Source organism: Nicotiana tomentosiformis, chromosome 6 (assembly GCF_000390325.3).
Source record: "Nicotiana tomentosiformis chromosome 6, ASM39032v3, whole genome shotgun sequence".
Taxonomy (NCBI): domain Eukaryota; kingdom Viridiplantae; phylum Streptophyta; class Magnoliopsida; order Solanales; family Solanaceae; genus Nicotiana; species Nicotiana tomentosiformis.
This window is the reverse complement of record NC_090817.1, coordinates 88,781,963-88,854,051: the sequence shown is the minus strand read 5'-3', so window position 1 is coordinate 88,854,051 and position 72,089 is coordinate 88,781,963. Positions and strand designations below refer to the sequence as shown.

The 72,089-nt window shown below is 37.0% G+C and overlaps 4 protein-coding genes and 1 non-coding gene across 9 annotated transcripts; 4 read left to right on the top strand and 1 right to left on the bottom strand.

The window, feature by feature from the left end:
- Window positions 1-2,751: 2,751 nt before the first annotated feature.
- On the bottom strand, window positions 2,752-4,050 carry LOC104106623 (zinc finger protein ZAT5-like). Its single transcript, XM_009615205.4, has one exon. It carries the CDS (start codon window positions 3,896-3,898, stop codon window positions 2,948-2,950), a length of 951 nt encoding a protein of 316 aa, XP_009613500.1. The 5' UTR covers window positions 3,899-4,050; the 3' UTR covers window positions 2,752-2,947.
- A 20,701-nt stretch (window positions 4,051-24,751) lies between these two features.
- On the top strand, window positions 24,752-38,018 carry LOC104106622 (uncharacterized). Of its 5 annotated transcripts, XM_070177549.1 has the most exons (8): window positions 24,753-25,492; window positions 26,675-29,548; window positions 30,727-30,780; window positions 32,982-33,327; window positions 33,931-34,024; window positions 34,120-34,198; window positions 36,098-36,201; window positions 37,835-38,018. In XM_070177549.1, the coding sequence occupies exons 1-4, from the start codon at window positions 24,998-25,000 to the stop codon at window positions 33,234-33,236; spliced, it is 3,678 nt and encodes a 1,225-aa protein (XP_070033650.1). In that variant the 5' UTR covers window positions 24,753-24,997; the 3' UTR covers window positions 33,237-33,327; window positions 33,931-34,024; window positions 34,120-34,198; window positions 36,098-36,201; window positions 37,835-38,018. The 5 variants fall into 5 exon arrangements, with proteins under 5 accessions (XP_070033652.1, XP_070033650.1, XP_070033649.1 ...); XM_070177548.1 differs by lacking the exon at window positions 36,098-36,201; XM_009615204.4 differs by lacking the exon at window positions 36,098-36,201 and having other exon boundaries at window positions 25,360-25,492; window positions 26,667-29,548.
- Window positions 38,019-42,006: 3,988 nt separating this feature from the next.
- On the top strand, window positions 42,007-44,819 carry LOC104106621 (probable aquaporin TIP1-1). The gene is made up of 2 exons (XM_009615198.4): window positions 42,007-42,586; window positions 44,272-44,819. The coding sequence occupies exons 1-2, from the start codon at window positions 42,203-42,205 to the stop codon at window positions 44,641-44,643; spliced, it is 756 nt and encodes a 251-aa protein (XP_009613493.1). The 5' UTR covers window positions 42,007-42,202; the 3' UTR covers window positions 44,644-44,819.
- A 14,027-nt stretch (window positions 44,820-58,846) lies between these two features.
- On the top strand, window positions 58,847-58,941 carry TRNAY-GUA (transfer RNA tyrosine (anticodon GUA)). Its single transcript has 2 exons — window positions 58,847-58,883; window positions 58,906-58,941. It is a non-coding gene; the product is annotated as a tRNA-Tyr (tRNA).
- A 4,893-nt stretch (window positions 58,942-63,834) lies between these two features.
- Window positions 63,835-64,245, top strand: LOC138894380 (uncharacterized). Its single transcript, XM_070179076.1, has one exon. It carries the CDS (start codon window positions 63,835-63,837, stop codon window positions 64,243-64,245), a length of 411 nt encoding a protein of 136 aa, XP_070035177.1.
- The last annotated feature ends 7,844 nt before the right edge of the window (window positions 64,246-72,089 follow it).

Sequence of the window (72,089 nt, the reverse complement as noted above, 5' to 3'; positions counted from 1 at the left end):
TAGCCTTTTCCTTCTAGCAGAGTAATTAAATAAAATATTAAAGAGAGATAACTAGTAGTTTAAAGAAATACTATTTTTAATTGAGAATATAAGAGTAGGCTCTTGGTTAACATTTCGGACACACTGAAATTTAGGCACTAGAACTATATAGTACTAGTAGAAAAAACAAGAGAAGCAAAAAAAGGAAACGACAATAAAACAAAACTATTGGACATGATTTTTCAGTGGAATTTAGGGGAAAAAAAGAAACAAGCAGCTGTCGCGTTGAGAAGCACGCCACCTCAAGATTCTTTTTATGATGAGCTGCCCACATGATTCTTCCAATGAAGTATGAAAGTACTCTATTTATACATGAATGCTTTGTTGCCGCCTCACTGTCACTTGGTTATGGTTTGATCACGACTAATTAATTACACTATTCTATTACACGATAGTTCTAAATAGATAGCAACGACACAAATTTACTTGCACCAAGTATTTAAACGAAATGAATATAGAGCTTTGTACTTGAATTTTTATCACTTAACAATATCATTTATGCAACATATGTACGTACCATTTCTAGCACTCAAGAGGTTTATGTATTTGAACCGAAATTCTTTCTAGAAGAGAGAGCATAGAGCATTGACTTTGGAATGTTACTTCCTCGCTATTTCACATAATAGTTTATACTATTCTCTAATTCCATTTGTTTGTTTAATGCTTAAATGGCCAATTTAAGAATCTATTAGATGCATATTTCTCTCTTTCATTTATTAATTTTTGTTTATTATATTTACTGACAATATATACTGATTTCCAGCTCCGATATGTTATTTCTTATACGACTAACACAGTCTCATGATATTTGAACTATCGATTCTAAATAGTTGTATGTAATTGGACTTTTAAGCTACTCTTTTTGAATTGTCAATGTATAATTTAAAACTCTTTGATAATATAATTGAAATTAATATAAGAGCATTGAGAAGTTATATATTGAATAATTAGTAGCCCCCCACTACATGTGCAGACGTAAAGGAATCCCTTAATCTTTCCTCTTCCCACTCTCTTCCACACACACACAATGCATTTGGACAATATCTCATACAATTAAGCTAGGTACCAATGTATCCACATGCTTAGCTTTAATTACCAATAATCACCGAAACGTGCACATAACAAATCTTCAACTAATTAAAGAACGACTTAGGCGATTTATGCCATCAATTTCTCCCTCTACTGAAAATTAGTAAGAAGATCTTATTCAATTTAAGTGTATATGCCGCACCATTCAGAAAGTTTATACTACATAGGTTATTCCTGATTTTGAGTGTATAATTACGGTTATAACAAGGTTAGCCAGATTTGTGGTCAAAATGATCGTCCTGTGTATAGTGGTGTTCCATAACTAGTGTTTTTGTGTTTGAACTTCACTCTAATGCAATAGAAAAATAATCATGATAATTTTCCATTTATATATAGCGTTTAGAACCCATGTTAGACAAGTATAATTATTAAATGTGGTATGAACATTAGACCTCATACCCAACTGCTTGTGACGTGTGATTTGAAAGGCCTATTTCTGGTATGACAAAGCTCATTGCACAAGTAAAGGTTTTTTAGTTTGTTAAAAAGCTTGAGAAGTAAGTGATTATGATCAGATTAAAGATTAGGTGTGATGGGTTGGCTGTGAGCTACTATATCTATTCCATCTTGAGAGACCACCCTAATAGTAAAGAAATACAAAATATTATTATATATACTGTATCACCTTTTTTTTTGCTTAACTGTATTTTATACTTCTATAGAAGAGACTGACTAAAGGACCACAAAAAAGGAGAAGTATTTCTGTGTCCCTAGCATAATATTACACACAAAAAAAAAACTTATTTTAGTCGCAAATTTGTGCTAGAATAGCAACGGAATTAAGATTGTCACTAAATAAAAAGATACTATAGTAAAAGAAAAGGTACTGAATATAGAGAGAAAAAATATAATCTGCCACTAATTTTGACACCAATATTTTAATGGAAAAATTAAGCGACAGGTCATCGTACTAAAAGAAAAAAACAAATAAAATAACTAACTTTAAGTAGGTTCTTAGGTGAAGGCAACAAAGACAAGAAAATGTAACAAACAGGTGGATACACATGGTAGTGGCGGTTACCCAACCATCTTCCCTATCCATTTATTTAATGAAAAGAAAAAAATTGAAGGAGCTCTGGTTTTCTACGTATTTTTCTTAGCTGTTTTCTGCTAGTAGTAATCAAGAAAACACACAGACGAAGAACCTAATCCACAGATTTTATTGGTTAGCCATACTATGACGTTATCGAACTTCTTCCTCCTTTTATCCCTTTGCTTTTTTCTTTTGTGGAGTGTCAATGTGTTACACATCGCTCTCCACTCAATAAACCAAAAAAAAAACAATTAACGTTATAGAAAATACTTTTATGTGTGTGTATATATTTCTATATCTGTAAATTTAAAGATGCCCCGTCACTTCCCTTTTCGTAAATGAAGTACAGCCATGAATACAACCACTATTAAGGTAGTGAAACTTCTAATAAAGTAGATGATCAACATTGGTTAAAACAAATTCTCTTCCCAAAAAGAAAAAGAAGTAGAATCATATATTGCCATTATAAAAATAATCAAATTACTTATTAAATCATCACAGATAATCTTTATAATAAAATTACTTATAAAATCATCACAGATAATCTTAGTTAGAATCTTATTAAAAATTTGTAACTATTTGTATATATGTTGATTAAAATAATTCAAAAATATATATACATTGTCAGTGAATATGACTTAAATATTAGAAAGAACAATAACAATGTGTCTACAATTCTAAAATTTGTAATGACAAATTTGTAACAAATTTTCATTAATTGAATATCAACAAGTGGTAAAAAAGAAAAAAAAAGAAGCTCTCCTCTTAACTAGTAGTAGTAATTAATTAGTAATGGCAATCCACCAAAGCCGCAGCGGAAAACACAAGACTTTGCTTGTTGGCTGAAAAACCAAACTTTGAATCTCGGTGATCATCTTCGGGTGGCGCCGGCAAGTTAAGATCAAGCGATAAAATGATTCTTGGCTTCTCCTTATTCGAATCCTCATCATCATGTGATGATTCCGAAGTTGTCTCATCTGTAACCTTAGTACTGTTTGTTGCTGTAATCGTAGGTGGTGGTCTATGTCTTCTCATATGACCACCCAAAGCTTGTCCTGATGAGAATTCTGCCCCACAAATTGAACACTCGTGAATTTTTTGCTTGCTGTTCAAATTGCCATGTGAATAATTACCTTTATTCACTATTTGGGTTGGCGTAATAATCTTGTTCAACTTTTCTTCTTCTTGAAGATATTGACGATCATGGTTTTCTGAATCAGCAGTAGATTTTTTCTCTTCTACTATGGTTTTGGCTTTTTTGTGACTTGTTCTGTGCCCACCGAGTGCTTGAAAAGATGGGAAAGTTCTGTTACAAGTTTTGCACTCATAGACATAGAACCCGGTTTTTCCGCCAGTTGTTGAAGTGGCCATTTCTGTAAATTTCCGGCTACTGATTTTTACCATCTTACGTTCAGTACTTTCCACTTGTAGTTTCTGGCATCGGCCACTTTGTGCTAATAGTATTAAGCAATTGGCCATGTCCTCATCTTCCTCTGAACTAGTCGATATTTGAGTAGAAGAAGTAGTTGGTGAATACTGAACTGTCGAAGAGTAAAATTCTCCTCCACCGCCAATATCATCACTGCCACCACTTCCACCACCAGCACCTCCGCCACCGGTCGATGACGTGGAAGTGACCGCCACCGCCATGCCAACAAGAGACAACTGCCTTGGTCGCTTACTACGTTTCCCTTTGAACACTAACGTGCGATCGGCTGAATCTTCGGAGAATTCCATAAGACGAAAAATTAAGAAAAAGTACTGAAGAAGTGACAAAGAGAGAAGCAGATGATCAGAAGAGAAAGAGTGATGAAGAATAGAGAGTGGTGTAATAGCAAGTACTGCTTTTGTTAGTATATATATTGTGTAGTGAATGGTAATTAAGAAATTGTTTGGAGAGTCAAAATTAATACCACCCAAGAGTAAACTAGTGGATGAAATATAATGAATGAATTTTCAAGTCTATTCGCCAACCAATCTTTCCTAATACATACTAAATTACTAAAGAAAAGTGTCTTTAACTAAATAGTAGAACCCTCTTTTGCACTACACTTAATTGGCCTAGCTTAGCATGACAAGCAACTAAGGTGTCGTGTCTCCTAATCTTTTCTATATATTCTTAGTGTCACTTTTCTTAAATTCATAGAAAATTTTAAGTAATTGATTTATGTGGTGTCAAAGTAAGACATAAATATGGTTATAAATATCACAATAGCATTAACTGAATGCAATTTACAAGCTAAGAGCTGGTCCAAGTGCCATGTACAGAGATAAATTGGTCACTCTTAACCGAGTTAATGATCTATGAAGGTGAAATGTATATTCTTTAATTTGGACATAAGTGGAGGTTATATATAAGAAAATTCGAGAATTAATACTGATTAGACCCCTATTACGTACTATACTGATAAGGTGAAGTGAATGAGTGATGTATATTACAAAGGGAGTGTCATAACTCAAAACTGAAAAAAGAAAATAAATTAAAGAATTGTAAAAAGAAAGGGAAGTAAAAATAAAGACAGACGGAAGGCTGGTGATAACTGAAATTTGGTTCCAAAGTCTCCTTTTTTTCTTCTTCTTTATTATTTGGTTTTGTTAAATTTATTCAGGCTTACTAGTTTGCCAGCGAAAGTCACGACTAGATTCATGTATTAAAGCAAATGAGGATTGCACGTCAAAAGCATACTCTCACCTCACTAATTCCATTAGCCTTCTTAGACTCAAAGAAAAGTAGTAGATGAGGAGATGTAACTTGTAAGTATGGGCTAGTAAGCCAAACCACATAAAATTAGGTTCTCGCTTTTCCTTATGTGCACTAATAATGTATACATTTTTTTCATCATCCTGTATTATATAAGTTGACTTAAATTAACAGATAATTTTGTATAATAAACTTAATAAGGTAACTTGAAAGATGAAATAATTATTTTTTCTAGTTACTCAATTAAATTATACTGATAGTCTGATAGTATATAAAAATTCGTTATACAACTTAAGCTAATTAGAAAATTAAATCTCCACCCCTCTCTCGCTTGCTTGCTCTACCCACTCTTCCCTTCCCACTTTTAAAACATAAATAAATAAATTGTGGTCCTCCACTATTAGGCCACTTGACGAATTCAAGCAGGACTCAGTTTAAACAATTAGTTTTCACATTTCATAGACGGACTCCCGAAAAAGAATTTCATAAAATTAAATTACTTGTACAAAAAATTAGTTCTGTACTATTTTATAAAGGATTTCGAGCTCGTAAGCTTTGTAAGAGTGATGTCAAATATTTTCAATTAAAATAAATTCAAATAAGTCATATCAAATTTTGTTTTTTGGGGCATCTTTCTCCTCTTCAAATTCTATTCCCAACACTATATACGGATAGATAATAATTTGTACCTTTTTTTAAACTCCTTTTAAAATATATATATATATATATATATATATATATATATATATATATAGTGGGTAGGGAAAGGGGAAATGAGGAGGGAATTACAAGATGATAAATATAATCTTATCAATAAAGTAAAAATTTAGGTAGCCAACCAATTGAACTTCTAAGATTTCACAAATAATTTTACCTTGTGCCCTTTCTTTAATAGAAGTAGAGAAAAAATTATGAGTAAACTGTATTCAGCGTCGTGACTATTTCAGACCTTCAGAGCCCGAACACGTCTCTGTCTCTATCACTTTCTCTAACATATACAATGATATATCTAAAGCAAGAGAAAGGATTAGTAGGACAATAATCTAGTAACAAATACTTTTTTATTCTTAACCAAAAATCTACCGAGTTATCCGTATGAAATGGGATTTGATAGAAAGTATTTTATCTCTCAATTAAAATAACAAATTAGTCGAACCCTAAAATAAATACTAAATAACGAATAAAAAACAAAAAATTTAAAAAGATTAGTAGGGACACTAGTGGTGACCGTGTCAAGTGGGATTACTGAAGTAGTAGAGAACTGTAGACCATACATGTAGCTTTCGTCCATATTCATATATACATGGACACAAATATTAGACTCGTGAGTTATGGATTACACACACTCCTAGTGGCTGCCATGTTCGCTTACTTCACTCGATGCCAGTGATTTACTTTTTCTTTAATTTAGGCCAATGACTTACTATGTGCTTCAACGTTAGTTTTTATTTTAATACAACAAAGTAACCCTAAAATTATGTTAATTATTTTCAGGATATCAAGAAAATTAGATCAATATTTTGATTTTCTCATCCAGAATTGAGAATTACTTATTACGGCAAATTGCCAAATATACTCTTTAACTTTCGAAAATTGGTCTAACAATATACCTCGTTAAACTATCGGGTTATCTATACCATTGCGGTCATACTTTGAGTTCAAATATACCCCTAATTTAAACGAAGGGACACGTGTCATCGTCCTGTTGATCAATTCTAATATCTCCTAATTAATTAAAAAGACCAATTACCCATACCCGAAAAATATTTTTTTTTTGTAAAAACTGGAAAAAACTGAAATTATTTTTACTAAAAAACTGAAAAAAATAAAAAAAAATAAAAATTCCAGTTTTACAAAAAAACTGCTTTAGAAAAAACTGAAAAATATTTTCTAAAACAATATTTTTGTAAAAACTGAAAACAAAGAAGCTGAAAATCAATTTTCTAAAGCGATTTTTTTTGTAAAAACTGAAAAAACTGAATTTTGTTTTATTAAAAACTGAAAAAAAACGAAAATATATTTTTTTTCAGTTTTTACAAAAAAAAAACTACTTTAAAAAAAGCTGAAAAATATTTTCTAAAATAATATTTTTGTAAAAACTGAAAAAAAAAACTAAAAAGTAATTTTCTAAAGCAATATTTTTGTAAAAACTGAATAAATAAATATTTTCTTTTTTTCAATTTTTAGTTAAAAGAATTTCAGTTTTTTCCAGTTTTTAGTCTCTTTAGAAAATTGCTTCAGTTTTTTTTCTAGTTTTTACAAAAATATTATTTTAGAAAATATTTTTCAGTTTCTTTAAAGCAGTTTTTTTGTAAGAAAAAAAAAATATATATATTCATTTTTTTTCTTCAGTTTTTAGTAATTTTTTTTTTTAGTTTTTCTTAGTTTTTACAAAAAAAAAATATTTTTCGGGTATGGGTAATAAGTCTTTTTAATTGATTAGGAGATATTTAGAATTGACCAACATGACGATGACACGTGTCCCTCCGTTTAAATGAGGGGTATATTTGAACATAACATATGACAAGGGGTATTCCTAGACCATTTTCGGAGGTAGATGCGTATATTTGCCCTTTGCCGTACTTATTTTAGAAGGCAATGTTGAATAAGTCGATCATCTTAAGAAATATACGTGAAGAAATACGTGATGACAGAATAATCAGAAAAGGTCATAAAGTCAAATCCAAATGAAAGAATGTGCTTAGCAGATCATTTCCTCCAAATTAAATGTATTGTATATGGTTGAGTTTCAGCATCCAATAATTAATGAACCATATTATTCGTTCTATCAGCCATATCTATTTATTTATTCGCATACCATTTGTACCCTTGTTATTTTAATTCATAAACCTTTTCCAAACCAACAAACTCCTCAGAAATATGATTAACAGAAATTGGAAGTCAGCTCTCCAAAGGTAAACGGTAAACCAAATTAAATTGGTTAGCTATTTTTTGAATTCCCTTTTGCTTTAGTTGAAACGACTATCAATAATATTATAAAGTTGTAAGTAACTTTCCAAACTTTCTCACTTTATTTTAAACCGACTATCGTAATATCTTAAACTAGTAGTGAAGGTAATGACTACTTTCCAGAGCTTCTCACTTTAATATATAGTTAGGGGTTAGTTGACATAGTTGGGAAAGCTCTCACTTTCCAGAGCTTTTTCTTTGTGTATTTGAGCTCAATTTTCTTCGATCTCTCCCCCCCCCCCAAAAAAAAAAAATTATTTGTCCATTAAACAACAACAACAACCCACTAAAATCTCATTAATGAGGTCTGGGGAGGATAGTGTGTGCGCAGACCTTATCCCTACCCCGAAGGAGTAGAGAGGCTGTTTCCGAAAGATCCTCGGCTCAAACAACAACAAAAAAAAAGGACAAAAGGACAAAAATGGGGCAATATTAGTATCACAACAACAATCATATGATAAATAGGAACACCATGAAATCCAGAAGAAAGATGCAAAGCAAAGGGAGACAATATTAATAAATATTAGTATCACCACAACAATCATATGAAAAATAGGAACACCATGAAATCTAGAAGAAAGATGCAAAGCAAAAGCGATAGCTAGTAAATAGGGCATGCACTGAAAAGCGAAATAGTAAGCCACAACATTGCCACTAGCTATCTTAGCCAAAAATCCTACATGGCTAGTCCCACAATGGTACGAAGTAAGGCACGACTCAAGTGTCTCCTAGCCTACAACCATAATACTGACCTCCATATCTTCCTATCAAGTGTCATGTCCTCAGAAATCTGAAGTCTCATCATATCCTGTCTGATCACCTTTCCCCAATATTTGTCCATTAAGGAAAAAATAATTAAAGTACATGATACGATGATGGGTAAAATAAAAAATAATTTATATGACTTCCAATAAATCGCTAAACGACTAGTGACTTGTAAAAGAAAGAAGAGAAAGAGTAAAGGAAGAGGAAGAAAAGAAGGCAAAAGGCAAGGATCATCCTAAAAATGGGCAGCCAAAAGTCAGAAAGTGGATGATCTGCTGACAGCGGATTCTTAATTGGCGTAGCAAATTAAAGTAGCAGTTGGTTTGTGTCAATTATCAAGATTTAAAATTTAGGTTTAAGTTATGTAAATTCTTTTGCATCATCAAGCCATTTTAAAAATTTCTACAAAATAAACCTCTTTAAACTATGATATTATAATCTTAAAAATAAGACAACTTATCTGCTACAATATATAAATATGATATGATGATGTAAAAAATTTATACGCTGGAAAAATATGTTACGTTAAACTCTAAACTTTTATCGATCTAAGGTATACATTGTCAATTAAAAATCTGTTTGGCCAAGCTTTTTGAAGGTTACAAATATTATTATTTTGCTCAAAAAGTACTTCTTGAAAAATTTGAGATGTTTGATCATGATAAAGAAGTGCTTTTGAGTAGCAATAGAAGAAATTTTTCTACTTTTGTGGAGAAGTTACAAATTCTAGCTCCTTCCAATAAGTACAAAGCAAAAAATTAATATTTTCAAGACAAATATATCTTTACAATAAATTTATATTTTTTAAATTATCCCTTATTAATATAATTTTTTTTTCCTTTCTTCCTACCATACCTTTCTTCTCTTTTTTATTTCCATCATTTATTTATTCTCTTTCTCCTATTCCTCTTTGGAATATTCTCTCCATTATAATAGATCTTTTCTTTTATATAGTGATTTATATGAGTAGATTTTTAATCTATATTGAATGATGTATTTTGATATATTTAAATTATCATGTAAATAATAAGTAATACCATATACCTAATATTGTTGATTTGGAATACTTATATTTTATATTAATTAAAATCTTTAAATTATATTGTACTTTACACTTTATATTTAATTGAATTTATTTATAATAAATATTTAAATTAATATCTCTATTTAAACAATGCTAATTACATACTAAATCTTTATTGTCCTTTTTCCTAATTTGAAACTCAAAAATAATTTTTGAAAAGATTGGTCAAACACAATTTGCTTGCAAAAAAGCGCCACTCAAATGAAATGGTCAAACACAAATTGCTTCTTTGTAAAAATAATTTTTCAAAAAATACTTTTGAACAAAAGTACTTTTCAAAATAAATAGCTTTTAACAGCTTGACCAAGCGGACTCTAAATATTTTAGCATCGGTTAGAATTCATATGAAGCACACAAGTGAAGACATAAAAATGAAAAACACACCCCAGGCGACTTGCTAAATTAATTGGATAACCAAGCATCTTGTAATACTTTCATTTAATAAAGGCATAATTATAGTCCTTAAGAATACTTCTACTGTGATATATGACTGACTAGTCTGTTTTTCTTTTAATTCCTCCCCCCCCCCCTGAAGTTGCGAAACTTTTGAGCTACTCAAAACACACGTTGGTTTTCTGATACAAGTTGCAACAAGCATGAATATGAGATGACAACCTCGACACTCTTCATGTATGGTTACAAAGGGAAGAATAATTTCCACTTGGAAAGCCTATTTCATAGGAATTTAAATTATATATACATTAACATTATAAAATATTTTTAAGCTATCAAGAATATAATTTACCTTATTATAGAAGGATAATATTTATTTTATTTTCCATATTACCATGTCATATCTGCTATGAATAATTATTTGTTGTTGTGGGTCGATCTAATCTAATGGAGTAAAACTTTCATACACTATTAATGCACAAAACTTAAACTCATTATAATAGCAAGAACGTATGGTCTTTTATTTAAAAAATTACAATAACGGCTCGTTAATTATTTTTTACTCTTTCTTTTTCTATTTATCGTCTGCATTCTAAATAAAAATATGATTATTGCGATAATCATAACAACAAAGTCCACTTAAACAACAACAACAAACCCAGTATGATCCCAACAGGTGGGGTTTGGGGAGGGTAGTCTGTACGCAGACCTTACCCCTACCTAATGCAGGTAGAGAGGTTGTTTACAATAGACCCACGACTCATGAAGGGTAAGAAGAACAAGAGGAAAGCAAGGAAGGAAGAAAGAAGGAAGAGAAAAGAAAAAGGGAGAGATAAAGGATAAGTAGTACCAAATACTAGCAACAGGAAATACAATACCTAAGGCGAACAAAACTACATAACGTAATAAAAATCTAAGAATATGAAAGGACATGCATGCTAATAGGACTATCGGTGAACAACAAAAAACTACCCACTAACCTTCTACCTTAATCCCTGACCTCCACACCCTCCTATCAAGGGTCATGTCCTCAGTGAGCTGAAGCAACGCCATGTCCTGTCTAATCACCTCTCCCCAGTATTTCTTAGGCCTACCTCGACCTCTTCTCAAACTCTCCTTGGCCAACCTCTCACGCCTCCTGACAGGAGCATCAATGCTTCTTCTCTTAACATGTCCGAACCATTTCAGCCTCGACTCCCGCATCTTGTCCTCCACGAAGGCTACTTCCACTCTGTCCTGTATAGCTTCATTCTTAATCCTATATCTCCTGGTACACTCACACATCCATCTCAAGATCTTCATCTCTGTTACTTTCATCTTCTGCATGTGGGAGTTCTTGATTGGACAACACTCAACCCCAAACAGCATAGCCGGTCGAACCACCACTCGATAAAACTTACCCTTAAGTCTTGGCGGCACATTCTTATCATATAAAACAACGAAAGCGAGCCTCCACTTCATCCATCCCGCTTCGATGTGATGTGAGACATCTTCGTCAATCTCCCTGTTACCCTGGATAATAGACCCGAGATACTTAAAACTCGCTCTCTTAGGGATAAATTGAGCATCAAGCTTAACCTCTACGTCCGCATCATGGGTCCCGTCACTAAATTTGCACTCCAAGTATTCTGTCTTGTTTCTACTCAGCTTGAAACCCTTAGACTACAAGGTTTGTCTCCAAACCTCCAACCTCGCGTTAACTCTGCTACGCATCTTGTCAATCAATACTATATCATCGGTAAATAGCATGCACCAAGGCACCTCCCCTTAGATGTGTCGCGACAGTACATCCATCGCCAAGGTAAATAAAAATGGGCTAAGAGCCAATCCCTAGTACAACCCCATCACCACAGGGAAATGCTCTAAGTCACCACACACAGTCCTCACCCGAGTCTTTGCATCATCATACATATCCTTAATTACCCTAATGTACGCTACAGGAACGCCACTAACCTCCAAACACCTCCACAGGACCTCTCTCAGGACTTTATCGTATGCTTTCTCAAGGTCAATAAACACCATATACAAATCCTTCTTCCTTTCACTGTACTTATCCACTAATCTCCTTATCAGATGAGTCGCTTCCGTAGTCGAATGCCCCGACATGAATCCAAACTGATTCTCGGAAATAGACACGCACCTCTTTACCCTGGCCTCCACCACCCTCTCCCAAACCTTCATAATGTGACTCGACAACTTGATACCCCTATAATTGTTGTAATTTTGGATATCACCCTTGTTCTTATTAAGAGGAACCATCGTACTCCACCTCCATTCTTCGGGCATATTCTTCATCTTAAAAATAACAGTAAACAGTCTAGTGAGCCACTCCAAACCTGCTCGCCCGGTGCTCTTATAGAATTCCACCGGGATTTCTTCTGACCCCGTCGCTCTGCCCATGTACATATTACGCATCGCCCCTTCCACCTCCTTTATCGTAGAGTCTCAGAGTGCTTCAACTCACCCAACACAATGCGTTTATCCCCCTCCTTGTTCAACAGTTTATGGAAATATGTCTGTCATCTTCTCCTAATAAGTGCCTCGTCCATCAACACTTTGCCATCCTCGTCCTTGATACACTTGACTTGGTCTAAGTCGCGGGCTTTACTATCCCTCACCTTGGCCAACCGGTACAACTTCTTGTCCCCGCCTTCGTCCCTGAGCTCCTCGTACAAACGAGCAAATGTCGCGTTCTTAGCCATCGTAACTGCTAACTTCGTCTCTTTCTTTGCCTTTCTGTAACACTCCTGATAAGTTTTTTTTTCCTCCTCGTTTGTACTCTCCACTAGATTCAAATAAGTAGCTTTCTTAGCTTCCACTTTATCTTGAACCTCTCCATTCCACCACCAGAGTCCCCTTAATGACCCCAGGAGAGCCCTTCGTGACCCCTAAGACCTCTCTAACAGCTACCCTAATGCAATCTGCAGTCGTGAACCACATACTAGACGCATCCCCCCTACTCACCTAAACCCTCATAGCCAACAACTTATCCCCTAACTCCTGAGCTTTGTTCTTGGTCAAGTTACCCCACTTGATCTTAGGTTGCCTGCACCCCGCCCTCTTCCTTCTACTCCTCTTGATCTCCAGGTCCATAACTAGGAGCCTATGTAGGGTCATGGGGTACTCACTTGGGATGACCTTGCAGTCAGTGCACAGACCTTTATCGTATTTTCTGCAGAAAAGATAATCAATCTGAGTCTTGCCCATTTAATTTCGGAAAGTGACCAGGTGCTCTTCCCTCTTCGGAAAACTCGAGTTAGCTATAATCAAATCAAAAGCTCTAGCAAAATCCAACAGTGAAAACAAGGTCCACTTAAACCATATACTAAATCTACTACTATTGAAATGACTACATATTGTCATATGGTTAGTGTTACAGGGTCAATATTTCCCATTTTGACACTGCACGACAATCACACACAAATGACTAAGCCCTCTTCCTTTTTCCTTTACGTTTTGGTTTGACACTTAGAATATAAAAGGCACAAAAATCAAACAAGGCACACAATTTATAGGAATCACTTCCCAACGTTGTATTATAACTCATGCTACAAAGAACACATGAAACAACCTTACAAAAAGATAGCCAAAAGACACCCAACTCTCTTTTGACAAGTCTGTCATGCCTACATATATAGGCACACATTTTTGGCATCTGCATTATCCTAAACTAGCAGTTGACATCCCCAACTACAAAGGATTTCAAATATTCAAATTTCAAAAGACAACTTCCCCAAACTCATGTTACACCACATATTTTCGTGCGTGATAGTATGCCATAAGTAAATTGATGGAAGTTCGGGAATGAGATTATTTTGAGATTATAAACATTATGCTATTTCAAATAAGTGATAAGTAAATTCACGAAGGAGAAAGGGGAAGCAAATCGAAGAAAAGGAATTTCGTCAAAGTTTGACATTTTGGGATAAAATATGCCCCGAGATAAAATACGTGATATTTATGGACTAGTGTCATACAAGGTACCACATGGCTATGATATTAAGGTGTATAAAGTGTATTAAAAGTGAGTAGTATTTTATATAATTTGAGATAATTCTTAATTATGTAGATAATTGGATAACTAGTGATTTTAGTGGAGGTTTAACTAATTAATTAGATTATTTGGATAAATTTGATTAGCCACCTAATGTGGCAGCCCAATGGGTATTGATTTAAAGCCCATATAGTGACTCCAAATACATGTGAAAGGTGTCATTTTTAGGAGATAGTGGTAGACCAAGTCATACCTAAGTGGGGCCCATATTCACTTCGATAAAGACAATTCAAGTAAGATGAATCTTGCAAAGGCTACTATTTTTAACAGCACACGGATTGTGCCATTTTCATGTCTCTTTTACCATTTTACATTCATCACTTATCCAACCCCTATAGCAAAGAAAATTCCAATTTCATGTTCATAGAAATTTCAACAAAACACTACGTAGCATATCAAAAATGGACTAAATCTTGAGACAACAAATGGAATCTCTTGTGTAAGTAGTGTGGGCTGATCGTGAGTAAGTAAGAAAGCAAAATAATTCCATACCAAATTCTAAGAGAATCGGTTCAGGTATGTTAAGGCTAGCCCTTCTTTCTTTTTGGCATGATCCAAATGATACAAACGAAACGAGCAAAATATGCAACTTTCATAAATGACTCTATTTATAGAAATACTAGGGGTGTCTATATTCTTGATTTCCAATGTGAATTATTATTATATCCTCTGTTCATGGGTCTAAGAAAAATACGTATTTGATAAAGTTGTCCGAAAGACATATTAATTTTATGATATTCGAGAAATATTATTAACACATTTCTTATGCATTTATACATGTACATTGACTCATGACCAGAAGGCGTCATATACGCGTATATTATATGTATATGGGATATGAAAAAAGGTTACGACGTTATATACGCATCACCACCTGATCAGCTAGTATACGTTGATGATTTGCCCACAATTGCCGAAATGATATGATGGGATACTCTCAGAGGCTTGATGATGTTATGAACGCATATACCTATGCATGGTATGACATTTATACGCATATGCATGACATTATAAAAATTAAATGATTCACATAGTTATTCAGACATACATGTCGAGTCTTTTACTCCATGTTTTCTCATTTCTATTGTTTACTGATTTTCATTCCTTACATATTCGGTACATTATTTGTACTGACGTCCCTTTTGCCTAGGGACGCTGCGTTTCATGCCCGCAGGTCCCGATAGATAGGTCGAGAGCCCTCCAAGTAGGCTATCATCTCAGCGAAAGATATTGGTGCGCTCTATTTGCTCCGGAGTTGCTTGTTTGGTTAGTATGATTTAGACGTGTATTGTTTGGTATGGCATGACTCTTTCTCGACCTTTATGAAAATTATATATTCTTAGAGGCTTGTAGACAAATGTTATGTACGTAAAAGATTGTATGGCCTATGTTCAGTGTACGAGTGGTTATTTTCGTCTTATAGGCCTGCATGTCTTAAGTATAAGTTGGTACTTCATGTTGTATTCTACTTATCTCACGACAGCCTCTCCGACTCAGTTATCTATGATAGTATCATAAGAAAAGATATGTTATATTGGTATTCAGTTGAGTAAGGTATCGGGTGCCCGTCGCGGCCCATCGGTTTGGGTCCTGACAACTCACACAGTCCACTTTGCTGGAAATTAGGTAACCTCCCAACTACCTTGCATGTGCATGGCACATGGGTGCAACTTTCGAATTTTGGCACCAATAGGCCAAGTCTTGTCATGCCTTCGTGCCATGCCAATGTGTAGCATGCCCTGCACGCATGTCTGCCAGTCTGCATGCTCAGCTCGCCCATGACACTACCTTGTCCGCGCCCATGACACTACCTTGCCCGCGCCCATGTGCCTTGCCACGTCCTGCCTTAGCTTGCCTTAGCCTTTCCAGCCCTTGCTATGCTTTTGTTGTCCGTTGCCTTTGCCTTGCCATGGACACGCCAATGCCATGGTCTTGTCATATCTTCGCACCTAAGCCACATGCCGTCGTGCCACGGTCCATGCTCATCAGCACCTGTCCATATTGGACAGACTTTTCAAAATGATGCCACATCCATCATAGGGTCGTGCCTAGGTCGATCATATAAATCCCTCATCACGCCCATGCCATGTTCGATCAATCAAGCCGAGGGGCTAACAAACTTCTCCCACCAGATGAGCTCGTCGCCCTTGATGAGGCAAAATATAGATTCACCTTCATTTGATCCTGAAATTGTCATAGAGACGATCTTTTTTCCCAATTTGCATCACACTCCTGCTTTCCCGTCAATTGAACTAAGAACTATGTCTGTATGTTCTTTTTGCTTTGACCTAAAATACGGTGATCCAACATCTTCTCAATAGTCTCTTCATATTGCTTGCGATCTACTGGAGGAGCACGTTTTGGCACCGTCCTTGTAGGATCCTCAGCATCTTCATGAAACGGTTTCAGGAAACTCACATGAAAAGTTGGGTGGATTTTGAGACGTTCCGAAAAATTCAGTCGATAGGCCACTTTACCCACCTTCTTTACAACTTCAAACGGGGCGCCATACTTTGGAATCATCCCACGATGATGCGTCTTGCTACTGATTTTCTTCCAAATCCATGAAGTAAGCTTCAGAAACACCTTGTCACCAACATTGAATTCTAAAGGCAGCCTATTTCTGTCAGCATTTCTTTTCATCATTTTAGCCGCTCTTCTCAAGTTGTCTTGCACCTCAGCCATCAACTCATGCTTCTTGCGAGCATATTTATAAGCAGCAGGACACTTGCCCCCTGATTTCACCTGAGCAACTTCCAGTGGTGTGTCAAGCTGTCTTCCCAACACTATCTCAAAGGGATTCATTTCAGTTGCCGAAGACCTGTGCAAGTTGTAACAAAATTGTGCACTGTCTAGTAAGTCAACCCAATTTCTCTCATTGTGAGTCACATAATGCCTCAAGTACTCTTCAAGTAAATTATTGATATGTTCGGTCTGCCCATCAATTTTGTGGGTGATTTGCAATCGATAATTTCAAACCAGTCCCCAAGAATTTGAACAAAGCAGTCCAAAAAGAACCTATAAATCTCGGATCCCGATCACCCCCAATATCCCTTGAAACCCCAAAATATTTTCACAACATGCTTGTAGGATATCTCAGTAGCTACCTCAGAAGAAAATGGTTGGTGCAACAACGGAAATCCCACACTTTGAGAATTTGTCTACCACCACCATAATTGATGCTTTGCCATCAACTTTTGGAAGCCCACTGATAAAGTCCATAGAAATAGAAGCCTTACGGACACTACGGAACCGATAGAGGTTATAGCAAACCAAATTCTCTCTTCCTTAAGTCTTGTCAAGTTGGCATACCAGACAAGTTTTCACATAGGCCTCAACGTCATCTCCATTTTCGGCTAAAAGTAATTTCGAGACAGCAACGCCAACATCCTTTCAACACCCGATGACCAGCGTAAATAGTATCATGCATCTCCTTTAGAAGTGAACGACACAATCTAGCACCTTGAGAAACCACGATTATCCCCTCTTTGAAGTGCAGTAGATCATCCTCGATCCAATACCGCCTAATTGTCCCGTCTTTTACTTGATCCATTAATTTCACATACAATGGATCATTCACAACACATAAATTAATTGTACAAGAAAATTAGATTCAATTCGAGTGAGTGAATAAACTGCAACAAATTATACCTCTTTGCGACTAAGTGCATCAGGAACCTAATTTTGTTTTCCAGGTTTGTACACCCATACAATTCATATTTAGCCAAGAACTCTCGCCACCGAGCCTACTTCGGACTCAATTTCCGTTGACTTTTGAAGTGTGTATTAGCCACATCGTCCGTCCGCGCCACAAACTTTGTTCCCAACAAATAGACTATCCAAACTTGAAGGCAATGAATTGCTGCAACCATCTATTTCTCATGTACAGAATAACGTTGCTCCACAGTGTTCAACTTTCTACTTTCAAATGCATCCAGATAATCCTCCTGGACTAGCACACCACCAACATCATAATCTGAAGCATTAGTGGGTACTTCTAATGCAAGTTAAACTCTGGCAACTTCAAGATTGGTTCGGATGCAATGGCCTTCTTCAAAGCATTGAATGCCTTGTCATACAAATCCGACCAAACCCAATTGACTTTCTTTTTAAGCAATCAATCAAATAAGCAACCCTTTTTGAATAACATGCAATGAACTTCCGGTAATTTTTCCTAGCCCAAAAATGATCTTAGTTCCTTTATCCTTCTTGGTGCTTTCCAATCAACTATTGCTTGTACCTTCTTTGGGTCCATCCACACTTGGTTTTCACTAACCAAATGGCCTAGAAATTTTATTTCGCGACTTGCAAATTCATATTTTTCCATCTTGACATAGAGTTGATAGACTCTACATCTTCTAGCACTTTCTGTAAGTGAGACAAATGATCGTCAAGAGTCCGATTGTATATGACAATGTCATCTAAATAAACAATTACAAAGCCATCAAGGTACTCGTAAAGAACATTGTTCATTAAATTACAGAAAGTTGTTAGGGCATTGGTTAGCCCAAACGACATTACAAGAAATTCAAAGCTACCATATCTAGTTACACAAATGGTGTTAGGGGCATCCCCCTCGGCTATCCTAACCTTCCAACAGCCTGACATTAGGTCTAACTTAGTAAAATAACTAGCCTTCGAAAGCCTGTACAACAGATCTTGAATCAAAAGGACCAGATACTTATTTTTGAAAGTCACTTTATTTAGTGCCCTATAGTCAAGACACATCTGGAGCGTACCAGCCTACTTTTTTTGGAACAAAACAGGAGCACCATATGGATCCTTACATGGTTGAATCCACCCAGCATCAAGCAGCTCAGACAATTGCTTCCTCAATTCGGTCACTTCCATAGGCGACATGCGGTAAGGATGCCACACAAGCGGCACTAATCTAGGAATAAGTTTAATCGTGTGATCAATTGCCCTTCTCATTGGTAACTCCCTTGAAAATTCTAGAGGCATCACATCTTTGAATTCCTTCATCAAATCTGCAACACAATCTTGGACCTAAATCTGCACATCTGGCTTGACTTCAACGAGTGCAGCGAGGTAAGTTTCCTCACCCCTTTTCAAGCCTTTCTCAAATGCAATGGCAGGAATCAAAGCAACTATCCCTTCGTTCTTTCTTTCATCCCCGTCGGGTCGAATACCATTCACAAACCCGGGTTTTGTCTCGCCCATGAACATAAGTCCATCCATATTAGGAATTGGAGCAACTTTATTCTTCTTCAGAAAATCAATTCCCAACAGCACATTGAAGTTATCCGATAGCACCATAGTCATGTTGAACTTTCCAGACCAATGGCCCAATATCATCGGGACATCTAGCGCCACTCTATAACTAGGTTGTGCCTTTGAGTTCACAACCTTCATCTTTGTTGGACACTTTGTCACTTGCAGACTATACTCTTGAACAATTTTGGAGGCAAAAAAGGTGTGCGTGGCTCTGGTATCAACCATGGTCACTACACTTTTGTTTCTGATTTTCAGATCCACACATATTAGTGTGGAGTAAGAATCAGCCAAATCATCCCCCATAGCATTCACGTATGCAACTCTTCCTTGGCAGCATTTTCTTCATCATCTGCCATAGTTACACAACCCAAAATGTTCAACAACCGCAACAGATTCACATAAGCAGTAACTTTCGGTCCCTTTCCTTGTTTCTCCTCTTCAGCAAGAAGAGCATTTATCTTTGCTTGATTTGGTAAGTTTCGTACATGATGTCTAGTTTTTTGACATGTCCAGCAAACCTTTTCACCACCCGTTGGCATGTTTGTTTTTTATGAAGAAGCGTCCATCTTCCCTTACCATTTATCATTTCCATCTTGCTTTCGATTTTCCTTCTTCCAGTCCTTACTCTTCTCCTTTTTCCTAGGCTTAGAAGAAGATGTAGGATCAGATGTTACACCGATTGAGCGAAAATCCACCAATGCGTCTGCTGCCACAATTGTGCTAGGTAGATCTTTAACTTTCTGCCTACGAATTTCCTTTTATGCCCAACCTTGCTTTCCGGAAAGAAAATTATGCAACTTATCCTCATCAGACATGTTTTGGATGCCCGGTAACAAGGATGAAAAATCCTTCACATAGTCCCGAATAGAACCAGTCTATGTCAAGTATTTCAAGCGATCCTTAGCAACCCAAGACGAATTGCTAGGCAAGAGCTTATCCCTCAGCGCATCACAAAGTTTTTCCCAAGTATCACCTTGGGTATGCCAGCACTTTCATCGTCTGGATTTTTCGTACGCCACCACAACAACGTATCTCCTCTGAAATATTACACCGCCATGGTGAGTTTGTCCTTCTCTAGAGCGTGACTAGTAGAGAAGTAATGCTCCAAGTCCCATAAGAAGTTTTTTAGTTCTTTGGCGCGTCTCACGCCATCAAATGTCTTTGGCTCCGGAACCTTAATTTTGGTGTATTCTTCAACTCCTTGGGGCACATTTGTAACAGCCCGTCGAAGAATTTGAATTTCAGTTGTAAGATCCTCATTTTTCTTCTGTAATTTTTCCAATCGTTCTTCAACAGTTTTGTGGAAAGCCTGCAATTCCACTAGTTGGGTATCAACACTCTCACGAACGTGTTGAAGTTCTGAGTTAACGTCATAGATCTGCGTAAGAATATCTACCAGATCTACTGCGTCATCAGTGATTCCGACCAGCGCTCCAACTTCTAAATTCTTTCACAAAATACTGCATTTCTAGCCATGATTATTCTAAGATCTTGCCGACGTTGCTCTGATACTAGTTGTTACATGGTCAATTTTTCCCGTTTTGACACTACACGACAGTCACACACAAATCACTTAGATCTCTTCCTTTTTTCCTCATGTTTTGGTTTGACACTTAGAATATAAAAGGCACAAAAATCAGAAAAGGTACACAGTATACAAGAATCACTTCCCAACTTTGTATTATAACTCGTGCTACAAAGAACACATGAAACAGCCTTACAAAAGGTAGCCAAGTCTTGTCATGCCTTCGCGCTATACCAATGTGCAACATGCCTTGTGCTCATGTCTGGAAGTCTGCATGCCTAGCTCGCCCATGACACTGCCTTGCCCGCGCCCATCTGCCTAGCCACGCCCTTCCTTAGATTGCCTTAGCCTTTCCAGCCCTTGCTATGCTTTTGTTGCCCGTTGCCTTTGCCTTTCCATAGCCACACTAATGCCATGGTCTTGTCATGTCTTGGCACCTAAGCCACATGCCTTCGTCCCACAGTCCATGCTCATCAACACCTGCCCATGTCAGTGATTCCGACCAACGCTCCAACTTCTAAATTCTTTCACAAAATACTGCATTTCCAGCCTTGATTATTCCAAGATCTTGCCGATGTTGCTCTGATACTAGTTGTTACATGGTTAATTTTTCCCGTTTTGACACTACATGACAGTCACACACAAATGACTCAGATCTCTTCCTTTTTTCTTCATGTTTTGGTTTGACACTTAGAATATAAAAGGCACAGAAATCAGAAAAGGCACACAGTTTACAAGAATCACTTCCCAACTTTGTATTATAACTCGTGCTACAAAGAACACATGAAATAGCCTTACAAAAGATAGCCAAGTCTTGTCATGCCTTCGCGTTATACCAATGTGCAGCATGCCTTGTGCTCATGTCTAGCAGTCTGCATGCCTAGCTCGCCCATGACACTGCCTTGCCTGCGCCCATCTGCCTAGCCACGCCCTGCCTTAGATTGCCTTAGCCTTTCCAGTCCTTGCTATGCTTTTGTTGCGCGTTGCCTTTGCTTTTTCCATAGCCACGCTAATGCCATGGTCTTGTCATGTCTTGGCACCTAAGCCACATGTCGTCGTTCCACAATCCATGCTCATCAACACCTACCCATGTCAGACAGTCTTTTCAACATGATGCCACATCCATCATAGGGCCGTGTCGAGGTCCATCATGTAAATCTATCGTCACGCCCATACCATGTTCGATCAACCAAGCCGAGGGGCTAACAATTAGCGTAGTAATAATCCACAAAAATATGATAGATTAGTCGTGGTTCCTTTAGTGGTTGGTCCAGCTGATCATGTATATAGTTCACCAGTTTCGAGCTTTGAGATTTTTTTCTTCAAAATTTTGAAAAATAGGTGGAGTAATTTTTGAATGCTAAACTTATCCAACAAATACAACTTAAGAACTTGAAAACAATTTGTCAAATAAAATTTCACCATGTTGTCGAAATAAATGCAACCTAGATTTTATCTGAAACAAGAAAATAATTTTTCTTTGCATATCTTTAAAAAATTTCAGTAGACGCATTTTTTTTATAGTATGTAACTCTTGATCCATCTTTTTCACTTTGGTTTCTTGTCTCCAGAACCAAATGAGATTTTTACATAGTAGATTTCTTTTAAGAATTTATTAATAAAACTTGCATAACTTTTGAAGTATTTCAATAATGGCAGTTTAAATAACAATTGTAACATGCATTTAAAATACTTTAAACTAATAAAAAATTAACTTAACTATTAAATTCCAATAATTAAGAATTAAATCCCCTTCTCTCTCTCTCTCTCTCTCTCTCTCTCTCTCTCTCTTAAATAACACCACCCTCTCTTGTTTTATACCAAGAAGAATTAACCCAAATAGTCGTTCATCCAATTGTTTAAGCTAAAAATAGCCGGTGGATGTATAATTAATATATGCATAATTTATGTATTATATGTGTATAATTATGTATATTCAATGTATAATCTATGTATATGTCTAGGAAAAGTAAATAATAAATATGGCCGGCTATTTGTGTAATGATCCCTTTTACCAAATGTTTTATCAAATTTATAAGGAAAAGAGGGGCAATAAGAAAATTTTGGGGTATCCCTCCCCACACAACCATCTATCAGTGACGGGCAGATGTTACATAAAATACAAATTCATAAAGTTTAAATCCTAGAACCACTACTGATTTGTGAGACATTATTATTGAATGCCATCTTGACATGAATACTATAGGTCCTATTTTCTAAAGCCAACGATCAAGATGCTCCAAAGATTTCCATAATTAGGTTTGCTTGCTAGTGATAGTAGCGACGGTACTAGTGGGACTTTAATTAGGAGAACTAGTAGTGAAAGTTGCAACTAATGCAATATACAATGTGAGAAGCAAAGCAAAAAGGAAGGTGATGATTCTATATTTGAAAAATCTCCTTTTCATGACACCGGACTTTATCCTAAATTTGGTTCATACTTCTTCACTTTTTATTTTTTCCCTCTACTCAAGACTTTGAACCGCATAACATCACTCTCTCTCACTCTACTTATGAGTTAATCAGAACAACTTTAATTGACTACCGTTCCTATACTTCTTTGCCATATGCAACAACTAGCTAGCACATACACTCTTTTATAATTGTATGGATGTTGTGTGGTTGCTACACTATAATTGGTACGTACCATTAAACTATAAACTTTTTCATTAAAGATTTTTTTTGACACTTCAAGATAAATGGAATATTAAAATATGTTATAAGATCAAATAAAATATTATAAATCCACAAATAAGAATTACAAAGGATATTGAAAGGGTTCAAATAATATTTGAAAGATTTCAATATTGATGTCTCAGAAGTTTTTCTTATTAAATAACTGGTCTCTTCATTTTACAAACATTAGACACCAAGACAGAGCTGCATAACCGTACAAGCAAATATTAAAATTAAATTTCACATTAACGCTCACAGCTCACTACACACACATATTGTTGCTTTAGACATTACGCTTTTTTCTTCCCTTGCATGATCAGTTTTCCTCCTTAAAGCTTGCTCTTTATCATTGAGACGTTTCTAAAATCAAAATGAAAGAAGAGCAAATTGGGCCATGTTTCCTTTTCTCAAGCAAACAAATCTTTTACTTCTAGCGGATGACTCTACCATATTTTCTTGGCTCTCCTCACTTATCTCACCGTCTTAACAAATGATAAATAACATAATGAGGTTTTCTTACTCACAAAAGGAGGCAACCGAATACTTATTTTAGCTTATCATACAACTTCAGTAATTATGTAAATTGAATATTTCCTTCGTCCTATTTTAAACATGTATATTGCATGAAATAGAAGTGAAATAGACATTAAAATAGTAAATAATTGATTAGCCCCTTCAAAATTTAAGATAGGTTAAGTTTGCCGTTTCAACTGTAATCAGATTTTGCTTTTCCAAACAAGGTTGATTTATGCAAATATCCCTTTGTCAGGCCACTATTTAGATTTTGTCCCTTTTCTAAAAAGTTGTACAAATATAATTCTTGGGCCTAACATTTTTTCAGATTTTCAGTTTGCTCAAAAAGGCTCTTTAGATCGTGATCTAATGATTATCAGTTCATTCAGTTCCAAGATAGATAAAAAGAGGGCTATCGGATGCGATTACCTACTAGAAGAATTAACTCAAATAGCCGGCAACCCAACCGCTTAAATTTAAAATATCTGGTAGAGATATAATATATAATTAATTTATGTATAATCGTGTATAATCAATATATATGACCAGAAAAGTTAAACAAGAATATGACCGGTTATTGTGTAAAGATTCCTACCTACTAATTGCACTCTTATCGGGCTGCCCAAAAAGCTTTTGGACATAAGGCTTGCCTTGTTGGACTATGAATTTTGTAGCCGTTATTGGCCTTAACCTTAGCCCAGTCTAATAATTCAAGCTCTGACTAGCTTCACATCGTATCGTACTGTCTCGTCTTCTACGTTTCAACGCCATAGATTTGACGGCAAATTTTCAACAGGTATTCTCACGCGCTGCCGCCGACCGCCAACCGCCATGTAGAGTTGTTTCTGCTTCATCTAATGGACGATACTGTTGAAGTTATACACCAAGTACACACTTGATTCTTCCCGCTGTCGGTTTCAATGGACTCCTCAAAATTATCAAATCCTCAATCTATGCGAGTCCTAATTCGACCTCCAAATCCACCTACCCACCCCCAAGTTCCACCCCCTCCTCCCCACCCACCTCCATCAGATGCAACACCCACCTCGTCCGCTCCACTCACCCCTCAAAACGGCGTCGTTGTGGTTGGTTTCATCGGGAAACGCCATGATGACGTGGCTTATTTGATGAACCGGATTATCGACTTTAATGTGTTTGGCTCGGGGGGTTTAGATAGGCCGGTTTTTGTTGAAAAACCGGAATTTGCTGTTACTGAAGACACGAAGAGTTGGTTTGAGTATAGGAATATAAGCTATTATCATGATGAGGAAAAGGGGATTTTGTACTTGCAATTCTCTTCAACTCGATGCCCTATGATGATGGAAGGCAAAAATATGGAGTCTAAATTGGGATTTGATTCAATTTTGGAAGACCACGAATTTGGTGATCTCCAAGCTATGCTCTTTATGTTCTCTGTAAGTTCTTTTTTTCTGATAAATTATTAATCAGTGCATGAAATTTATGTGGTCAAAGCGTTTTCTTTATTCCTTGTTATCTTAGATTTGTTATTATTGATAAGTGTTTTGGTTGTACATTAGAGAATAGAGATTAATGAAGCTTTTGAAATATGTGTAAGTAGAAAACAGGAATTAGAAACATGGGCACGCATTACTTAAAAAATGAGTTTTGCAATATTGTAAGGGTTCATTGTTATCTTTCTCAAATTAGCTGAGGTCGGGTGAATAAATCATCAATACCAAATTTCAAAGGAGGCAAAAACCCTAGATGATTTCTTCCCATCTATCCAAACCTTAGTTGACAAAGTTACCTGGTACCTATTGTTGGTGGGATATAGCAGACATCCCGTGGAATTAGTCGAGTTGCACGCAAGCTGGCCCGGACACCACGGTTATCAAAATAAAAAATCATCAATACCTATTCCATTACATATGGACCTGTTTCATTCATTTGGAAAAGAGGAAGCGATTAAAAAAGTAGGCACAAGATGAGGTTGTTTGTTCATTGCAGGAAGCGTTTAAGCACATATTTTTTTGATGTAGCTACTGGAAAAGTAGAGGTATTTGATTGATGTAGTTTAGGTTAGTCGTAGATGTTTATTTCATTAAACCAATTCAGTTATCTGATTTTTACTTGTTTTAGTTTACTCAGGAAAGCTTGCTTCTTGTTATTGGGCAAAATTTTGGTTTCGCAGTTGTATAGAAAAAGTATGTGTAGAAGAGTTTTGTATCATTTCCAACGAATCTTTTCTTTCTCATGCATCAATGAGCATTTACTGATTGTTGCTTAGTGTTCAGTTTGAGTTGCCATCTTCTTTACTGAAGGGTGAGAATTGAGTTTGAGACTTACAGTCCAGTTCTTCTTCTTACCATGTGCCTAAAGGTCTTTTCCAGATTTTGTTTATTAGTAGTGCTAATCATATTCTTATGTGTCAAGGAAGGGATCTACTAGTAAAGATCCTCCACCTCCAACCTTAAGGCTGGGGATTTTAGTCAGGTAGCAAAGTGGGAGGGAGGGTCACTGTTGGGCTCCTGGGTAGGGGCTTGGGAGGTGGAGTGAACCATATAAGCTTCTGTTTCATATTTCATACTTGACCTTGTTAATCATAGAGTGCTACTCAACCATGCTTAGCTATGCAGGTTTGTCATGTTGTTGTTTTTATTCAAGAAGGGTCACGCTTTGACACCCAGATGCTGAAGAAATTTCGCGTCTTGCAAGCAGCTAAACAAGCATTGACTCCATTTGTGAAGTCACGATCTCTGTCACCCTCTGGATCTGGCTCACCTTTTGCATCTCCATCACGTAGAGGTGCATCTGGAAGATCATCTAACAATCCTTCTCCTATCAAAAGCCGTGGCATTTTCAACCGAAATAATTCAGCAATTACTCTGATGTCAGGTTTAGGTTCATATACCTCTTTATTACCCGGGTTATGTACTCCAGTTACACTTTTTGCTTTTCTTGACGATTTTGCTGATGATTATCCTAGTTCTAGTTTTGAGGAGCCAGCTGATATTTCCTCAGCGAATCAATCATCTAGTGCTGCTACCTCGGCTCGGCCAAGCTTGGCTCCAAAAGGTTCTGGTTCTGTGGTTGTGCTTGCACGTCCTGTGAGCAAATCTGAAGGTGGGTTCAAGAAGAAATTGCAGTCTTCTCTGGAGGCACAGATTCGTTTCTCCATTAAAAAATGCCGGACACTGTCTGGTTCTGAAACTGGTCATACGGGTTCAAGAAGTGGTGGTGTGTCAAATTCTGCACCTCTGTTTTCCTTTGATGCATCAAAGGCTGTTGCACTTTTAGATATAACATCTAATAAGAGAGGTGAATCTCTTGAATTTGCCACCGGCCTTGTGGAAGATGTTCTGAACGGGAAAGCAACCTCAAATTCTCTTCTGCTTGAAAGTCATAGCCAGAGTGCAAATAGAGAAGACATACTTTCCGTCAAGGAGTTCATCTGCAGGCAGGCTGATATAGTAAGAGGAAGAGGGGGTGTGGTTTCCAGTACCAACAGTGGTCCAGCTTCTGGTGTTGGCATGGTTGCTGTTGCTGCAGCAGCAGCAGCTGCTTCTGCTGCTTCCGGAAAGACATTTACTTCTCCTGAACTTCCACATTTAGAGAAATGGTTATCTTCTAGTCAGCTTATTCTGCAAGCAATCCTTTCAGCAAAACATGCCATTGTGGATGGGACTGAAATTAGTAAGAGAAAGCTGCGACAAAGAAATTCCGTTTCACCACCTGTTGAAGGAAATGCCTCAAAAATTTCAGATCCACTTGAGATTGCAATGTCTTATTTGGAGAGTGGTATAGGGGTAAATACTAGGTTTTCTACTTTATGGTGCCAAAAGGCCCTTCCAGTAGCTAAGGCGACTTATCTAAATGAGTTGCCTCCGTGCTACCCAACTTCTCAACATAAGGCTCATTTGGAGAGGGCTCTGCATGCCTTCAATTCAATGGTAAAGGGACCTGCTGTACGGTTTTACTTGCAGAAACTGGAAGATGAGTGCACATCCATCTGGACTTCTGGCAGGCAACTATGTGATGCTGTTAGTCTCACGGGAAAACCATGCATGCACCAAAGGCATGATGTAGATACTGCTGGTTTATGTTCACGTGATGACATTAAGCCACATTCCAGTGGGCACGTCTTCCTCCATGCATGTGCATGTGGTCGTTCAAGACTCCTGCGACCAGATCCTTTTGATTTTGAAACAGCTAATGTTACTTTCAATCATTCGATGGATTGCGACAAGCTTCTTCCCACAATTCAGTTACCCCCAGGAAGTGATACAGGTGGGCCCATTCAGCCCCTGTCTTGGAGTTTAATTCGAGTTGGGAATGCAAGATACTACCAGCCATCTAAAGGTTTGATACAGAGTGGCTTCAGTTCTACCCAAAAGTTTCTTCTAAGGTGGACCATCCTTCTTGAGAAGCCAAAACGTGAAAATGGGCTACTATCAAGCAATTCACAGCAAGCAAATATGAATACGTTTAATAGCAATGCCAGGGATGGGCCTAACAAAGATGCAGGCATAGAGAATGCTGGTGCTTTGAGTGTACAAAATGGATATCAAATCCAAAAGAAGTCCTCTGCAGGAAATGTCAAAACGGATGATAAAGTAAATAATTTTGGTCAAGGAGTTTCCAACTTTAATATGAGAAAAGCTTTTTCTGAGGTGGTAGCTGGTTCAACTGCTGCAAATTCAGGATTTCCTCCCCTACAATCAAATAAACAAATTATGTCAAAGCCAGATAGGAGTATTAAGCAAAAAAGTGCGAGAGATGGGGAAAGAGAGAAGGTTAATGAGATTAGTGATGAACCAGTATCGGAAAAAGTTGCTGTAATTCCTGATATTCATGAAGTTAAGAATGATAGTATTACTTTTTCTAACGATGTCACTAAAGGTAATCAAATTTTCCAGATAGGTACACATTTGGATTCAATGAAGATCAATAGAATTGAGAAGATCAGACCAATTACCTCTTCTAAGCATGCAACAGTTTACATTGGATTTGAGCATGAGTGCCCCCGTGGGCACCGCTTTATATTAACTGCGGACCATCTCAACAAACTTGGTTCTCCTTATGTGTTGCCTGTAGAATCTGCCGTCTCTTCATCTTTGGAAAATATCGATCATAAGGGGGTAGGTCCCTCTAGAGGGGGTAAGAATGGTGGCCATGGCAAAGGCCGCCGACTGGCAAATGGAATCGTTCCTACTTCCTCTAGGAAGGTTCGGAATCTGGAAAAGTCAAATGAGGGGTTAGATGACGGAAATTCAAATATAGAAGGGCCAGCTCAACTTTCCAGGCATCCAGTACATGCTGCATCAGGGGAAGATCTTGCAACTGGTCTTCAATCTCTAAATCTCGATGACTCTGGCTATGCTACCTCCTTGTTAGATAGAAGTTTGCCCATATACATGAACTGCCCACATTGTATGGATTTGAAGGGTAAGAATGATCAAGCAGATGTGAGATTTGCAGGAACCATTTCACAGCTCCAGAGGATCTTTCTGGTGGGAGTCTTACTTCTGATATTGGTTATTTTCCTCAATTTTCCTGAATCTTTATGGCCTCCTAAAGAAGTATCCCTCTTTATGTGATTTTATTTCAATTGCTTATCTGATTCATTGTTTCTACTAATCAAATGAACAGGCTTAGGTGATATTGTTTCTTGTTTTTTTGTGTCTAAACCAATTATGAGTGGATTCTCCGTTAAGACACCTCACAATGTAAACATATATTTTCAGATGTCAGCTAATATGAATTGATCTCCTTTGTTGTGTCTCCATGTTCAAACCAACTTAAATTTAACAAAAAGTTTTCCTAACCTTTGTTTATTGCAGAGCTTGGTAAAAAAGAGCAATGATGCTACCAGTTCATTATAAAACTCAGAATCATAGAATTCAACTGCCAAGTAGTAAGATCGTGCAGGAGCACGAGAGAAGCAAAACTATTGAACCTCTCTATCAAAGTTATTCTGAAAAATTCTTATGCACACGAATAGGTTTTTTGTGTGTAATTGTATCTTCTAACCTCTAATGGGGAAGCTCTTGAAATTCACATTTCGTTACATTTTAGGCGAAGGTACTTTCCCAGTTTTGGAAAAGCATTTACTCATTTTCACCAATTTCATGGACATATCAGCAGTCTTATTCATGGCCAATGGGCTGCGTATGAGAAAGTTTTACAGAAAGATAGATATATTTGAGATCTTTTGGTCTTCTCTATTCAACCCAAGTCTGGTAAGCCAGGAGAGAATGACCTCTTTTTTTGAGAATTATCATGTACAGGTTGGAGACGGGAGAACTGCAGCTACAAGTTACTTGTTCTTCCGTTTTCTTGTTGGATATTTATTAATATTCTCTGTTTAGAGGATATATTTCATGTGAAATACAGTGAGTGTGACTGTGACATGTTAGCTAGTGCATCAAAACTGTTGGTAACTGAAGAAGTGGGTTACTTGTAAATAATAGATCTTAGAAATTGGTCCATCTTCTGCATTTCAACTTGTATGGTTCCTTTCCATATTTCTAAAAGTTTAAAAAATAAATGATTTTGATGGTTACACCTTTAAAACTGAACTGCAATTTTCTGTATGTTTCATGTCCTGTTGGTTCATATATGTATACATATATACATGAGAAATTCACTTTGTTTGCTAGTTGTAATGAGTATGCTCTTTGTCATGCAGGTTACACCTCACTTTCCTGTCATTTTAGCAGCAAACCCAGTCATACAGTTTGAGGTAACTTACGGGAACTTTTGGGTTTAATTTACCATTTCCAACATCGAACTAACTTATCCTTGTCCACCTAATTATATGAAGCCCTGATTGTTTTTGATTTCGGCATTTTGCATTACTCAATTAACCTTTGACATATGTATTTATGTATTTATGTGGGATGTACAATGTTTGGTACCATTTCCTTGACATATGTATTGTTACGCGGCGCCTTCCTGATGTTCTTTGGAAGGGCGACGTAAGGCTAAGCAACCGATGTCAGTGCGGTTGCTATGCGCCAACTGAGGTCCTCGCCGTACGCTAGACTAGATTGTCAGTGCCGTACGGGAAAACCAATGTCGTGTTCAATTGAGCAGCGGAAAATGAGCAACTGATGATGAAAGCTGATGATTGTATTGATGATGATGATGAAAGCTATTACAAGATGCTATGCGGTGTCGGGGGAGAGACACCAGTACAGAGAATTGTTTGAATGCTTGAATGTTTGAATGCTTTGGTCCCCCTTAATAATGCTTAAAAAAAATAAACCAAAGTTACATGAGTTGACCTAAGAAAGCTGTAAAATCACACTGAAAATGAATGAAGTAAAACTACTCTATAATTACAATGAAAAGGACTTAGTCTTCTAAAGAAGCAAGTCCGATGGCAGCAACTTTGTCTTGAGCAGCAGGGTCTGCGCGCGCATTGCTGTGGGCGCGCGCGACACTATTTGGATCTGCCAGCGGCTGGGCGCTGGTGCTTGGCATTGGGTCTGTGCGCGGGGCACAGTTTGGGTGTGCGGCGCTGATGGCAACATGATGATTTGGGCGCGCGGCATTGTCGGTGCGCGCGGCACTGATGGCATTGGCCAGCCGCTGGGCGCTGGCCTTGATTATCGGTGGGGCGACAGAGGCGCATGCTCGCTTGTCACTTGGCGCTGCCGAGACCACGGGGCCGACCGTGGCGCTAGGCGTTGGGAGGCTTGCCGGGACGCCACGGGGCGCGTCCAAGGGGTCATGGGTCGATGATGGAAAGCAGCCCATGACAGTATTTATGTGGGATGAAGTGTGGAATAAGAATATATGTATTAGTGATACTGGGTAAGAGCACCCAAAATGGCAAAAATTACCCTAAAAATATGGTGCCTTGTTTTAGTAAATAAAAGAAATCATGATAGTATTTTATAGTAAGAATTGTAATAGTTTAACTTGAAGTTTCTTTAGACAAACTTGAAGATTGATGTCACAATCTGTGTATAATGATTCATGTATTATTATTAACCGCATAACAATTCGTACATTATAAATCAGGCACAACTAGGCTGTGAACCAAATGATCTCTTACAGTAATCTTTTTGCTAGTCAATTACAGTAAGTTAATGATCTATAAAAATGACCCCTATTGACATGGGATTCAAGTGTAGCTTATCGATCAATTGGTTAAATTCGGAAATTGATAATGCAGAAGAGAAGTATTTGTTAGGTGACATAGAATCTTAATACTAATATTAAAGGTGAAAAATTAATTTATGCTGCATTCCGTGAAAGAACATCTGACCTCTGTTGTTTATCAAAAAGCATCTGACCTCTTTGTGAATCTGTAACTGCTATCCTGTTAGAGAACATGTTGCTTTACACTGGAATTACTTTACAGATAAAATAAACATGTATTACACTAATAGAACAATGGAAAACAGATTTTTCCAGAAAAATGAACTTGCCAGCAACAGGCTTTGCATTCTTCTTTTACGCTGCCAAAGAATGGAGTAAGCTTCCTGATTATTTCACAGATGGAATAGGTCGTTGAGATGCTTATCAGCAATGCTAGGATCTGGATCTCATTGTTGAATTATCTGACCACCTCATCTAAACTTAAACTTATTAATTATTTATATCTTTAACACGCTCCTCAAGCGCGGGCTTGATTCTCTTTCATGGGCCAGATATGTTGATATTTTTTCTGATAATAGGTAGTGGTGAGTCTCGAGTGCCAGGCCTCCGCTTGCTCTGATACTAATTGTGTGACACCTCATCTAAAAGCTTAAGTTGTTAGAGACAACACACTTTTATGACTTTATTATATCTTCAACAACTCAGCTAAATAGAGATTACAAGAAGGCTGAAAAGGTTTATAACTCCTCTTTTATTTCAATGTAGTTGCCATTGTTGGCTCACTAGATCCCATTCTCTCAATTGCTGAGTTTCTTTTCTATTTTAACTTTGTAGGAGTCATGTCTCCCTCCATCTGTGCCAGACCGTAAAAAGAAGTTGCAGTTCTGTCTTGGATGTCGAGTAATTTTACCTCCAGAGAGTTTTCTGTCACTTCGACTACCTTTTGTTTATGGTGTACAGCTGGAAAATGGAAACCTCCATCCTCTTATGCCTTTTGAACAGCAGCCTCAACTCACTGCCTGGATAACCAAAGGCACCACATTGCAGCTTGTATCCAAGGACAGCAATCATGAGGAACTATTTACATAGTCATATGGATGAACTCTAATCTAGATGGTGCTGAGTTAATTTTATTAAGCATTTTGAACTGTGCTTCCTGGACACAGTTCTCTGCCGTCAGGTAAGCATTTGATCTAGCATGTTCTTAAAATCAGAACCCTGTTTCAGGCTTTCAGCTTTGCTTTTATAGGATGACATTTAATGATTGCAGTCATAGAAGGACAAGGATGAAAAAAAAACATCTTTTGCAGCAGCTTTTAGAAATATTATAAGGAGGAGCGATGATACTGGGTTTCAGCTCTTTCATCCTTGGTTTATGTGATTTACATTTTTCAAATCTCTGTAAGGCTTACACTCCAGAGGCACAATAACAAAGACTTCATACTTGTTCTACAAAAAGAAAAGGTTTAAATGTTACTGAAAACACTAATACTGCGGAAGGTTATATACACATGTTCTTTTTGGTTGTGAATCTTTTTATTTATGCGACACTTATGTGTCAGTATTTCTTGTTGGATGTAAGTGAGGATTCAAATGCATATTCCTGCCTTGTACGTGCCCATACTCTCATAATCCCCATACATACTCTGGTTGGGGCGTAGTGGACTGGCTAATGGAAAATTTCCTAGTCCTCCGTTTCTGGACACACCACCTACATGAAGTTGTTTAAAGCTTTGCAACTATGCTAGACTTAGTATTTTCTTTTGTTTCTTTTTGTTGTTAGATGCATGCGGGATAAGTTATTTATTCGTTGTGATAGCTGAGAAATGCAATTGCCCAAGTACATGGGAAGAGAAGAGAAAGTTTCCTCCACTTAGGTGATGCTCTGCGGCTGATTGCTCTTATCTTTATCATGGAAATACCTGTGGAAGCTAATTCATATTACACCATATCGTGTCTTTTTTCTGCTTAGGTGGGTTTATTATGCTATCGCTCGGCAGACCTGGTGATGGCTGGTTCATCATCAGCGGCAGGCGCTTTGGAACTTTTTGGTATGCATTTCTTCATTCTTTAAAATTGTGCATCAAAGTAATGCAATATGAAATTCTAGGGACTTATAAGTTTCAGCTTGCGAATTATAGTTGGAGAATTGCTAGTTAGGGTTATGATGTTGCATTGATTTTTGTTAAGTGTTTAAATCATGGGATCAAGTATTTTGGACCGGAGTCTTGTGATAAGAAGACTCCTGCTAGGAAGTACCAAATTGTTTGGCTGTGTTTATCCCAAAATGGTCTGTATGCAACAATTCAACACATTGGCTTGAGATATAGTTTTGGGTTAAATAAGTAACAGTGTTGGACAAGACATTACTTATCAGAAAAAAGAAGTAATGTATTTACCCAACTGCATCTGTGAGATCAGATGTGCAAACTTATAGGTTAGTATATGAGTTGTGGGTAGATGTTTTCTTTTTTTGATTGGTAAAAGTATAATTTTATTGATGAAGCAGCACTAAGATTGTGCTGAATAGGTACAACAGCAAGAAGCATAATAATACATTCCCTTAATTTTGAAGAGCTAATAAAATATGTGGCTCTATCTGCGTCTTCACTAAATTCCTGTGTACACCAAAATGAAAGCAAAAGAATATATTAAACTTTTTATCTTGCTAATCGGCTCTTTCTTATTTTGAAAACATCTTAAATTCCTTTCTTTCAAACTCTCCCCCTTATACAAGCCGGTAGAGTTTGCCATATTTGAACGAATAACATTATGATATATACAATAATAGTTTAAACATGTATTGGATTGTAAACTGGATAAAGATTTGTTTCCAATAATACCCTTGGTTTGTTAATCTTTATCCAATTAACATTTAGTTTTGGTATCATGTGATTGAAATGATTATCATATTGCAATTAATTATCAATTTTTAGTTCTCATATTAAGAATACTATTGAGAGGGAAATTAAGTAAATATAGTAAAATATTATTTTCTGAGCAGTAAGATAAAAGTATATTTGCAAATCACCAATGTAGTATCGAAATATTTACAAGTACAACGACTTCACTCCTTTTATAATCAAAAGGAGGCAAGGGATAAATAAACATTGCATTCATATTTTAAGCATGAAAATTATATTTTAGAAAAAAATGAGAGAGAATAAGTAAAAGATGGTTGACTAAATAAGTATAGTTCTTCCATCCCGAAAAGAATAGTGGTATTCAAAGTTCTAGGGTCAACCCATCTAATTTTTAATGTAAATTTGGACATTCATTTCTTAAACTTTTTGAAATAACATTTACATATTTAGATTTTACACAAGTAATGCAGATCACAACCTTATATAGCTGAAAATATCTGATAAATGTTAACAAAATTGTAGTTGTAACAAGTATGTGAGTCCCGAATGTGGTGCCAACCAAATTGGATGGATGGAGTAGTATAAAGGATTTTTGTCATTTATATGCTCTCACGTAGGTATGGCTAATCCATGTGCTGTTATCTAATGTACCCTCCGTTTCAATTTATGTGACTAGGCATGGAGTTTAAGACAGAAAGAAAGACTTTTAAAACTTGTGGTATTAAATATGTCATAATATTTGTGTGGCTATAAGACTTTTGAAACTTGTGGTTAAACATGTCATAATATTTTTGTGGTTACAAAAGCTAAGGGTAAAATGTGGAAGTTTAAGTTAATTATTTCCAAATTTAGAAAGAGGTCATTATTTTTGGAACATATTAAAAAGGAAGTAGAGCCACTTAAACTGGAATGAGGGGAGCAAATGTTTTAGAAAACTGTGGTCAATGAAACAAATTGGGATGGATGTAGTAGTAATATAAAGGACTTTTCTTGTAATTTACATGCCGGATAATTAATAATGTGACTAAGCATAACAACCAATCAGCACATGATTAATGCTTAATTAAATACTGGTGTTATTTCCAGGAATTCAATTTGCAAAACTCACGCCAACTCTGGCAAGTCCTTTGGGCAAATCCATCTCAACTGTGATTCTGGGTTTAAATGGGCAAAGGTCTAAGAAAGATCAGGTGCATTTTTCTCGATAGGAATGAAGCTGTGGTCTTGTCAACACTGAATTCAATATGCTTAAAAGTGAACAAAATACCTCCATTAATCATTCTTAAACAGATCCCAGCACCTCTAGTGAGCAATCTGACCTGATCTAAGAGCAAAAATCATCCACAAGGCCCTTTATTTGGCCGGGTGCATTCTCTTAAGAACTTTGTTTATTTGATAAATTCCTCTTTACAACTTTGCGCTGCAAGTTTACAAGTCTTCCATTTTCTGAAGTATCGCATAGTTTTAGTCTCTGGATATCTTCTTGAATCCCTCCTAAAATAGAAACCTTCCAAGGTGTGGAACCGCGCATTAGAAATGCACTCTGAACTCACTTTCCAAGTAATGGACAAATTGATAATAATAACATTACATAAATGAAGAAATATTTTAGGTTTCTTCTTGTGTAGGTATGTTCTGCAATAGCTGTGTCGGCATTACCCGTCAGAAATTAAGGACCTCTATTATGGCAACTTGCAAAAGAAAATATATTTGCTGTCACTTGGTTAGCAATGGAAGCGTAATTTGTTAATGGTTCTTGCTAACATACTACACATTTTCTAATATATTAAAATGTCCCTTATAAACAATGTGTTAATGTTAGGGGCTCTTTTGTCATTTTACCAAAAATCAATGTCCAATTCTCATTCCCTCTCTCTTTCAGTTGTCCTCCTTTCTTTTCATTCTCTCAGATTATTACCTTTTTTTTTTACTCCCAAATTCAACTTAACCAAAGCTCTTTTCATTGCTAGTTGTTGCTTTCTCAACAGGTCTCAACCATTAAAGTTTTCAGAATCCCACTCCCAAAGAATAAATATATTGAGACATAGAAAAACAAATTACACCCATATCAATTAGAACTCAAATTGAGACAGTCATCTTCACCCTCCGACGACTTTGTTGTTTATGTTCTTATCTATGCTCTTATTTGGATTTTCTGGAAAAAGAAATGAAATAAGCCATGAACGTGGCTTATCCACCAAAAAGATCTTCTTAATTCATCACTTACAACTTCATTTTTCCGTCTCAGAAAACGCTAATGACGGGATGAGTTCATCTTAAGAACATAATTTACAGTAGAAGGCGTTTAATTAAGAGAACGGGTGGAAATTCATAAAGAATTCACAGTGAAACAAACTTGGAGTTCTTCTCTATCGGGCACTAGGTGGGGCGGGGGAGGAAAAGGCTAGATCAGAAAAGACAGAAAACCCATTTTTTTCGTGTGCTGCTAATTTGCTATTAGGGACATTTTAGGAAATTAGAAAATGGGTATCATGCTAACATACTACCTTCATGTAGTAATGTTAGCAAAACCCTTTGTTAATAGGGTAAGTCATATAATTGGCAGTGGTATGCGGAAGTAAATTTAGACAATTCTAAAGTTAACTACTAAACTAAGATGCTAATCATCGTGCCGGTTGTTGTGGTTTGCTTTTTTCAGCTTTATGGGGAATGTGATACTGTAGTTGACTCTGTACTTGCCTTCGACATTGTAAAAGCCTTCTTTCTTTACCGTGCATACTTTAAAGTTAAACCCACTATCCTATATATTAAGTAGGAAATCGGTAATAATTAGTAATGTTCTCCTTTTAATTTCTTTTGCAGTTGAAATACCGGGATCATCGTAGTGGCATCCAATGATCTTGGGATTTTGCTTTGGGTTCAGCTATAGTAAGCAAGGGGAAGGAGTACAGAACCCTTCTTGGAATTATTTGAAGAATGGATCTCTAACAAGTAGAGATCTTTGTATCCTTGAAAGCCCTACCGCTGTTTTAAGCGATAGTAATGGTATGAGGTGCATTTATAGATACCTGAGTAACTGCTGGAGCTAATTTTAACAACTAGAAGGTGTTGCACTTGTGCATTAAGATTCAGAGATTGTGACCCACTAGTAAAGAGCTAGTTCTCAGGTTGTTTTGATAACATTATAAATTGAACAATGCTGTTATGCCTTCTGATTGTAATATGTAGAGGCATGTTACCAGCTGGAAACTTATAACAGTCGTGCATAGCGTATAATCAAATTGTTTTACAAAGTGATAATGCTGCAACTGGAATTATTGCTTGCACAGTAAATTTTGACTTGGATATGTGCGCTCAGGAGAAAAAAAAAGTGAGTTTTTAAGTTATACCAACTTAATGAATAAATGGCATGTGCTTTTACAGTTATCACTTTAACTTTAGTTAAAGCATATACATGTCATCTTAATAATTGTAACTTATGTAATTTGGTGTAAAAATTGAGTGGGTTAGTGTTTACGCAGTACAAAATGTAGTTCAACTGAACCTAACATGCCATGTGAGGAATGGGTACCAATAGCTATCTGCCATTCCCATTTTTATGGCTGTCACCAATAGCAATAGTAATCAGCCAGGCTGCCCTTATACTCTACTTTCCATTAATATTGGATCATGTAGGGTATGCCCTGTCCCAATAATAAAGGTCTGATTTCCATAACTTTTCTCTGTTTAAAAAGAAAATTTAGGTGGGTCGTGGGAAGAGAAGGAAGAAGAGAGGAGGATAATAATGAAAATTCGAACCCTACATTTCAATGACAGAGTGGAATTGGCCCTAAATCGGAACTCTTATATGATACTATATTTTGCATGACTTGTCCACTTCTTTGGGACATTATGTATTTTTCCTTCGTTAACTCGTTAAGAGTTATTTCGAGTAGTATGGGTTGTTCACTTTTCATTTAAGTAAGTTTCGGCTTTTTGATGAATTGAAGTATGCCTTGTTCAATTGCCAAATCATTTAAGGGATGATTATGCGTGCATGAACCTTTACAAGCAATTTTCTTTTTAACATTTTCGACAATTAAGAATTAAAAAAAATCATAAAATGATCATCAAGAGATCTGGAAGGATGGATAAGATCTCTCCATCCTTTATCCAAAGATCTCAAATTCGAGTTCCAGAAATAGAGAAATCCCAGACTCTTTCACCTTTAATAGGTCTTACGCGGTACAAATCTGAATTTATTCACTAAATATCGGATACCAAATAAATAAATAAAAACAGTAAAGTTTTGGGGAAAGTTGTTTTGTGTCCATAAAGTGTTCTTTACGATATACTTGTCAGCTGATGCATTACTTATCGTTGTCTTAGGGGAGGGCCTCTACGTCTATGTTCCACCGTACGTACAAGAGGAATCGATGATTGGCGGAGACTAGTTACGTACCTACTAGCAAAGATATAACAGTATGTTGGTTTAGGAGCTTTTTCTACAGTATATGTAGATTCGGCTTTTTGTGTAACAAAACTTTCGACATAAATTATATATCCAAAAAGTTTCGCTCTAAGTTATTTCACACACTATGGAGAACCGTGGTTATATATTCATTTGTACTCTTCAATTGTTATCAATAAATGAACGCACCTGCTGTTCCAAATTGGAATTGTTTTTCCTTTTCGAAAAAAGAAAACGAATTCAGGGGCTTTGGGTTATTGGCTTTAAAAAGGAAAGTAGGTTCTTTGGATTTCTCGTGCCCCATCTTCTCGAAATCACAAAACTAATCCAAATAACGACATTTCTGAAAATTATTTTAAAAATCTTAACCAACAGCAAATCCGAACGCCGCCATACTTCTTGGGAGGAATTCTCTGGAGAATTATTTGCTTTTCCAAAGAGCATATCCTCTAAAATTTACTTGTTACTACCACGGCCAACTGAGATGGAATCTTTTCATCAAGTCACTAATCAATTATTTTGTTTAATTTTGAGAGATGACGTAAACATTTTATAATCTAGAAATTATTCTTTATAAAACTAAATTTATTTACGACAAAATACATAGTTTACCCACCGACCTTGCAGCGAAATTCCTTGTACACACCTCTCGTTCACGGAAATTTTTTTAGACGCTCAACCTTTCAGAAGTGTGTCTAAGACACACCACTTTTGTGTTTGACCCATTTTTCAAATAACGTGAAAGTCACGCCCTAATAGGGTCATGACACGTGTCATTGACCTTAAAAAGGAAAAAAATATTAGAAATTACAATTAAAACTCATCTTCTTCCTCTTTCCATTTTCTATCTTAAGCACCATTGTTGCTGCCACTAGGGGTGTTCTTTTGTATACCCCTAGCTGCCACCATAGTTGTTTGTGAGAAAGTTTCTAACAACACTAAAATTCAACCACACTATCTAAACAACTAGCCGAAAATAATCGAGTAACAAATTGAGTTCAACAACCCAATAATCAACAAGACCCAATTGAATTTACAAGATTTTTTCGATACCCCAACAAGGGTGGATTCTAGATTTTTTTACCAAACTTTCAATACTATTGTTAAAGCTTTTAAATCTATTACAAATAAATAATTTTCACAATATTTAGACAATAAACTAACAAAAATCGCTCAATTTTAGATCTAAAATTTTATGTTCTTAAAAAAATTCTATTTGGGGAAGAAGATGGGAGAGGGTGGTCTAACAAAGAAGACCATAGAGAGGGGAGGGGTTCCTGTGGGGAAGGGAGACAAAAAATGGGATTTTTACGGGCTTCACGTACTTTTTTGTGTGTGTAAATACGCAAGTGCTATCTGGTCAAAAGTAGTAAAATGTTGAATGTGTAAAAGATTTCCCGTGAAGAAGAGGTGTGTAACAAAAATTTCGCTACAATGTTGATGGGTAAACTACGAATTCGACCTTTACAAATCTATAAGTTACATTAAAGCAATTGACTAATACTAAGTATACAACTTAAATTAAGGTGTGTCATTCGATCAACTTCGCAGAAAATAAAAGAAGAATTAACTTAAATAGACGTTTACCTAAGCATTTAAACTTAAATTCATCGGTGGATGTATAATATGTATATAATTATATATAATCAATAAATAATTTATATATATTGACTAAAAAAAGTAAACAGTAAATTCGATTGAATTTGACCGGCTATATAATAGAGCTAGTGAACAAATCTTATTTTATATATTAGCGTAAAATATTATAGTCTTACTAACAAGCTCAATTCACTCAAATCGTGACAACAGGTTGACGCCATCTAAATAATGGATGTTTTTTTAAAAATCACAGCTTAGTTTCAAAGAGATTAATTGTTATTATATATCTCAATAAAGGAACAATAATGATGTATTCTTTATCTTCCTACAGCGAAAAATAATGACCACGTTTTTCAGATTCATAATTTCTTAGGCTAACAGAATAGGTCGGCACACATTTATACGAAATTCCTCGTCAAACTTTTATTTAAATATCAAACCCCACAGTGGAGCCATTGCCTTCATTAATACATCAAAAGATATCATATCTCTACTTTTTTTGTCATTTCTTTCTATTAATTTGAATTTTCTTAAAATTAACTTCCAGCCGATGCTGCTCCCTCTTTTCTTAATTTCTTTTCAATTTATATTTAGAAGTTCTAATGTAATCATTTACAGTTATACACGTGTCTCAAAAGCGTCAGCTAAAAACTTAGGAATTTGACGATTATTCCATCACAAAAGTTAGTGAGCAATAATTGCCATTTAAAAAAAAATTAATTATTTAATGACAGAATTAAAATAAGAAAGAAAGATTAAGAACCCTAGTTCCAGATCATTCCATGGTGCATGATTGCCTCCGACCGAAAGCAATAACAAGGGGGACACTCCCACTCTTTTATGTCATTATCAAACAGAACCCTATGACGTGGCTACTTATCGTCTTGTCCACGTGTCATAACCACAGCAAATTGGAGGTGAATTCTTAGCTGTCAAATGCAGGCCTCTCGACCTCTACAGGACCACTCGCCCACAATTTTCATTTGAATTTGAATCTTATTAATATATGGTCCAAATAGTAACCGGCTACCTGCTATGGCCGGTTCCTAACACCCCATGCAATTTACCAATTTCCCAATATAAATCCATGCAAACTTTCCCTATTTTCATCACTCCCTTTGCCTTTAGTGACTTTGTAACACTAGAAAATTTCTCTATCTCCAGATCCTGTTTTTCCGGCCATGCCGATCCACCAAATTGCTGTTGGAAGCCATGAGGAACTCCGCCAACCAGGGACGCTCAAAGCGGCCTTGGCGGAGTTCATCTGTACCCTGATCTTCGTGTTCGCAGGTCAGGGTTCCGGCATGGCTTTCAACAAGCTATCAGTTGACGGTACCGCTACTCCCTCCGGCCTAATCTCTGCCTCTATAGCGCATGCCTTCGGGCTGTTCGTGGCTGTCTCCGTCGGTGCTAACATCTCCGGCGGCCACGTTAATCCCGCCGTTACCTTCGGTGCTTTCGTTGGTGGAAACATCACTTTGTTCCGTGGGATTCTCTACATTATTGCACAGTTGCTTGGATCCACTGTTGCTTGCTTCCTCCTTGAATTTGCCACCGGTGGCATGGTAAGCATATATTTCTCCGGTCCACTATAATGATTTGTTAGTCTTTTTTGTGGTGCATAATATTTAATTTTTTAAAATATCAAAGAAAGAATTAAATTTTTTTATTCAAAGTTACCCTTTGAGTAAAGAGATTAGGAATATTTATTGTATTTTTAATGAATAAATTAAGATTAATATGGTTAATTATATTATTAATTAATATTAAAAGATGGAATCTTTAATATGTATGAAAGTAACGAAAAATCGCTTAAGTGGATCGGAGGGAGTATAACAAACTTAATTTGTTGACTAATTAGCCTGTATTTAATTTTATTACGCTATAGCCTTTATGACATGATGGTAACTGTTCTAACTTCCTATTCTATCGCTTTAGTAGTAGGCGTCTTAATCTTTGACTTTTTTACATTTAGCTTTTTTCTTATAAAAAAAGAAAAAAGGGAGGAAAAAAAAAAATAAGTTAACTCGTAGTCTTATACCTAACTTTTACAATTTTGAGCTATAAAGGCAGATTATAGTCATTTACCTTTTGAAGTATCTGGGATGCAATAAATAATTATTTATTCAATTTCTTCTCTTGAGTGGATAATGAATATATGGTGGGTGTATGAGAGAGAAATCACGAGCTTTTGCAACTCTTCTGGAAGTTCTTATAGTTTTTCCTTTCTGATAAGTAGTAAAGGGAAAATGGTACAGACTTTTTTGTTTTCAGCCATGAGGAAATGTTATGCCCTTTTTGAAAATTATCCTGAATTACTATATGGAGTACTTCATTTTTACCATGAAATATATGAGGACATGGAAATTTTTGCCTAGTTTCTAAACCAAAAATTACAAAATATATACTAGCTAGGTATGTGGTCTGCTGACTCTATAATAGACAGTATTAGGAGATTTTTTCTTGATTTTTAGGAAATTTCCATTACCACGAGGTTCATTAGCCATTAAATATCAAATCTTATGTCACTCCCTTGTTAATTTGACCCATGAAAGCGAAGATGGCGAGTGAAAGTTGAATGTATGCTCTAAGGTCATTTATGATAATTTTTATACCATAGAAATTATCGTTTATTATTATTATTATTGATAAAAGTTGAACTATTGGCTGGTGTCAATATATGTCATTATCGTTGAGATGGTTCATATAATTGTTTGTTGTGTGAGTGTGACATCTCTGATTAGAGCGTAAAAAATGCTTATTTAGGACAATAATAGTGCCATCAAGGGTTTTTACATATTTTATAAAACATAAATTTGGAACTCACGGATTAGCTAGAAATCTTTTTATATCTCGTTTGAGAGCGACATATTTTGTCTTCCCATTATGTAAGATAGTGATATGATGGTAATTATATCTAAAGCAATATAATACACATTTATTCAATATTTATGAGAGCCAATTTAGTACCTAACAATATTCATCCGTTAGGTGGCATTATTACTTTCTTCTACTTAATAGTGAAAGAATATTCCAATCATATTCCTTTATTACACTGTCAGAGTAAAAAAGATTTGCATTATATTAACGTGTTATAACAAATGTTCATGTTTATAGATTATAACTTGTTCATATAGGTAACTTAATCCGATGGTATAAATATTCTGTATACAAAACTTAAAATCCTTTTTAATTTTCATTAATTCTGAGAGTGAATACTAACAATTGTGATGGTTAAAAAATAATACAGAGCACAGGAGCATTTGCATTGTCAGCTGGTGTATCAGTATGGAATGCTTTTGTCTTTGAAATAGTGATGACTTTTGGACTTGTTTACACCGTGTATGCCACTGCTATTGACCCAAAGAAGGGAGACTTGGGAGTAATTGCACCAATTGCCATTGGTTTTATTGTTGGTGCCAACATTTTAGCTGGTGGGGCCTTTACTGGAGCTTCAATGAATCCTGCTGTTTCATTTGGACCAGCTTTGGTTAGCTGGACCTGGACCCACCAATGGGTCTACTGGGCTGGGCCCCTTGTTGGTGGTGGGATTGCTGGTGTTGTTTATGAACTCATCTTCATCAACCACTCCCATGAGCCACTCCCAAGTGGAGATTTTTAAGATATTCAAATTTCAACCTCTGTTGCTTTGATTTTCTCTTTGGAGTTTTCCTTGTTGTGTCTATGTTTATTGGACGCCGTTGAATTGTACTGTGTATTCAGACGGCTTTTATTATTTACTATATTAGCCTTCTTTAATTTCCTTGTGGTAAATAAGGTATTTTAGATTTTCAAAAATATTGCATTCATTTTATTCCCTTCATTATTTAGCGTTTTAGTTAGGGAAATAATTTTGGAATCAAGAAAAAATAAATAGCTCCTTAATTAATAATCCAATGGCCTGCTGTTCAAACTGGTATTTAGGTTTTCACAAGGGAATCCTGGTTTTTTCCGGGTAAGTGCACTACATTATCATTTTCACAACTAACTTTTTCATATATATCAACCTTTTGAATTATCAGATTCATGGTAATAATTAATAAAGCTCAGCCTCTAAACATAGCTTTTATTTGAGAATTTGTTTTCCTACTCAAAAAGCGAAGACACAGTTTGTCATTTTTTACACCTGCTACAACCCGTTAGTTAGGAGTGAGGTATTAAAAAAATGGCAATGATCAGTATAAAGTGGTTTTATAGGATCCATTTGTTAGCAAATATATATAAGGGGTCCTTCTTAAATTGCTTTTTGTACGTACATTAATCAATCGTATAACTTAAACGCTATATATTTTAGGTCACCATGTTTATTTGATCATTGAATACTCTTGTCAGTTGTCACGAAAGTAACATTGACCATTTTGAGGAATTATTGCGCAAAGAGAACCCTCAAACAGACATACTCTAGTACAATTATCACTACAATTGTAACACATTGGTCTTATCATGTTTCCTCAATCATTGTCCATGCCATCATTTAATTAATCATTTGTTATCATGAAACAAAGTTCCACTAACTTATAAATTACGTAAACTATATTTTGTAACTGGAGTATATTAGTATCATCAAGGTAATTAATTATCCTGAAGTTATGTCATGCAAGAAGCATTTCAATAAGAAATAGGAGTAATAAATATTCATTGCACTAGGTTTCATCTATGATTTATAATGAATTGCTGTGGCATCTCAGATTAGGAAATGCAAGGAAATACATTCAGGCAACACTTAACAGCTGCGATAGTACAAATTATTTGTCTTTTTAGGTTTTTTGTCACTCTACATGTGACATTTTCTTCTTTACAGGTACACCTTTCTGGACATTTACCAACAGCCACATATATATTGAGATATATTTTGAAAAGCTACTTTGTCTTTTATCCCATATTTCCTTTCAATTGGGACTCTATTTCCCTACACTTCTTTTTCTTCTTTTCCCTCTCTCTATTTGTTTTCCTTTCTAAGCATGGTATATTTTTGTCTTTATTGTTGTACTTCTTTTCCCCTGGGCGTGAAATGAGGAAAAAGAAAAGAAAATAAAAGAGAATTACCTTTAAAGTGGCGACTTCTTCAAAAGCAAATTGAAGAATAGATTTTTAAAAAAACTGTAAAAAGTTTCTCAAAGTAGAAGTCTTGAGCTTTCGAAAAAATTTAGGATCTTTTTTGGTGAAATACATATAGTTGAAATGCAAGTTCTGCAAAAATTCAAACCGCAATTTTTTTTTTTTTTTTTTGAAGGAAACATCACCATTGGAAAGGACAATCGTATAGAACAAAACAAATTTACGACTCCAATTTTGTTCAAATATCCACGTCGGAATCTTCATGTAAAATGGCGCTCAAATTAGTGGCGGATTCTGTACACGGTCGAAATAGATTTCGACCTTTCTACGTTCGATCGAGTTCGAGTATTAAGAAGTCGGAATGAGATTTTGGGAGTGAGATTTGAAGTCGGTACTAACGAACCTCGAGCCCGAAGGTCGCTCGAGGAGGCGGCTCGATAATCCTATCGAGCCTGTGACTGAATCGATCCGCTAGGCACTGCTTCGAGGTCGGAAATGCGCGACGCCCATCTCAAAGGTCGAACTCGATGCAAGACCGAAGGGCCCGACCCGGTAACGAGTTCGAGCTAGTATCGAGCTCACAGACAAGAGCCGTTGCAACCACACCAAGAGAGAGAATCTTGGCGGGAATCAAGGAAGAGATAAGTCATCATGGGTCTTCCACTACATATTTTACTTTATTGTATTTTGGTAATGACACTCTTCTATAAAAGGGGAATACTTGTAAGCTAGAGGAGGGAGAGAGAGAGAAAAAAAAGATCACTTCTTATATTGATAGTTATTCTCTTGTGCTTGTTTTATTTATTCATTCTTTTTGCTTATTATTTTCGTTATTACATTCAACAATATACATATTTCCATTTCTCTACGCGATTTATATCAAATTGTATCGCATATCCTTAGAACTATCCACAAATCTAACGTTATCCGATTTTTTCGGTAAACAGTTTGGCGCCCACCGTGGGGCAAAGGGTAACAGTGATCGTTTGATATAAACCTAAAGTACACGCCAGTTTGCAACTTCAAATCAGCAATGGCTTCACCTATCGACCACGAAGCCGGCCTTCAAGATGAAACCAATAACTTGGCACCCGGGGCCGGAAGGCCGCTCGATGAAGGAGCTGAGGCTCGAATCGAAGCACCCGAAATTCGAGCCGAAGTATCATTGGATGTCAATTCATAAATAGCTCTAGAGGCGAATCAGCGTTCCGAACCGGAAAGAATCATTCAGGGCGGTACTCGATCCGTAGTTCGAGAAACCCATAACGTGGAGGAGATCGGAGTCAGCTTACGGATGATCTTCGAGATGCTACAAGCCCAGCAAATAGCGATAGCTCACTTGCAGAGCCAAACTCAGGTACAAAGTAGGCCGGAGCCCAATCCGCTTCGAGAAGTCACCCACATAACGGAACCAGCCATAGAGAAGCCAAATGAGCAAGAATCGGGGACTACTCCCGAAATTACTAAATTGCTCGAGGAACTCACAAAACGAGTCGAAGCCAACGATAAAAAATTAGAAACATATAATTTCAGGGTAGACCAGATCCCGGGGGCTCTACCAATGATAAATGGGCAAGATTCGAAAAAATTCATTCAAAAGCCTTTTCCCTCGAGTGCACCCCCAAAACCAATCCCCAAAAAATTTCGTATGCCCGAAATATCCAAATATAACGGAACGACCGACCCCAACGAGCACATCATTTCTTACACGTGTGCCATCAAGGGCAATGATTTGGAAGATGATGAGATCGAATCTGTATTATTAAAAGAATTCGGTGAAACTCTGTCTAAAGGGGCAATGATATGGTATCATAATTTACCATCTAACTCTATTGATTCTTTTTCTATGCTTGCAGATTGCTTCGTAAAAGCTCATGCCGGAGCCATAAAGGTCGAAAATAGAAAGTCGGACCTGCAAAAGGATAACGAGATGCTAGGAGAATTCGTAGCTCGTTTTCAAATGGAACGAATAGATCTGCCACCAGTCACAGATGATTGGGTTCTTCAAGATTTCACTCAAGGTCTAAATGAGCGGAGCTCGAGGGCTTCGCTGCGGCCGAAGCAAAATCTGATCGAGTACCCAGCTATTACTTGGACCGATGTGCACAATCGATATCAATCCAAAATAAGAATCGAAGATGACTAGTTGACTTCCAGGACCATTACGAAAAAGCAAAAGTCGATAAGAGATCGATACCAGCCATATAGCGGAAACGATACTACTGCTGAGTATCCGAGGCCTCTTTAAAATCAACCTCGTACACACGGGGGCTTTATCATTGAACGCATCTGTGATGATTATCAAGTTCGATGCAAAGGAAGTTACTTCGTCATTTCATGACAAACAGTGTCTCAACGGGAAATGTTGTAAGGGCCAAACCGTCAAAACGAACCATGCTTATATAGTTGGCCCGAGCCCTGACGCAAAACATGAACCAATGTGTGATGACATGCAAAGAAAGCTCTCTTCTTTACCGATATTCTATGTTCAAGATTTATTATGCAAACAGGATCGAGTCCGAATCATTCGCTCGACTGCCAAGCCTACGGGCTACCTTTATTTCGAGTTCGAGCAATCACTTACTCGACCATTAAGCCTACGGGCTACTTTGACTATTACGCCTACGGGCTACATTGCATCGAGTTCGAATCATTCGCTCGACTGCCAAGCCTACGGGCTACCTTTATTTCGAGTTCGAGTAATCACCCACTCGACCATTAAGCCTACGGGCTACTTTGACTATTACGCCTACGAGCTACATTGCATCGAGTTCGAATCATTCGCTCGACTGCTAAGCCTATGGGCTACCTTTATTTCGAGTTCGAGCAATCACTCACTCAACCATTAAGCATATGGGCTACTGTGACTATTATGCCTACGGGCTACATTGCATCGAGTTCGAATCATTCGCTCGGCTGCCAAGCCTATGTGCTACCTTTATTTCGAGTTCGAGAAATCACTCACTCAACCATTAAGACTACGGGCTACTTTGACTATTACGCCTACGGGCTACATTGCATCGAGTTCGAATCATTCGCTCGACTGCCAAGCCTACGGGCTACCTTTATTTCGAGTTCGAGCAATCACTCACTCGACCGTTAAGCCTACGGGCTACTTTGACTATTACGCCTACGGGCTACATTGCATCGAGTTCGAATCATTTGCTCGACTGCCAAGCCTACGGGCTACCTTTATTTCAAGTTCGAGCAATCACTCACTCAACCATTAAGCCTACGGACTACTGTGACTATTACGCCTACGGGCTATATTGCATCGAGTTCGAACCATTCGCTCGGATGCCAAGCCTACAGGCTACCTTTATTTCGAGTTCGAGCAATCATTCACTCAACCATTAAGCCTACAGACTACTGTGACTATTACGCTTCAAATCATTCGCTCGGCTGCCAAGCCTACGGGCTACCTTTATTTCGAGTTCGAGCAATCACTCACTCAACTATTAAGCCTACGGGCTACTGTGACTATTACGCCTACATGCTACATTGCATCGAGTTCGAATCATTCACTCAATTGCCAAGCCTACGGGCTACCTTTATTTCGAGTTCGAACAATCACTCGCTCGACCATTAAGCCTACGGGTTACTTTGACTATTACGCCTACGGGCTACATTGTATGGAGTTCGAATCATTCACTCGATTGCCAGGCCTACGGGCTACCTTTATTTCGAGTTCGAGCAATCATTCGCTCGACCATTAAGCCTACGGGCTACTTTGACTATTACGCCTACGGGCTGCATTAGTTCAAGAAAAACTACTCATTTCTTCGAATTAAAACAAACACTTGACTATTTAAGCTGAAGGACGCTCGAACCCGATAAAACAAAGGGGACTACCCACGAGGCCCGAAGGCAACCGAGATTTAAATTCAAACTGTTTATTTAGTTTGAAAGGCCATTTCTCTTCAAAAAAAAAAAAAGAAGAAAGATTTGTATTTACAAATTTTTTGTACAGAAGCGGCGAAAACGCCATCAGAAGTTATCTGATTCAAAGCATGTTGGGCCTCATTGAAGAGATAGGAAGCCCCTCTGCATTCATCACTGATTGATCTTCTCCGGTCACCAAAGACCGAAGGTAACTGGCAATTCCCACCGGGGAAGAGAAAATTCGGGTATCCTCAATGAAGTCGGGGACTATAAAGACGCATAAGATGATCGAGCATTACATACGTCATGGTCGGGATCGATAAAAATATCAGTGTATATCTGATCGAGCTGCTGGAAAATCATATCGTTTCTCGCCATATCCTTTTCCGAGAAACGAGGGGACTATCTGTATACGGTCGAAATAGATTTCGGCCTTCCTACGTTCGATCGAGTTCGAGTGTTAAGAAGTCGGAAAGAGATTTTGGGAGTGAGGTTTGAGGTCAGTACTAACGAACCTCGAGCCCGAAGGTCGCTCGAGGAGGCGACTCGATAATCCTATCGAGCCCGTGACCGAATCGATCCGCTAGGTACTGCTTCGAGGTTGAAAATGCGCGACGCCCATCTCGAAGGTCGAACTCGATCCAAGACTGAAGGGCCCGACCCGGTAACGAGTTCGAGCTAGTATCGAGCTCACAGACAAGAGCCGTTGCAACCACACCAAGAGAGAGAATCTTAGCGTGAATCAAGGAAGAGACAAGTCATCATGAGTCTTTCACTACATGTTTTAATTTATTGTATTTTGGTAATGACCCTCTTCTATAAAAGGGATAATCCTTGTAAGGTAGAGGAAGGAGAGAGAGAGAGAGAGAGAAAAAAAAAAAGATCACTTCTTATATTGATAGTTATCCCCTTTTGCTTGTTTTACTTATTCATTATTTTTGCTTATTATTTTCGTTCTTACAGCCAACAATATACATATTTTCATTTCTCTACGCGATTTATATTAAATTGTATCACATATCCTTAGAACCATCCACAAATCTAATGTTATCCGATTTTTCGGGTAAACAGATTCAATATTAGTTTATTATATGTTCGAGTTAGGGATTTTGGCGCAACCTACTTAATTTATCGTAATATATTATTTGTATTTATATAAACTGAATCAAAGTCAAAGATTATGAGTTCGAATGAACCATTATTAATAGATTCGAATGAACTCATAAGCTGCACTACATCCGATCTTGCCTTTAATAGTTTTTTGTTTGCATTTTGTGTCACTCAGATCGGATCTGGCCTCGAATCAACCAGTCACTTCTAGAAGACCTAGAAAGAGGGGCAAGTCACGTTGTGGCCTTCCTGAAAAGCCCAACGCGGTAACCATGCAAGTGCCAGAAGGGTCCGACATAACAAAGATGGAGTCTCTAACCCTAGACACTGTCAAAAATAAAAAAAAGTTTTGTATTTTTAATGAACAAATTAAGATTAATATAATATATTTTATTATTAATTAATATTAAAAAATTAATTTTTAATATGTACGAAAATAATCAAACAATCTATTAAAGTGGAAGGGAGGAGTAATATTTTACAAGCTTTTAATAATTTTTAACTATAAATAGTACTTCCTCAGTTTCAATTTATATGAACTCATTTGACTAGATACGGAGTTTAAGAAAATAGAGAAGACTTTTAAAATTGTAATGTAAAATGAGGCACATATATTTTATGTGGCTATAAATCATTACATAAAGGTAAATTGTTTTTAAATAAGTAAAGAGGTCATTCTTTTTGGCACGGACTAAAAAGGAAATAGGTTCACATAAATTGAAACGGAGAAAATATCAATTATTTCTCAATCATTATAATTTATTTTTTAAAAATATTTAAAGTAGGGTCCACATGGCCGACCAACAAAGAATAAAGGGGGGTCCACATGGCACTTTCTTTTTTGTGATCGTTCTCCTAAAGAAAACATGACTGTCAGGCAAAGTTAACTTCCAAAAATTCAAAATTCAAAATCAGATAAAGTTTAAAATTTGTGAACAATTTATTGAGTTTTACAAAAATAAGAAAGAGGTAATCATAGGACACGAAAAGACCTACGGAGTTAGGTGAAGGATGGATAGCGCATATCATTGATGAGCTATGCATTAAATACGGTAAATATTGAGTATAGTGCATATATTACATGCGCTATACCTTAACGGACAAACGTGCCGTTGAGGTATAACCCAGTAAAATGATAGTCAGTTATTTTTTTTACATATTTTCATCGTTTGAGTCTAAAAAGATCACAATTTGGTTCCGAACTCCTTCCTTTACGGGTAAAAGGTTATTGGTTGGAGACTTCAATGAAGTACTTAAAGCTAGGAATAAATTTGGGGGAAATAGCATAAACTCCAATCCGTCTAACCTTTTTTTGGAATTGTATTAATCAAGTATACCTTTGGAGACCCTGGTTTCAAGAGTAGCAAATATACCTGACTAATAACAAATGTAGAAATAGGCAACAACAAATCCTTGAAAGGCTAGATAGGTATTTTGTTAATAACTCATGAATCAATGAATATCTAGATGCCAACCCACTCTGACCGCTGTCTCTTTCGGATTAATACTTGTGAAAATAATGTGACCAACATTAACAGACCATTTAGATTTGAATTCATGTAGTGTAGCCACCCTTCTTTTCATGGTTTGATTTTGCACTCTTTCATTAATGTTGATAGTCGCATCTCGCTACCAAAAAATTTCAAAAAGATATCTCCAAGAAAAAGAAATGCTTCTTTCAAGGATTGCAGGAATCCAGAATTCCGCCAATATCATTTCAGTGCCTTCCTTAGTTGATGAATATGATTTTGTCTTAAGGGGATGCCAACATTAATTCAATCACACATCTATTCAATATGAATAAGATCCTATCCCTTGAGGATGATGTTGGTAATTGGTTACATGATGAAGTTGATATTAGGAATGCCATCCATAATTATTTCTTCATTAATAACTACACCACCTCTTGCACTTCCTCTGTCTTTTTTAATTGGGACCTTTATTAGCCTCCTCAGATTCTATCTCCCTCATAGCAAACTAATCTCTCTGCCCCTCTAAGAGATAGTGAGATCAAGCATGCAATTTTCTCATTGCAAGCCCTTAAGGCTACAGGCCCTGACGGCTTCCATCTAATGTTTTATCAAAGATAATAGTCTACTATCCAAAATACTATCATTCAGTTCTGTAGAAAAGTCTTTGATACATGCATTATGGATCCTGACATAAAATCTACCCTAGTTAGCCAAATTCGTATATGTGCTAATGTACGTATGCTAAAGAACTTCAGGCCAATTGTCTTATGCAACACCATTTACAAGACTATCACCTAAACTATTATGAATAGGCTTAAACCAATTCTACCCTTCATCATCTGGCCTAATCAAGTAAGCTTCCTCTCCAATAGGAGAATGGCTGATAATGCCATCATTGTTCAGGAATACATCAACCACTTTAGAAACATAAAGGCAAAAATGGCAATATGGTTCTGAAAATTGACTTGAAAAAAGCCTTTGACATGCTTGAATGGTCCTTTATTAGGGACAGTCTATTGGCTTTCAACTTTCCCATCACTACTGTTAATCTCCTCATATCTTGTGTGAGTTCCTCCGATATCTCTGTCTTGGTTAATGGTAGGAAGACCTCTTTTTTCAAACCAACCAAGGAAATTATGCAAGGATCTCTCTCTACCTATTCTTCTTCTACATGGAAAGGATTTCTAGAAGTACTAAGTTTGAAGTAGCCTCTAAGAATTGGTTTCCTATCACTATCAGCATCAACAGATTTGGTCCGAAGATTTTTCATCTATTCTTTGCTACTTATCTCACCTTATTTGCTGGAGCCAATGACAAGAATTGCCAAACCATTCTTCAGACCCTCAATGATTTCAATATGGTATCTGGTCGGCAGATCAAATTTGCAAAATCTAAGGTAATCTTCTCTATGGAATCTTACTATGGTGACTTGACCATCAAAGCAAACAATATCTTTGGTAAAGTATATGCGATTCCCTCATACTACTAACAATTTGGCTGAACTATCAGCTCTAATATAGGGTCTCAGACTTGCAAAGGATCAAAATCCTGTTGAAATTGCAATAGAATCCACTGAGGTAATTAAAATGCTTAGCAAGGGCAATGTAACTTATGAACCTATTGGATCTGGGGAATCCACAAATCAAGCACAACTTCAGGAAGCAAAACAAGGTAGCTGATAGAGGGCGCAAGGAGAAAACTTTTTAGGAATCTTAATTACCATTTTGGTAGTTCCTCTAGAAATTACTTTTGATAGACAAATAACAATATGTAATAATAATGTAGCCATAAATACTATAATATCATGTAAATTTAATTAACTAGTATATATATAAAATAACATAGAATTCAAACTATTTATTTTAATTTTAAAATTAACAAGAAGAGTCTCACGCACCGAGAAAATGACTAAAGAGTCTATATAATCGATTTATATAGACTAAAAAAATATAAACAGTAAATCCAGCAGGTTGTTTGCTTAAAGATCTTGTTTTGCTTCTTTGGGCAATGCCAAAATAAGTAAGAAAAACTAGAGAAATCAATTCATTTAATTTCTTACAAGTATCCTTGTACTATTGTCCCTCTTATTTGATCGTTTTTAGTTTTGTTTTTTAAAATTGTTTCAAACACAAAATTGAGGAGAACATGTTTTCAATATGAAAGGACCACAAAATCAAGGAAAATCTATAAGGGCCTACTTGAAGTAGTGATGTTCAGTCTAGTACGACAGTCAAGTGGGCAAGCGCCTGCTCATGCTTGAAAATGATATTGTCATTTACTTCACATGGTGTGGGGCAGCTTATATTGTACTTAATCACTGTTTAACTTCAAATATAGAAAGAGTTTTGTTTTTTACAAAATGTCTCTTTGAATTCCTCTGTTGTCATTAACATATAGTAGTAGCAGGTAGGTCATAATAGTCGTTCTTCTTCCTCTTCATTTTACTTTTCGATTTTAAGTGCTATACATGGATGGGTAGGTAAAAACAGGGTCATTTTAAAGGTAACTCTATTTAATAAATATGATTAATAATATAGAATAAATGGTAAGTAACATGTTATAAAATGTCTAATCGCATGTTGGTATAAAAATTTATTACATACTATTAAAAATCCGGTAAAATCCAACCGAGATTTACCGACCAACGTTGGTCGGTCAAAAAAAGCGACCAAAAAAATCGTTCAAGGCGGACGGAAACTACCAAAAAAATATTTACATTTTTAAATGACATACCGACCGATTAGTCAAATATTTGACCATAATGGTCAGACTTGCTTAGTCAAAACACTTTTTTGATTACTGACCAACATCGGTCGGTTAGGTGGATCCATATTTTTAAATTTTAATAATTATATTATAATTTAAAATATTTTATAAAATTTATAGTTGAAGTTACCGACCAAAGTCGGTTGGTTATTACAAGAGAACATTTTACCGACCAACTTTGGTCGGTAGCTGTAATTTCTGGAAAATAACCGACCAACTTCGGTCTGTTCATAGGTCAAGTATGGTCAAACTTTTAAATCATATTAAAATTTACTATCTAAATAATATAAATATAATCCATTAACACTTTATTTTGTAATACAAATAATGAATGCACTAACATATACTATAACAAGCTATACATAGTTAAAGTAGTACAACGAATTCTCTCTCTCTCTCTCTCTCTCTCTCTCTCTATATATATATATATATATATATATATATATATATATATATATATATATATATATATATTAGGTATAGCCGCATCTAAGAACGCGAAGCGCTAGGGCTACAGGTGTCACGACCCGAAATTCACTAAAGGTCGTGATTGCGCCTAACACCGCCGTCAGGTAAGCCAACGGCGATTGATCAACTTGTTTACTCATTTTACTACTTTGAAATCATATTTATATTAATTAAATAGTATAAAATAGAATTTACATGGTAAATGATAATATTTACACGAACTACAATAATGAACAACCCGTAGGAACCCCCAAAATCCGGTGTCACAAGTGCATGAGTATCAACTAGAAAATATAACAAAATACATCTGTTTGGAATACAAGTTAGACATGAGAATATAAATAACTTTGATGGAGACTCTGCAGGCTGTGGATCGTAACATAGAATGCAGCTCACGGTAAAGTGCCCGCAATAGCCGCGCCTTTGCGCCCAAAAGACCACCAGACATATATGTACCTGCATAATAAGTGCAACAAATATAGCATGAGTAAGTAAATCAGGGCGTACCCAGTAAGTATTTAGCCTAACACCAGAGAAGTAGTGACGAGGGGTCGACATTGATACTTACTAGTGGTCCAATAAGACAGATACAATAGAAGTATACAGATGTGGGGCAGGGTAAATAAACGAAATAACAAGTATAAATACGTGGTAAAATTCTCCTCTCAACAATAAACTCAAGCTCTCAGCTAGTAGTTACCTTCTCAATCGGAGTATATATATAATGGACCTCACCAGATAGGTCGTCACAGTTCAAATCAGGAAAACTCACATATATACTAGCTTCTTGTCAAATATTACGCATAATTTCATAAGGGTATTTTAGAAAAATGGCGAGGCGTATGGCCCGATCCTATCATAATGTGTGCACTGCCGAGGGTCGAACGACACGAACTATAGATACATCTATTACATTGCCGAGGCGAACGACCCGCTCCCATGAGAGTGTGATACATAATCCTGCCGAGGCGAATAGCCCGATCCCATCATAATGTGAGCAATGCCTAGGTTCGAATGATACGAACCATAAATGTATCTATTATACTGCCGAGGCGAACAAATCGATCCCATTAGAATAAGAAGCTTTAACGGGTCCTTGACCCCACTCATGAATAGACGTGTGAGATATAATTTTTTTAAGAAAAACCTTTCGAGGAAAATGCATAGCATGGGAGAAATTCATAAGAGGAGTACAATTATTCCGCAGCTAATCATGAAGCCCGTCAAATCTCTACAATAGCAAGTCTATCACTCTATGCAAATCTAATCTCAAGTCGTAACGTAAAATAAAGGAATTTAATAGGCAAGGGACAACTCAAATAGTACAGTTATAACATGGCGGGAACCTAAGTCTACCCGGGCATAACATGAATCTAGTTACGCACGTACTCTCGTCACCCTGTGCGTACGTAGCCCCTGCAACAAGTAGCACATAACAAATACATAACCTAGGGGTAGTGTTACAACCCAAACTCGCGTACCTTAGATCACGCCGTAAGTTAGTCGACGTAAATCCAAGAAGAGATTATCTTTGAGATGATAAGAAGTTGATCCTATTGGTCTTAAATGATATAAGGGTGTATAAGAGTGGTTAACAAGTATTAGAAGTTAAACGAATCAAGGATGTTGTAACCCGTATTTTCGGGTAACACTATAGGTGATTAATTGTCCCAAGAGGTCATGTTTTAACGTATTTGAATCATATAATATCCGTATCATAAGTCTTGAAGTAAAGCGAGTTATGAAACAAAAGTCGATAAAAGTTGTCGCAACTTACATTTATAATTTTACTTAAACTTTAGGTCAAATGTTACTACATTTTTCTCCCAATGTACTTGGAATTATGGGATGATATACCTATCAAATTGAATATCTATGAGTCTAGTTTCCAACGCATTAAACCGTTCGTCGATACGATCTCGGAATAGAGAGATATTCGCGTTTTTGCGAGAGTGCGCCAAACAGCTCTCTATGGGCCCCACATAGGCGGTTTAAGACATATGGACATATATAAGATACCTCAACCCCGTTTTAAGTCATTATTCAGACCTTAGAATCCTAAAAATACTCTCTCAAGGTTCTCTCATGATCCAAGACCCAAACAAAGGGCAAACAACACAAATCAAGCGTCGGGAATCCCGTGGCGCTAGAAAGTTTCTTGTTCTTCTTGTTGTTGCTGATTTTTGTATTGTTCCAGCTCGTGTGGGAGGTTGTTTTAAGTGTTTTATGTTCTGTAAATACTCTTTCAAGTTTTAATAGCAACCCTAGGTGATTTAAAGTCTTCTAAAGTAATTCTAGTGCCGAAAAACCCGAATTAATTGCTAGTTTCGCTTCCTTGTTCTTGTGGCAGAATTGGAGGGATATTTTCTGGAAAATTAAGGTCAAATTGGAGTTGTTATTTCTGTTTAAAGGTAAGGAACCTCTTACTCTATATATATATTTAAGATTATCCAAGTTGCGGCTAAGTCGTTGAAGCTAGAACTTGTGAAATATATATATCGAAAGGCTTGGTAGTAATGTTGTTGGTTGGTGGACTATTTTGGAAGGCTCAATATGATTATTAATGATGTTGTTTGGGTTGTTTGGTGATTGTATTGATTTTTGGGAAGTCATATAAATAGGGAAGGTGTTGTTCGTTTCATCGTAAAATAGGTTGCGGTCGATACATAATAGTTACGACGCTTAAACGATAATGATAGTGTCATTTCTCTTATTGTAGACTAAGGAGTCGTGACATTTGCATAGCTTGAGGTTGGACAGTATATACAAGGTATGTGAGGCTATCCCCTTCATTCTTTTGCATGACTCCGATTGTACATAATGTAATGAACGATCGGAGTCATGCAAAAGAATGAAGGGGATAGCCTCCGATTGTACATTACAGTATATTCTAGTATTCAGTGCAATGAAGCCAAACGTAGATGTAGGTATCTGAAATTATTCCTAATTTTCTTTACTGTGCTTCAACTTTGTAGAATACTAGAATTTAGTAATAGTTAAAACACTACTGCCCTACTCATCTCAATAATCATTTTTGTAAATAATAATTTCGACCATCAAACATCGGAACCGACCTTAGCTCAGTTGGTAGAGCGGAGGACTGTAGTTGGTTAATTACCTGGCAAAAGATCCTTAGGTCGCTGGTTCGAATCCGGCAGGTCGGAGTATTTTTTTTGCTTCACCAATTTTTGGTTTCCCCAAAACATACGGATTGATTTTTCCTTTTAAAAAAACTTGTGACTGGAAGAAGGACAGCTAACTCGTAGATGGACTATTAAAAACTAGGAAAAAAGTAATTTTTTTGAAATTTGTGGTCAAAAAAAGGGGCCAGAATATTTGTGTGGTTATAAAAGCTTCTCATTAATGGTAGAATTGTAAGTTTTAAGCAAAAATATTTTCAAATTTAAAAAGGGGTCATTTTTTTAGAACGGACCAAAAAAGAAATAGGTTCACATAAACTGAAACGGAGGGAGTAGTATTTTATATTTATCTACATGTAATCTATGCGGAGAAATGTCTCCAATCTCCATCCTTTGCGTTGATCGTTTAAAAAGAAACAACATGGTCAAACAGTAGCGGAATTCGCCTAAAAAATAGGTGAATCTAGTTGTTTAAAAGCAGAAAGAGGATCAATTAGCGTGTATCACTCTTAATTTAACTCAAGAAAATTAATTCTACATAAATGTTGCTGCTAATGTATTGTATTCGATGTATTCACGCAACTGAATTTATAAATACAATGACTTAATAAAAAAAAATGGTGTATACCGTTCTATTCAATTCAACTATATACATTGTATTCAATTCACCGTATTCAATTTACTATATTAAAATAACAAAAAATTATAACGAAATACATAAATACAAGCGAAAAAATAATGTATTTATACAAAAATACAATGTATTTGAATATATTTGTGCATAATATAATGTATTTGTATCATTGTATGCGACTAAAAAAGCAAAGAAGAGAAGAAAGTTAGCCGGAGAAGGGTTTTCCGGCCAAGAAATATATTGTATACATTGCATTAAAACTAAAAATGGAGACGAACAGAAACCCGACCCTCAAATCTTCTTCCACGTAGCCATGGCCAGATCTGTTCGCCTAAGAGGAAGAGCCAATAATGGATGATGACGCCGACGATTCTGACTCATAATTATGTTGAAATTGATGATTCATCGTTTAAAGAACTTCTGCCATATTATTCATCCAACGTTCATGTTGGTGTACACACTGTAGATTGACTGAACCTGTAGAAGTATTTTCAATTGCAGTAACCCTAGATGATTCGGCCACAGAATTTGCGATTAGAAGCAGGTATTTTGCTCGAAGAGAGAGAAAAAAGAGAGAAAGAAAGAAGAAAATTTTTGCTGAGATTTTGAGAGAGAATCGTGTGTTAACTGAAAGAAAGAGAGAGAAAAAATATAAATAGTATATTTCACACCTCAATGGTAGTATATACCATAAATACCTATTTTGCTATAAAATATAAAAGGTAGTTATAGAAAATAATATTTTAAAATAATTTTAATTTATAATAAATAGGGTGTATACCTTCGCAATAGAAGGTAAAATTTGCTTTAGTGAAACATGCTAAAATATAGGCAAGTATATTGGCCTTATTATAAGCCCAAACTTCGATAGATGCCAAAGTCCGTCTCTAACTATTAGCCGTCTCTGACTATTAGGTGGAAGAGGCCCAAAAAATACAAAGGGATGGAAAATAGAATGTAGAAGAACATTTAGTGAAATTAGAACCTTGCACTTGAGCAGCGTAGGGTGAGAATGATATTTGCAAGGCACCCAATCCCCATCTCTAAATGAGAAAGATAGAATTTTGGTAGAAATGTATTCGTAATTTAAATTTGATAAATTTAACCTTTTAGTTTTTATCATTAAATTTATTATATTATTATAATGGATTTATCTTTTAAAATTTATTGAAATTTTTGTGATTTTTACAAATAAATTTATGTTGAATGCTGAAATAGTAAATTCAATCAGACTAATTAATTATATATTACATGCGTCTCTGCATGCATGAGAAACAATAACTACAATTAGGACAAACTTTGACGTATACCTTTAATTGGCAACCTTTGCCTTTGGTTTCAATGCACAACAACTCCTCCACTTGGAAAACAAGAAATATTGTTTTTTTTAATTAATTATGATATAGGGTAAAATTGGTTTATATTAAATAATCAAATGATTTCGTGACACGTGGAACTGGAGGCAGGCGGAAGATGAATCGAGTAAGAACCGAGATCGAGGACAACAATTGAAGTTGGTATCAGATAGATCTCGAAGGGAACATAGTCAATGGAAGCAGAACGAATGTTTGTCACCAGAAGACATTTAATGAAGAATATTCCCTAATATTAAATAGGCAGCCGTTATAAAGAATTTTAGCATTCATGGCCTACTGTTACACCCTCGTCAATGGACCCCTTTACTGTTATTTAGTAGGGGCTTGATCCTAGGATCTTGTTTTCTAGGTATAACTATAAATAGTAGTTTCAATCTCTGTTTTAAAAGGCATTTCTGGGGCGAGCCCCTGGGCGATGGTGTGGGGTGAAAGTCTCAAGAGGCATACGCCTCGCAATTTGGAGCGTACGCCCGTGCGTTCGAGGCACGTTTTTTTAGTAAAGAGTAAGCCCCAGAGATTTTTTCAAATTAAAACAAAATTTATTGAATTAGTTCTTCATATAATACCCAAATTCTCAAAAGTCAGTTTGGTAATTACTTAAAAGGTTTAAAAATGAACTCAAAAGTATTAAATTTAAAAGTAAAGATCTTTTTTTATTGATTTAAGACCTAATTCATGATTTTTTCAATTTTTTATCTTGTCCGCTAGTCTGCTAATATCTCCCAAAAGCAACAAATATTTAATTTTTTTTACAAATACAAAGAGAACTACATTCTTCTTCATAGCAGCAAATTCAAAGTTCAAATTGCAGGTTAATCATCCTTTTTGTTCCTCCATATAGAAAACTTTATTCTTTTAGACTCAAATTACTTGTGCTTGTAAGTAACGTACAATAGATTATTTTGATTAGTTTTTTTGTGGGGATGGAACACACATATATATAGTTTTCTTCAATCCTTATGCAATTTTACCTGTTTATAAATATTTACTGTCATTATATTATTTTATAAAATATTAAAAATTAAATACCTATGGGGCTTACTCCCCGTGCCTCGGGGCTTATGCCCCGCTGAGGCATATGTAAAATACCTCACCTTACGCCTACAACTTTTAAAACACCGGTTTCAACAACCATTGTAGGGACACAAGGTCTATGGCAAAACTTATGCTACATTCCATTCTCAAGCTAAATAATACAATTTTTTTTCTACTTTAGATTGCTATTACTTATGTCCTCAAAGGCATCTCTCCCGGAGCCTGATCTGCTATTTCTTTTGGTTTTTACGCTAAGTGTTATTTTTAATCTAATTTATTTATCAATTTGGATCAAATCAGTTCGCTTGTTGATGTTAGGCTAAAAATCCATGTTTTTGCATGTAATTTGTCTTGCATTATACCTCAATCTTGTTAACTTTGGTGTAAATATTTGTGGCTCGAGCTTAATAATAGTGTTTATATGTGTAGGAGTCAATTTGAAGTGATTTGACAAGCTTGCATGCAAAGTGAAGTAAAAAGCAGAAGAATTTGGAAGGAGTATGATTTTGGTACCCAGGTTGGCCCCAGGCACCAACCAAAACTCTAATGGCAGAATATCACAGAAGTAGAAAAATTTTGGTGTCCAGGTTGGTGCCAAGCGACATAAGGAGTTTGGACCTTATTCACAGACGGAGTTTCCAATGTGAAAGGGTCTGGGCTCGGGGTGGTCCTAATCACTCCTTAGGGGGAGACCCTAAGGCAGGCCATAAAAATTGTTCCATTAACTAACAATGAAGCCGAGTATGAGGCTATGATTGCAGGAATTGAGCTGGCCCGGGGACTTGGCTCTGAGGTCATCGAAATCAAATATGATTCCAACTGGTAGTAAACCAAGTATATGAAAATTCTGAAACAAAGGAGGAGCTCATGCAACAGTGCATGATTAATGTTCAAACTTTGATTACACGATTCAGGAAGTATTCGATCACACACATCCCGAGTGAAGAGAACGTAGAAGCAGATGCATTGGCCAACTTGGGGTCGTCCATGGAGATGAAAGGATCTGACTCCAGTACTATCGTTCAACTTATGCATTCGGTACTGGATGTGGACGACTATTGTGAAGTAAACACAACCAACCTAGTTTGGGGCTGGAGGAATGAGTTCATTGATTACCTTTAGCATGACAAGCTGCCTGAAGACCCGAAGGCATCCCGGGTACTACGAACCAAAGTGGCTTGTAACAGCCTCTTGGGTGGACAATTATATAGAAGATCATTCTAAAGCCCGTTGGCCCGATGTTTAGGATCCTTGGAGGCAAACTACGTAATGAGAGGAGTACATGAAGGAATTTGTGGGAACCACTCGGCGCAAATTCGTTGGTACTAAAATTGGTTAGGGCATGATACAACTAGCCCCAGATGGAACAAAACGCAAAGGCATTCATTTAAAAATGAGACAAGTATCAGCGTCATGCATAGTTGATGCACCAACCGACATAAATCTTGCATTCGGTACTATCCCTAAGGCTGTTCATGAAATGGGGAATGGATATAGTTGGGCGACTGCCACTAGGTCCCGGGAAGGTAATATTTCTTTTAATTTTAACTGATTACTTCACTAAATGGGTTGAAGCAGGTCCTTACCAAAATATCGGTGAGCGCGGAGTGGTGGGATTTTTATGGGAAAACATAATTTTTCGGTTCGGGATACCTAAGGAGATTGCCTGCGATAACAAACCATATTTCATAGGCTATAAAGTCACAAAATTTATTGAAGACCTGAAAATTAAAAGGATTACATTTTTACCAAACCATCCAAGTGCAAACGGGCAGGTGGAATCAACCAATAAGGTCATTATTCAAAACTTCAAAAAGATGTTAGAAGCAGCCAAATGCAAGTGGCCCGAAGAGTTACCGGGCGTATCAGACAATGGAAAAATCGATCATGGGAGAGACACCTTTATCTCTTGTATATGGTGCAGAAGCTCTGCAGCCGATGAAAGTAGGAGAACAGATCTTAAGGTACTTCCAAACGGACGAAGAAGAAAATAATGAGGCATTGTTGGTAAGGCTGGAATTGCTTGATGAATGTAGGGACTTGACACACATAAGAATGGTGGCTCAGAAGCAGAGGATGGAAAGGTACTATAATCGAAGGACAAATCTCCACTACTTTAAAGTAGGAGACTTGGTTTTGAGGAAAATAACTCAGAACACTCGACAAATCAACGCCAGGAAGTTGGGTCCAACGTGGGAAGGCTCCTACCGAGTTTTAGCTGTCACCGATAAAGGTTCATATGGGCTGGAGAATCAAGATGGAGTCAAATTGTCTAGAAAATGAAACGTGACTCACCTTAAGAGGTAATGCTGCCGATGGATCCTGCCTACGCTGAAAGTACGTGCCACACTCTTTCTCCCTTCGACCAGTTTTTGTCCCAATCGGGTTTTTCTAGCAAGATTTTTATTGAGGCAGCAATGGAAAACATACTACGAACGGAGCATCATCAGCAAAGTTAAGACTTTTAAATGATAAGGCACTGAAACAACAAGCCACTATGGGATGGTTAGATAATTTTTGGCTCGATAGAAAAGTCCCTAATGGGGAAACGAAGCTTTCCATCGAACCAAAGATTATCTAACCGCTCACAAGTGTTTTTCCTCAAAGGAGTAAGACTTTCAGTGTTCCAATTCGTATACTTCGCATTCAAACACTAGAGGGGAATAGTATGGGAATATGACAACAAGATTTCCACGAAACTTGGGATTATGAGACCTGGGAACAACAATGTCTCATTGGAACCAGGGACTACACAACTATTCCTGTAGAAATAAGTTGTACAAGTTATCCACATGTATTGGCAATTTCATTTTTTCAGCAAACGAATGCTTATGTATTTTGAAGATAAAAGGAATAAAATGAAGTCCTTTTATTTTTATCTTGTTTCTTGTCCAAATGATGAATTGATTTTATTATTTGAAAGTTAACTAAAAACTTCAAATGCTAGTGCCGAAATGAACATGAGACGTCCTCTTCAAGAGCACCATAAACATAAGAGGGCCCTCTCTTATGAGACCCTCATAGTAAAGGGTTGGTTCTAGAAGAGTTTATGCCCAAAACCCAAAAGTTATCGGAAGAAAACACACACGAAGCCTTATCTAATTCGACGCAAAAAGAATGAACCTTGCGCAATACTTAAACAAAAGTCCTATTTATTTATCAAACATGCTAAACGGCATAAGTACAAAGACACACAAGGAAAACAACAAAAGAAAAAAAGGGAAAAAGCTAAACTTCATCGCCACCGACATTCGGGGGAAGAGAGACATCTACGCCCCTGGGAGAAGTTGGTGGATCTACCACCGGCGCAAGATCTTGGACTTCGTCATTATTATCTTGAGGTTCCTCCTCGGTTCCTGAAAACTCAAAACTGGCACTAGAAGAGTCAGTTGCATCAGGCTGAGGCGGGAGGCATTCCCAAGCAGTTAACTCCAGCGCTCGAGCCTTGGCGATCTCATATTCATTATCAATAACGTTCGCTTTAGCCTCTTCCAATGTTTTCCTTCTCATATGGTACATAGAATATGTTTTTTCAAAAATGAGGGAATCCCCTTAGTGCTAAAAGTTTGCCTTAAGCCTGTCGACCTCGGCCAAAAGGCTATCCCGCTCGGATCTTGTGGCACCAAGGCTAAGATCGAGATCATAGAGTGTAGATATGTGGACCCGGTTTTGCTACATGATATTCTTATACCTCTCTTCCATCCAGGCCTGGTTTTCCTCAGCGGCAATAACCTCTTTGACTTTGGAGTTCATGGTGGCCTCCAAATTATACATTCGTTTGGTGGAGGCAGACTCGCGCTCAACAGCAGCGAGCACATCATCTTGGAACTCAATCCATTTCGCCTTAACTTATTGAAACTGTACATTTAGCTAAGAGGCTTCTTGACTGAGGGCCATCACGACCTGCTCACTGAGTTGCAACCGAGCCTCTAACTCACTCGCCTCAGCAACTTTTGCTTCCAGTACTAAGAGGCGAGTAACAATTTGGTCCCTCTCGACCAATAGCTGATCCCGCTTGGACATAAGTCCCCTTTTTTCAAGGATCAATCTTTGAAGGCCTTCAGAAGCAAGAAAGTTTCCCTGCAAAACGTACATCAAAGTCAGAAATCATGTTATAACAGATGAATGAAAACAAACAATGAGAGAACGAGTACAGTGCCACTGCTGCATTGTGCATGGAATTATTCAACATACACTTGTCACGCCCTAACCTCGGGGAGCGCAATCGGCGCTCAACCGAGTGAACTCGGTCGAGCAAGCCTATTAAACCTTTCCTACCTAACTCATTCATAATCCAAAAAGGGAACGCATCACCATTTGTAAAACAAGGGAGAGATCAGTTATATAAATATATAAACGTTGCTAGTTCATTTTTCCTTATATACATTATGGCATAGTTGAGTTTTCAAAATACAACTTGATCCAGCGACTACCCTAACATACATACATGACCCACATAAACGTCTACGGAGCCTCTAGTGATACAAAAGACAATCATGACTATGCTGGCAACAAGGCCCCGACTATACCTTAAAATATAAAAACTTATACAAAAGAAGGACTACATGACCCCTGGGAGAAATGGGTCTCACCAAGACTGCTGTGAGGAGAGAAAGAGAGCACCACTATTTGCGATCGGCACTATCTGCGATGGAACCACCTACATCCATTCAAAGATGTAGCGCCCTCGGTAAAAGGGACGATAGTACTATCGAATAGTACTAGTATGTAAGGCAAACACCAATCTTAGTAGAATGAACAGTGAAACAAATAGAAGGCAGTCATAATAATCAACAAGTACTTCACATAAATACAAAGAAACACCAAGTAATGAACACATAGTTTCCAATTCAATCTTTCCATCCTTTTAGGTTAATAATCTTTAGTGCCAAATCCACAACTCACAATGCCAACGTGTTTTTACATGGAGTCCGGTCTCGGCCCGACCGGCTAAGCCATCTCAAGTAAGACATATCTATATCCACACAGTAAATCAATAATTCCAACACAAATGCCACCATGTGTACAACATGGCGTCCGATCTCGGCCCGATCGGCTAATCCATCTCAATTGAGACATAACCTCTTTCAATTGTTCACTCAGTTCACATCTCTTTCCCATATTTCGTTACATAGTACAAACAGCCTCATTTATTAAGTAGTTCTTGGCACTTGGGAATATTTTACAATTCAAGTCTTTCTCTTTGTATTAGTTCAAATAACATCATCATTCATATCGATAAGTACCACCACATAAGGCATTTCACACATAAGGGAAGGAACTTGAAAAATCATGATTTCGTTCTCAAATAGCATGATGACATGGTAACCATCTAAAACAACTAGGGAACATGGATCTTTCAATTCAACACACTAAGGCAAACAATTCTAGTATGATCAAGTTGGAACTTACACCAATTATTCGGACACTAGGAGTTCGATTCTAAGAAGAAAAGAGTTAGTCATACACACCTCAATCGAGCTTCTTTGACTTTACAATTATCCGGAATTCTTAGCAACCTCGATCTTTTGGATGAAGAATTTGTTACTCTACTTGAATATTTCCAAGCTTTGAGTGATGGTTGAAGATTAATTGATGAAAATTAGGCCCTCCCTCTAGAACCCTCTCTCTCACACACTAGAAATATCAGAAATGAGCTTCAACATGTCTGTGGTTGCATATGCGATCGCATAATGGTTATGCGGTCCGCAAAGTGACCGCAGAAATTGCCCTCAGGGGCCTGAACTTTTGGCCCAGGTGTGAGACTAGTATGCGGTCCGTATACTTGTTCTGCGGTAATGCACCGCAGAACTCCCTCCACAAAAACCCAAGAGGGATTATGCAACCGATATGTGGTTCGCATAGTGGTCATCATCTTCTCGAGCACCTGCGGCTGAGAGAGAAGATGCAATAGTTGCTGGTAATGAAGGAACATACGGTGTGGGGGGAGATGAAGTTGATGGTGTTATAGGTTGAGAAGCAGCTATGATAGAGGCTGTGCTGATTATTTCTTGCTCATCAACCAAAGGCATAAAAGGCCTGTTCTGCGACCTCATAGGGCCGGGAGCAACAACTGGGATCGAAAAGGGAGAATCAACATTCTCCACTAAATCCATTTCTCCCCAGAGCGCTCAAACCTCGCCCTAGGTTGGGGTTCTAAGCTCTCCAGATTGAGCATTCTATTGAGCTGATGAAGATCGTTGTCTCCTATGAAGGGAAGCCTCTTCATCACTAGCTTCCCCGTCATCGTCAATGACCATAGTGGCTGCAGCTGTCTCGGGCATAGCCTTATTTATTTTCTTATTCTTATCCCTAGCCGAGAAAGAATGCCACATTTTTGGTTGCTTGTTCTTTAAGTAGGGACTCTGAGAAGAAGCACCTGCATCGATGCATATCCGAGGGCACCGCTCTGAGTGAGAGCCTCCTGCAACAACTTCACAGCCTCTGTAGGATAAGTCACAACCTCAATTTCGGGGCAGGTAAAAGAACCTTGTGGGAACCCTGAATCAAACAAAAAAGTATGATTATCAAGTTTACTTATGTATATGCAAAGGCAGAAAGTAGAAAGATTCAATTTACCATGGTTCTTGGCCTTCCACCCATATTTGGGAGCCAACTCTTTCCACCAACGGGTATCTAGCATAGTAATGTCTAGAATGTTTTTAACCCATTCGTCCAGGCCTTTGACCATTGATGGTGTCTACTGAGTAACTGAAATAATGAAAGAAAAGGGGTTAGCAATGACATGGAACGACCTTTTACGGAGAAAAAGGTAGATTTTAAACTTACGCGAACGACTCCATGATTCATAAAAAGATGGAGTTGTGGCCGGGATGATAGCCCTAGTAGCAATGACGACAAACCGCTCCATCCATCCATGGTCATTGTCATCATCCATGCTAGTAAGCAAAACATGGTGGCCACGCTTGCTGAAATTTATCACTCCCCCACAAAAGATTTTGTGGGAGTAAAGGTTCATCATATATGCGAGGGTTAGGGTCTCCCCCGTTTCCAAGCACAACCGGTGCAGACTAGACACCATTGGCCACATAGTAGGACCTATTTGTGCCAAGCAGACCTGATACTGGTGGTAGAATTCCAAGATCATAGGGTCCAATCCCCCGCTCAATGAAAATGGGCCCAAAGTGAAGTGGTACGTATAAACATACGTAAAACCCTTCTTGGTGAAGGTCACCCGCTCCATCGGGTCAGGAGCAATGATGTTTAGGTCATGACAGTCACAATCTTCCTTTATAGTAGGAATACTGGAAGGGCAAATAGAAGAATGATATCTGCTAACGGCCTAAGTTCTAGGGTTTGCATAAAGGGAACTTCTCTTGGAAGTCATTAACGATGCTCAAGTGCTTGGATATGATGGCGTTTACCGTAGGGTGATCAACATCAACATCAACCTCTTTATCTTTGCTTCTCTTCGGACCTCCACCGAAAGGAAGACCAGAGTTCTTAAAAGATTCGGTGAAAGAAGCCATGATAGTAAGAATATAATATGGTTTCTTGAAGAAGATCAGAGAGAGGTGAAAGCAGAAGGAAGATAAGTGAAAAGAGGATAAAAAAGCTTATGGGAATTTTTATAAGTGAAAGGGGTAATATGAGGCGTATAAGTAAAGGTATAGACGGCTAAAATCGTGATCATGATTACCTTGAGAACCGACAAAAATATTGCTGAATCCTGGGGTAACACGTGTTCGGAGTATTAAATGCGAGGAGACATGCGTCTTATCAAGCGTCAGAGACTGTTCTGAAGGGTTTAAAAAATTTCCCGCCAAGAAAGGAATCTTCACCACTTTCCCGATGACACAAAGACGTGCCACCAGAAAGCAAGGGACAATCTGTATAGGGTAAAATTGGTTTATATTAAATTATCAAATGATTTTGTGACACGTGGAACCAGAAGTAGACAGAAGATGAATCGAGTAAGAACCGAGATCGAGGACAATAATTGAAGTTGGTATTGGATAGATCCCGATGGGAACATAATCAACGAAAGCGGAACGAATGTTTGTCACCATAATGTATTTAATGAAGAATATTCCCTAATATTAAATAGGCATCCATTGCAGATGTCACGACCCAAAACCCACTATAGGTCATGATGGCGCCCAACATTGCCGCTAGAAAAGCCAACAGTGAACTAGCCATGTATTTATTCTTTTTAATAATTTTAAAATAGTTGATTTTATTCATTAAGTAAATGAGTAGTGGAAAATTATAGTAAAGTAAAGCGTGAACAAATGAAAGGGCAAGATACGGGAAAAAAATACCAAAAGAAAACCATAAAGTGTCTACTAGTATATTCCCAAGACCCGGTGTCACAAGTGTATGAGCAACTAGTAGAATATACAGAACACCTATGCTACTGTCTAAAATAGGATAGAAAGAAAGTAAATACAAAGGAGAGACTACGAGCTATAGAACGGACTCATAGAGCAGCTCGCCACTATGCCTCAGGATGACGGGGGTGCACGCATGAATGAACGCCAGATGCACCTGCCTCAGATCCTGCACGATTAGTGCAGAAGTGTAGTGTGAGTACATAAACAACATGTACCCAGTAAGTATTCAGTCTAACCTCAAATAAGTAGTGACGAGGGGTTGACATCGATACAGGGCCAATAATATAAATACATAAATTCTACATAGGTACGAAATATATGAATAATAAAAATAACACAATAACCAGCAATGAATTAATGGTCCTTTAACTGATAGTCAATTTAAAAGTCCCCAATTGACACATGCTAACTTCAACAATTTCAGGCCATTAAATAAATTATAACCTCTCAAGTCATAAAAATAATATCAAGTGTATTCGGGCTCTGAGTATTATCACGCACGATTTATGTCGAGGTCGTACGACCTGATCCAAAATACTATGTGCATTACCGAGGGTCGAATGACACGAACCATAGATGCATCTATTATACTACCAAGGCAAACGACCCACTCCCATGAGAGTAGAGAAGTTTACCTCACTCGCGGAATACTTGCAACACTAGAGGACATGGATTTCTCAAAGTTATTATGTATTTCCTCAATTCTTCCCAAAATAAGAAATTTAAATTGAAAATTTGCAACTTTAAAATCCCTAGTCTCAGCTCTATTCAAGATAATTAATATGCATAATAAACACAACAATATAATTAAAGCATGATATGGATCTAAGACTATACTGACATATCATGAAATATAGCTACACACGGACTCTCGTCACCTCGTGCGTACGTAGCTCCCCACAAAAGTAATACACAAAAAAGGTATACCTACGGGGATGTGTTCCTTCTTACAGGGTTAAGCAAGAGACTTACCTCGTTCTCAAGCTCACTTCCGGTCTACAAATCCGCTCTAAAGACTCAACTTGGTGCCAATCAATCTGAAACTAGACAAATATTATATAAATTAATCGATACACACTCACAAGTTTATAATTAGCCATTAGAGAAATTACCCGACCCAAATTGGAAGATCCCTAAAATTCACCCCTAGCCCCACGTGCTCGGATTCAGGAAATTTTCAAAGATAAATTTTACCCTTAACATTACGAACTCAAATATATGATTTATACCAAATTCCATGTCCAATTTCGTGGTCAAAATACAAAAATACGATTTCTAGCCTTTCTACCAAAATCTCACAATTTCTACTAATTTCCATAAATTTCCATGTTAAAATATATATATAATCCAAGTATTTAACTTGTAATAGGTGGGAATCACTTACCTCGTGTTGCTCGATGAAAATCCCCTAAAAATAGCTCCCTAAATTCGGCCAACCCAAGTGAAAAATGAAAGAAGAAGAGCAAAATCACGTTCTTAAAACAGTTCTACCCAGTGATATTTTCGCACCTGCGGAATAGTAGCCGCACCTGCGGCGTCGCTTGCACGACCAAGACTCCGCTTCTGCGGAGAGTCCCTGGAGCCCTCCCTTCACACTTGCAAAAACGGCCTTGCTCCTGCAACATCGCGAGTGCGACAAGCTCCCTCGCTTCTGCGCTCTTCTCTGCTTCTGCACTCCAAGAAGCCAAACATGCGCCATCGCAGGTGCAGTCCAAACGTCGCTTATGAGAATCTTCCCCACGCACCCCTCTCCCGCTTCTGCGTTCGCACCAC

Bases quoted from the DNA above. Each gene is read 5' to 3' on its own strand.
- LOC104106623 (XM_009615205.4), bottom strand. From the start codon at position 3,898: ATGGAATTCTCCGAAGATTCAGCCGATCGCACGTTAGTGTTCAAAGGG.
- LOC104106622 (XM_070177548.1), top strand. From the start codon at position 24,998: ATGGACTCCTCAAAATTATCAAATCCTCAATCTATGCGAGTCCTAATT. The intron at 25,493-26,674 runs GTAAGTTCTTTT...TTAGCTATGCAG, and splicing joins CTATGCTCTTTATGTTCTCT to GTTTGTCATGTTGTTGTTTT. The intron at 30,781-32,981 runs GTAACTTACGGG...TTAACTTTGTAG, and splicing joins ACCCAGTCATACAGTTTGAG to GAGTCATGTCTCCCTCCATC.
- LOC104106621 (XM_009615198.4), top strand. From the start codon at position 42,203: ATGCCGATCCACCAAATTGCTGTTGGAAGCCATGAGGAACTCCGCCAA. The intron at 42,587-44,271 runs GTAAGCATATAT...AAAATAATACAG, and splicing joins AATTTGCCACCGGTGGCATG to AGCACAGGAGCATTTGCATT.
- LOC138894380 (XM_070179076.1), top strand. From the start codon at position 63,835: ATGGAAAAATCGATCATGGGAGAGACACCTTTATCTCTTGTATATGGT.